This window comes from Pteronotus mesoamericanus, unplaced genomic scaffold (assembly GCF_021234165.1).
Source record: "Pteronotus mesoamericanus isolate MK-2021 breed Mesoamerican mustached bat unplaced genomic scaffold, CSHL_Meso_final scaffold_167, whole genome shotgun sequence".
Classification (NCBI taxonomy): domain Eukaryota; kingdom Metazoa; phylum Chordata; class Mammalia; order Chiroptera; family Mormoopidae; genus Pteronotus; species Pteronotus mesoamericanus.
This window is the reverse complement of record NW_026555308.1, coordinates 11324018-11396106: the sequence shown is the minus strand read 5'-3', so window position 1 is coordinate 11396106 and position 72089 is coordinate 11324018. Positions and strand designations below refer to the sequence as shown.

Genomic DNA, 72089 nt, shown 5'->3' with positions numbered 1-72089 from the left:
TGGAAGACGATTAAAGTTAAGGGCATACCGTGTTTAAATTTATGCTAATAAAATATTAACCAAAATAAGGCATTATAATTCACTCGAGAAGATGTAAAAAAAATCCATCTGGAGGGGAGATCTAAGATAGAAGCAGACTAGGTGGACATTACATTCATCCAGGACCAAACTGGAATTACAACTGAAATATAAAACAATCACCTTAATGGCAAACTAAAGAGTAGCTAAGTAGGATTCTTATAATCAAAGATTTACAGGAAAAGTCATATTGGGACTGGAAGGAATGGCGGAGATGCAAAAAGGGCTCCCCCTAAGGACGGGGGTTTCCACCCCATACTGGGCTCCCAAGCCCAGAACACCAGAGCCAGCAAAAGGCACTGATATAACATCTGGCTGTGAAAGTCAGTGCAGATTTTGTCTGCCGGGGGGGGCAAGAGTCTGCTAGAGACACCGGCACCCTCCTAAAGGGCCAACACACAAAATATTGTTCACAGCCACTCACACTGGGCTCCAGCAAAGGGAGGGTGGAATGGACGAAAGTCATGTGAGGAGAGACTGAGGTTTGTGCTCTGGGGAGAGCTGAGGGAACACCTGCTGGGAACCCCGTGCTGGGGCACTCTCCCATGCTGCAGATGCCATCTTTCTTGGGGGGAGCACTTGCCTCCATACACCATCAGTCTGGGGGCAAGCAATAACTCCACACTCTGGGCTCCCTATTGCCCCACACTGTGGAACTCATGCCCTGCTAAAGATTCAGCTGCCTAAGCCAGGGTGTAGAGGTCTGGGCAGACTCAGGGAGTGTTGGTGACTGATTGGTGCAGCTTTGGGATGGGAGCCATTCCCCCAACTTTCCTGTGAACCTGACTGGTGCCTCTTCCTCATGAGGGATCTGTCAGCCCCACCCTTGGGGCTTCAGGTGGCCCCATCCTTTTGACTCCTAGAAGCCCTGCACTGTTGAGGTTTGGGCAGAACCTGGGACAGACTGATTTGTTTGGCCCTGGGGCAGGCGCCACTCCTCCCACCTTCATACAAGCCTGTCTGATGCAGGGCCCTCCCTTCATGTGGCCAAATAAGGTCTGTTTGGGCCTAATAAGCACTGCTGGCCTCATCCTGATGACTCCCTGAGGCCCTGCACCACCACAAAGGTCTGCAGGCACTCGGTGGGTGGCAGGTTGACTTGGAATATCCTGGGACATCGGCTGAGTGGCTTCAGACCCAGCACTGGCACTGAGTTTGAACTGTATTATTCTGGTGAGCACCACTTGCCCCTACCTGGTGACTCACTGAGAACCTACCTCTTGCAACACAAGTACAGCCAGAGGCTATTTCAGTGACTGAGCCTAACAGTCAGCCAGTAGAAGGAGGCAGGCAGAGGTGGATCTCAGGGTGCCTTGGGACTTTTGCTGACCTTTCTTGGGCTTGGTGCTGGTAAAAGCTGGCCTTGATGTGCAGCTTGGTCTTTCCTGTGCACACCAAGGCACAGCAGAGGCACTTTGTACTCCAAACAGGTTACCCAGGGCCAGTCACAGGCAGCATCTGACATTTGTCTGCACCAGAGTTTCTACCAAGAGGCTCCAGAACCAACACACCCAGTGGCCAGCTTCAGACACATCAGAGCAGAATCCAGTTAGCTTCACAAGCAGCATATTAAGGGAAATCTTGGCAAGCACCAGACTGTGCTAAGGCAGATGCCACTTTCTGTGGTCAGCACCTGCACAGCAGCTTATATACTGTGGTGAAGGTCAATCTTCACAGTCAGCCAGCCAAAAGGTTGACTGTACACATGAACAGGCAAATAGCAATCAAAACTCAGTTACAGCAGGAAAGACCACATAACTGATACAAGAGACATTCCTGGAGTACCCAGCCCAGGTGGTCAAGAAGGCTGTGTCACTGGGTCCCACAGGACACATACTAAATAAGGTCATCTACTAAAGGAGGCCACCCTATCAAGAATGGGAGTCATAGAAGATCTATGTAATCATAGACACCAACACAAAGAGGCAACCAAAGTGGAGAGACAAAGAAAATAGCCCCAAATGAAAGAACAGAAGAAAACTCCAGAATAAGATCTTAATGAAATGGAGGGAAACAATTTGCCAGATATATTGTTCAAAAAAATGGCTATAAGGATGCTCAAGGAATTTAGTAAGAAATTCCACAAAGAGATTGCAAAAATAAAAAGGTCATAGAAACCATAAAAGAGAACCAGTCAGAAATGAAGAATTATACTATCTAAAATGAAGACTGTACTTGAAGCAGAGGATCATATCAGTGAGTTGGAAGACAAGGTAGCAGAGAACACCAAATCAGAGCAACAAAATGAAAAGAAATTTTTTTTAAGTGAGGATAGTTTGATGGCAAAATAGTGGAGGAATGAATGGAAGTCACACTGACCTCCTCCCAGGACCAATCTGGAATTACAACTAAATTGTGGAGAAATCATCTGGTACAAACAACTGAACAATAGTGAGAGAGGAGCCTTATAACCTCAGACAGACAGAAGAATCAGCTTTAACACAACCTGACTGAAAAGGAATGTGGTAGAGACTTGAGAAAGCAGGCTGGGTGCCCACATGCAGCAGCACCAAAGGGATATTTAAACAGCCAGTTGGATCCCCCTGAGAAGAGCAGGGTCTAAACCGTAAGTGGGGAAACCCAGCCTACAGCACCAGAGCCCAAAAAGAACACAGATAACAACCAGCTGAGAAAAATGGCAGGGTTGTTCTCTGCCAGACAGGGTGTCTGGAAATGCAAAGAGCCATTTAAAGGGCCAATGCATAAATTTTTACTTGCAGCCACTTTCCCTGGGCTCCAGCAAAGGTAGAGCAGAGTGGGCTGGAGACACCTGAGGAGAAACTGGAGATGGAGGCTTTGGGGAGAGAACTAATGGAGTAGCCGTCTGGATTCCAGTGCTGAGTCATCCCCATAGGGCAGCAGCCATCGGTGCCCAGGCAGACCACTCCCTTCAGAGCAGCCTGAGGGGAAACAATAACCCTGACTCCAGGAGAGTCTAAGCCTGACTGCTGAGTGCAGCGTGAGTAGATTAACAGCTGAAGGAGACAGCCACAGACAGTAGATTCCTGGAAGTCTCAAACAGACTGCCTAAGGTCAGATGGGATCAACATCACCAGAGGCAGATCCAGAAAGAAAAAAACACTGGTAAATATTAGAGGCTACTGAGATGAAATCCACTGTGGTCTTCTTCATGATTTCCGATATTTTCTTTACTATGTAGCTTTTTAATGTTCACTTCAGGTCCATAAAGTTTGTGCATATTAAGTCATTAGATTTTATACTAATACTTTATTTCTCTTCTTTCTTATAAGAGTCTTAATCTCTTTACAGCTTAATTAATATTGATTCATTTACTGTTGATGGTGGGATTGCAGGGGGAAGTTATTTTTGCAGATGTGGGTTTGTTTCCTGGGCTTTGGGGTTTTGTTCTGGCAGCACCTGCACAAAAACACACAAGACGTGTTGGGCAGAGTGACCCTCAGTCAACTAGCTGGAGAGAAGGACCCACCAAAGAACGACCAAACAACAATCAAAACCCAATTACTTCCCGAGAACCAACATAAATGCCATAAAAGGTATCCAAAGAGCAGCAAGGTCAGGAGATCAAGGCAATTGTACTACTGATTCTCACAGGTCTCCTACCATAGAAGTTCACACCACAAAGTCAGGAAGTCAAAACAGATCAATTTAAGAAGCAGAAGCAAAAAAAGAAGTCTCATTATTAATGGGAAGACAAAGAAACACCTCCCAATTGAAGGGAAAGGAGGAATCCCAGAGAGAACTCAATGAAATAGAGGCAAGTAAACTATCAGATATTGAGTTCAAAACAATGGTTCTAAGGAAGTTCAATGAGCTCAGTGAGCTCAGGGAGAATGATCAAAACTGCAGGGAAACTATGAGGAACTTACTGCAAACTGTATCAGCATGAAAAAGGACAGAAACTATCAATAAGAGGCAAGAAGAAATGAAGAATGCAATTTATAAATTGAAGAGCACAGTAGAAGGAATCAAAAGCAGGCTAGATGAAGCTGAGGATCGAATCAACAAGCTGGAGGACAAGGTAGAAAAAGGCTCCCAGAAAGAGTAAGAAAATGAAGGCTCAAAAAGAATGAAGAGGCATTAGGGGAAATGCAGGGCAACATGAAACATAATAATGTCCATACAATAGAGATACCAGAAGGAGAAGAAGAAGAGCAAGGGATAGAAAACATGTTTGAAAAAGTAATGATAGAAAACTTCCCTAGTTGTAGGAGAGAAAAACTCACACAAGTCCAGGAAGCACAGAGGGTCCCATTCAAGAGTAACCCAAAGAGGCCCACCTCAAGACACATCATCATTAAAATGGCAAATATCAAAGACAAAGAGAGAATCTTAAAGGCAGCAAGGGAGAAACAGGAAGTAACATACAAGGGATCCCCAATGAGGCTAACAGCTGACAAGGCAGAAAGTAATGGCAAGAAATAGTCCTAGTAATGAAAAGTAAAAGGCTGCAACCAAGAATACCCTATCCAGCAAGACTCTCAATTAAAATGGAAGGTGAAATAAGGAGTTTCCCTGACAAAAGAAGGCTAAAAGAATACACCTCCACCAAACCAGCATAGCAAGATATGCTAAAGAGATTGCGTTAAGAAGATGAAAAAAAAAAAAAAAAAAGAGTGAGAAAAAGAGAAACACAGGCACAGAGGGAAAAAATGAACAAGTACCTATCAATAATAACTTTAAATGTAAATGGATTAAATGCCCCAATCAAAAGACATAGTATAGTTGAAAGGATAAGAAAACATGACCCACACATATGCTGCTACAAGAAACCCACCTCATAACAAAGGACCTATACAGACTGAAAGTAAAGAGATGGAAAAAAATATTTCAAGCAAATGGACAGGTAAAAAAAAAAAACACTACAGGTAGCAATACTTATATCAGACAAAATAGATTTCAAAACAAAGACCATAAAAAGAGACCCAAAAGGACACTTCATAATATTCAAAGGATGAATCCATCAAGAAGACATAAACATTGTAACCTATATGCACCCAATATAGGAGCTCCCAAATATATAAGTAAAATCTTGGAGAACTTCAAGAAAGATATAGACAGCAACACACTGATAGTAGGGGATTTTAACACCCCACTGTCAACAATGGATAGATCTTCCAAACAAAACATCAACCAGGATATTGTGGAACTGAATGTCACATTAGATCAAATGGATTTAACTGATATATATAGAACCTTTCAACCCAAAGAAGCAAAATACACATTCTTTTCAAATGCACATGGAACATTTTTAAAGATAGACCACAGGATATGACACAAAACAAGCCTCAACAAATTCAAGAAAATTGAAATCATAACAAACATTTTCTTGGACCGCAAGGGCTTGAGACTAGAAACCAACCTCAAGGAAAAAACTCAAAAACATTCACACTCTTGGAGACTGAATAGCATGTTATTAAACAATGAATGGGTCAACAATGAGATGAAAGAAGAAATCAACAAGTTCCTGGAAACAAACGAAAATGAACACACAACAGTCCAAAACCTATGGGGCACAGCGAAAGCAGTCCTGATAGGGAAGTTCATAGCAATACAGGTTTACCTAAAAAAGATAGAAACATTTCAAATACACAACCTAACCCTACATCTTCAAGAACTAGAGAAACAACAACAAACAAAGCCTAGAGCGAGTAGCAGGAAGGAAATAATCAAGCTCAGAGAAGAAGTGAATGACAGAGACTAAAAGAACAATTCAAAGGATCAGTAAATCCAGGAGCTGGTTTTTTGAAAAGATAAATAAAACTGACAAGTGTTTAAGCAGACTCATCAAGAAAAACAGAGAGAGGACCCAGATAAATAATATCAGAAATGAAAGAGGAGAAATTACAACTGATACCACAGAAATACAAAGGATTGTAAGAAATTACTGTGAATAATTATACGCCAAGAAATTTGAAAACCTGGGTGAAATGGACAAATTTCTAGAAAAATATAACCTTTCAACACTGAATGAAGAAGCAGAAAGCCTGAACAGACTGATAACAGCTGGTGAAGTTGAAGCAGTAATCAAAAAACTGCTGGCACACAAAAGCCCTGGACCAGACAGTTTCACAGGAGAATTTTACAAAACATTTAAGGAAGAACTAACCCCTGTCCTTCTCAGATTATTCCAAAAAATCCAAGAAGAGGGAAGACTCCCAAACTTTTTATGAGGCCAGCATCACCCTAATCCCAAAACCAGATAAAGACACAACAAAAAAAGAAAACTACAGGACAATAACTCTGATGAACATAGATGATGAAATCCTCAACAAACTACTGGCAAACCACATCCAGCAATGCATTAAAAAGATCATCCACCCGATCAAGTGGAATTCATCCCAGGGATGCAAGGATGGTTCAATATTCACAAATCAATAAATGTAATACATCACATAAACAAAAGGAAAGACAAAAATCACATGATCATATCAATAGATGTGGAAACAGCATTTGATAAGGTACAGCATCCATTTATAATAAAAACACTCAGCAAAGTGGGAGTTAAGGGGGCATTCCTCAACATAATTAAGGCCATATATGAAAAATCTACCGCAAATATCATACTCAATGGGCAAAAACTTAAAGCTTTTCCACTAAGATCAGGTACAAGACAAGGATGTCCACTTTCACCACTTCTATTCAACATAATATTGGAATTCCTAAGCACATCGATCAGACAAGAAAAAGAAACAAAAGTCATCCAAATTGGAAAGGAGGAAGTAAAACTGTCATTGTTTGCAGATGACATGATAGTGTACATAGAAAACACTATAGATTCCACCAAAAAACTATTCAGCCTAATAAATGAATTTGGCAAAACAGCAGGATACTAAGTCAATATTCAGAAATTGAAGGCATTTTTGTACACCAACAATGAACTATCAGAATCAGGAATCAGAAAAGAAATCCCATTTGCTATTGCAACAAGAAAAATAAAGTACCTGGAAATAAACTTAACCAAGGAGGTAAAACACCTGTATCAGAAAACTACACAACACTGAAGAAAGAAATTAAGGAAGACACAAATAAATGGAAGCATACACTGTGTTCATGGATTGGAAGAATTAACATCATCAAAATGTCCATACTACCCAAAGCAATTCATAGATTCAATGCAATCCCTATTAAGTTACCAATGACGTATTTCACAGATACAGAACAAACATTTCAAAAATTTATATGGAACCATAAATGACCCCAAATAGCTGCAGCAGTTTTGAGAAACAATAACAAAATAGGAGAGATCACAATACTTGACATCAAACTATGTTACAAGGCCACCATAATCAAAACAATCTGGTACTGGCATAAGAACAGACATATAGATCAATGGAACAAAATAGAGATCCCAGAAATAAACCTATGTCTCTATGGTCAATTAATATTCGACAAAGGGGTAGAAGTTTAAAATGGAGTAAAACTAGCCTCTTCAACAAATGGTGTTGGGAGGGCTGGACAGCTACATGCAAAAAATTGAAATTTGGCACCAACTTACACCATACACAAAAATAAACTCTAGATGGATAAAAGACTTAAATATAAGTTGCAACACCATAGAGGTCCCAGAGGAGAAAATAGGCAGGAAACTCTCAGATATTCCACGCAGCAATATTTTCACTGATATGTTACCTAGAGCGAGGGACATAAGGGAAAGAATAAATAAATGGGACCTCATCAAAATAAGAAGCTTCTGCACGGTTAAAGAAAACATCAGCAAAATGAAAAGGGAACCAACTGCATGGGAAAATATATTTGCCAATGATACCTTGAACAAGGATTTGGTCTCCAAAATGTATAAAGAACTCACACGACTCTACTCCAGGAAGACAAACAATCCAATGAAAAATTGGCAAAGGACCTGAATAGATACTTCTCCAAGGAGGACATACACAGGCCCCAGAGACATATGAAAGGATGCTCAGCATCACTGCCCATTAGAGAAATGGAAATTAAAACGGCAATGAGACACCACTTCAGACTGGTCAGAATGGCCTTCATAAACAAATCAACAAACAATAAGTGCTGGTGAAGTTGTGGAGAAAAGGGAACCCTAGTCCACTGTGGGTCGGAATGCAGACTGGTGCAGCCACTGTGAAAACAGTTTGTAATTTCCTCAAAAAGCTAAAAATGGAACTGCCTTTTGACTCAATGATTCCACTGCTGGGATTATACCTAAGAATCCCAAAACATCAATTCAAAAGAACCTATGCACCCCAATGTTTATAGCAGCACAATTGACAATAGCCAAGTGCTAGAAGCAACCTAAGTGTCCATCAGTAAATGAGTGGATCAAAAAACTATGGTACAGTTACACAATAGAATACTATGCAGCAGAAAGAAAGAGCTACTACCTTTCGTGACAGCATGGATGGAAATAGAGAACATTATGCTAAGCGAAATAAGCCAGGGGGTGAAAGACAAATACCATATGATCTCACCTATTAGTGGAACCTAATCAACAAAGCAGACAAGCAAGAAAAATATAATCAGCAGCATTGAAAGAAAAAACAAACTGACAGTAATGAGAGGGAAGGGGGGGTACCAGGGAAAAGAAGGGGAAGGGTCAAATCAAGGAACATGTATAAAGAATCCATGGACAAAGCCAAAGTGGGGAAGGATTGAGGGTCGGAGGTGGGGGTGGGTGGAGCAGGGGAAAGTGGTGGCAGGAAAATAGAGACAAATGTATTTGAACAATAAAAAAATGGGGAAAAAAGGCATAGAGTAGCTAAATGGATAAGAAAACAAGACCCATATATATGCTGTCTATACGGGGACCCATCTCTGAATGAAAGATACACACAGGCGAAAGGGAAAAGGATGGAAAAAGTTATTTCATGCCAATGGAAATGAGAAAAGAGTTGGTACAGAAATACTTATATCGTGACAAAATAGAATTAAAACAAAGGCTGTAAGATACAAAGAAGGACACTACATAATGATAATGGGAGCAATCCAACAAGAGGATATAATCCTTGTAAACATTTATGCACCCAACATAGGAGCACCTAAATATGTAAACATATTTGGTGGACAGAAAAGCAGAGATGGGTAGATATGCAATCATAGCCAGGGATTTTAACATCCCATTGTCATCAGTTGATAGGACTTCCAGATAGATAATCAACAAGAAAACAGCAGCCTAAATGACACACCAGAACAGATGAATTTTAATTGATACATTCAGAGTATTTTACCCCAAAGCAGTAGAATATACATTCTATTCAGGTGCACATGGAATATTTTCCAGGCTAGACCACATGTTAGAACACAGAACAAGTCTCAATAAATTTAAGAATATTGACATCATGACAGCTAGTGTCAGGGAGGTGGTCGGGGGGTGGAAGGATTGAGCCAGAAGGAAAAAGGACTCATGACATGGACAACAGTGTGGTGATTTCTGGGGTGAAGGGGTAAAAGGGGAGTAAATGGTAATGGAAAACAATACAATAAAGATTAAATCAAAATAAATAAAGATGAGGAAAAAAATAAGAAGATTGACATCATGTCAAGCGTCTTCTCTTACCATAATGGTATAAAGCTAGAAATCAATCACAAGAAAAAAATCTGAAAAACACACAAACATGAAGGCTAAATGACATGTTACCAAACAATAAGTGCTATAGCAATGAGATCAAGGGGAAAAAAATCAAAAGATACATTGAAACAAGTGAAAATGAGAACAAATCAACAGCCCCGAATCTACTGGGCATAGCAAAGGCAGTCCTAAGAGAGAATTCACAGCATTACAGGCCTACCTCAAGAAACAAGAAAAAACATCTCAAATAAACAGTCTAATATTACACTGAAAGGAAGTAGAAAAAGAACAACAAACAAAGCCCAAAGTGAGTAGAAGGAAGGAAATAATAAATATCAGAGCAGAAATAAATGCAATAAAGTCCAAAAAATAAAATAAAATCAACAAACCCAATAGCTGGTTCTTTGAAAAGATAAACAAGATTTACAAATCTTTAATCAGACTCATCAAATAGAACAGAGAGGGGACTGAAATAAATAAAATCAGAAATGAAAGAAAAGTAACAACTGACTCTATGGAAATACAGATTCTTGCAAGAAAATAATTCTGAACAACTATATGCCAACAAGTTGGACAATCTGGATGAAATGGACAAATTTCTAGACACATACAGTCTTCCAACACAATCAGGAAGAATCTGAATATCTGCATAGATTGATTACAAGCAAGGAAATTGAAGTGGTAATCAAAAACTCCCAACAAGTAAATATACTGGACCTGATGACTTCACAGGTGAATTTTACCAGATATTCAAGGGATAATTAACACCTATCTTTCTCAAAATATTCCAATATGTTCAAGAGGAGGGAAGACTTCCAAGCTCATTTCATGAGGCCAGCATTATCCTAATTCAAAACCAGATAAGGGCACTGCAAAAAAAGATATTATAGGCCAATTTCCCTGAAGAAATAGATGACAAATTCTCAACAAAATATTAGCAAGTCAGATTCAACAAAACCTGAAAAAGATTCATACACTGTGATTAGGAGGCCTTTATTCTGGGGATGTAAGTTTGGTACATTATCTGCAAATCAATAAATGTGATACACCACATAAAAAATAAAGGATAAAAATGACATGATCATATTAATAAATGCAGAAAAAGCACCTGCTAAAATCCAGCCCCACTTGTGATAAAAACTCTTAGCAAAGTTGGAATAGAAGGAACATACCTAAGCATGATAAAGGCCCTATCCAACAAACGTCACAGCCAACATCACACTCAATGGTTAAAAACTATAAGTATTTCCCTTAAGAACAGAAACAAGACAGGGATGCCCATTTTCACCACTCTTATTTAACATAGTACTGGAAGGCTTAGCCACAGCAATCAGAGAAGAAAGAAATAAAAGGCATCCAAATTGGAAAGAAAGATGTAAAATTGTCATTATTTGCAGATGACCTGATACTGTTATAGAGGACCCTAAAGATTCCACCAAAAAATTACTAAAACTGATAAATTAATTCAGTCATGTAGTATAATACAAAATAAATACTTAGGCATCAGTTGCATTTTTATACACCAATAATAAACTATCAGAAAGGGAAACTAAGAAAACACAATCCTACTTACAATTGCATTAAAAAAAATAGGAATAAATTTAACCCAGGATGTAAAAGACCTGTACTTAGAAAATTATAAGACACTGAAGGAAGAAATTGAAGATACTAGTATGTGAAAGCATATACCATGTTCATGGATAGGAAGAATTAGCGTCAATAAAATATCCATATTACCCAAAGCAATCTGTAGATTCAGTGCTATTCCTATCAAGATACCAATGGCGTATTTCACAGAACTAGAACAAATACTCCAAAAATTTATATGGAACCACAAAAGACCCCGAATAACCTCAGCAATCTAAGAAAGAAAAACAAAATTGGAGGAATCAAGCTACCTAACATCAAACTATAGAACAAGGCCATAGCAAATCAAAAAAGTATGGTACTGTCATAAAAACAGACATAGATCAATGAAACAGAAGAGAGCCCAGAAGTAAACTGATGCTTTCATGGCCAATTAATATTTGACAAAGGAGGCAAGAACATACAATGGGATAAAGGTAGTCTATTCAATACACGGTATTGGGAATCAAATCTGCATTTCTTCGGTTTATAGAATTATGCTCCAACCAAATGAGCTATACCCACCAGGGTGAATTCTCTGCTACTTTGATGAAACATAAAGGCTCAGATGACGGGGGGTGGTGGGGGAGGGAGGTGGGTGTGCAAATTCTGTCAAACTTTATAGGAAGAGATAATATCTATAAAATTTAGTTGGTTCCAGAGTACACAAGAAGTTTCAAAGTGTCCCAATTAATTTTACAAAGTTAACCCAACTCTGGTAACCAAATACTGAGAAGACAGAGACACAGAGACAGAAACACCATAGGAGAAAACAATAGCATTACAGACCAAAGTTATTGATGGAGAGTGTACAGGATTGAGGTTTCCCCTCAAAATCCACATCTACCTGTAACCTCAGAATGTAACCTTATTTGGAAATAGGATCCTTGTAGACGTAATTATTAAGATGAGATCATACTGGATTAGGGAGGACCCTAAATCCGATAACTGGTGTCCTTCTAAGAATAGGAGAGTACACACAGGGAAACCCTCAGAAGGAAGGAGGCCAGGTGAGGATGAAGGCAGAGACTGATGTGATGCAGCTACAAGCCAAGGAATGCCAAGGATTTCAAGAGCCACCAGAAGCTGAAAAAGACAAGGAAGGATGCTTCCCTTGAGCTTCTGGAGGGAGCACAGCCCTCCTGACACCTTGGTTTTGGACTTTTGGGCTCCAGAATGTGGAGAGCTAAGAAAGGATAAATTTTTATTGTTTTTAGCTTCCCACATTCTGGTACTTGGTTATGGCACTCCTAGGAGACTTGAAGATAGACTTTAGCTATAAGAGAAGCCAACTGTTTAAAAATTGTTATAATTTCACCTTGATGAATGTGCCTTCGTAATCACTTGAGGAACCAAGTTTGAGTTAAGAATTCTCCCAGGCTCCTTAGCATTCTAGGTGGCATAAGGACAGTTGAATACCTTTTCCTTATAGATCCCAGCTGTGCCCTCTATCAAAATGTACTTGGTGGAAATAGTGTGGACACTCTAGCACACATGCCCAGGCTTTGTCCACTCTTTACACAATTAGACCCCTTTGCTGACTCCTCAGGCCTAGGAGTGCAAATGCCTGCAGTGTGGTCTTCCTGTGGGAGGATGGAGCTTGGGGAAAAAGCCTGCACAGACCCTTGGTATAGGCTCCATAGAGCATTCTGGGGTCCTGTGTATTCAGAACATTGTCTAGAAGGCAGGGGGTGCTGGACCCAGGTACCCAGGACCCCAGAATCCCCAACCCAAACGGGTCTGCACCTACTTACAGGACTGTCTCTGCAGCCCTGCGGTCCCCTCACCTATTGGGGAAGAGTGTTGCTAAAGGAGAAACAAAGGAAGGCCCTCTAATGCAAGGGCAGGAACTGCCCTTCCCTGCGTCTAAGGGTGATACTGCTTAGCTGTTTGTCACATTGCAAACAAAGATCCAACTCTGCGCACATTGAAGACAAATGGAAATTTTGTTAATAGCTTTGTGGGACATCAGGGAATGGGACCACATACAAACCACTGTAGACATTATTAGATACCTTGCTCCCCACCTCAGTTCTTTCCCACAATTGCCTCAAAGGGCCCCTAAAAAAGAAGAGAGAGAAACCCAAAAGATTTCTTTGCTGTGAACAATCTAGCTTTAACCTTTCTCCCCCAGCAAAATGAAAGCCATGTCTGATGTGATGAAGGCTTATTGCCTCTTCCTTCCCTCCAATCAGTGTGTCAAACTATTTACCCAAGAAAACAAGTAGGGGATAGTGGTGGCAGTGGGGTAGAGAGAAAATAGGGGAGTTTTGCTGCTAAAAACAAAACAGAAACCCCCCAAACTTTCTTACTCCCATTTTGTAATCATCAAATAAAACAAGATATGGAATACAGCAAACAGCATATTTAAAACAATAATATACGATGACTAAGTATAGCTCACAAATCACAAGTGCAAGGATGGTTTGATATTAGGAAGTTTATGGATTCGTTACATTTATAGGTCAAAGAAGAAAATCATGCCAGCTAATAGAATTTTAATTTCTCTCTTCCTATAACGATCCCATTAAATTGGAGACAAAGGCTTAACATGAAAATAATAAATCAAGCGTCTACAAAATAGCTAATTGTTCCAATAATGAAAGCATTTTTACTAAACCAAGACAAGGCAAAAATGACTGATATTCCAACACAGTACATTCTGAAATTCCGTAAGTTCTAGCCACAGTGGGGCACATGCGAGGCTAAGTTGAACCTGACCATCAGGAATTCTATATTTGACTTGCCTGATGTTTTAAAAAACTTTAATTCATTTTCAACATTAAAAAGGCTTATATATTTCACATTCTAAAAAAGGTCTTTGGTATCTCTCTTTAAAAAACCCGCCCATCTGTCAAAACCAGGCCTTTCTTCCAAATGGCAGAAATTGGCTGGAGCTGAGTAAGAACTTCCCCTTTAGACAAGACCTGCACCCTCTCGTTTGTTGGCCCACTTTACTCGTTCATGTTATTGCCTAGGCCCATGGGCATCTGAACTCCTGAACCCGTGCTGTAAGACCAAAAGTAGGAAAAGAAGTATAATTATTGAAAGGGGACAAAACTATTTATTAGTTTTCAATGAAGTGATGCCCTACTTGTAATATCCAAAAGAATCAACTGAAATACTATCCAAATGAAAAAAGAGTTATGTGAGACGGCCAGTTATGAAATCCATAAAGATTAATATGGCAGAATGACTAGGGGTTGGGGAGGAGAGTTTAATCACAGTTTGCAATAACAATAACTTTGAAGTGAATTGTCAAAAAATGTGCAGCATTTATGACACAAACCGCAATGCAGTACTGAAGAACATGAAAAATGACTTCAACACAAACAAAACACACCATTTCCCTAATACTGTAAGGATATCCATTATTACCAAAATAACATGCATATAATGCAATTCTAATAAAAGTCTAAATAAAACTTTTTTGGTGGAAATTTGACCAAAAGACTCTTAAATGTTCATCTGGATAACAAGCTAGCCAATAAGAAATTTCAAAGAGCATACTAATAGGGAGGCATCTGTTCAACAAATTTTTAAAATGTATTTTAAATTGATAATTAAGCTTATAAAATATAATTATAGGAACAATCAACATAAGAGGAACAGAATTGAAAGCCCATATCCAAGTATAAGCATAAATGCAGTGTAAGACAAAGATGCTAATTCAAATCAGCAGGTAAAGAAAACATTTTTCAGTAAATGGTGTTAGGTTAACCATTTTGAAAAAATTTAGCTACATACCTCATATCTGACATAAGTTTTCAATAGAATAGAAGTTTAAGTGTAAAATAATGAAATAAGAGGACCAGGAAAAAATTTAGGTGAATTTTATATATTCTCAAATAAAAAAAGGAATTTTTAAAATAGTGAAAGATTTGAGAACATACAAAATTTTAAAAATCTGAAGGGCAAAAGAATAGAAAAAAACAAAAGACAAATTTAGAACACTTGTTAAACCCCTCAAAGATATATTTCTGACAAATAAATAGAAGAATACTTGCTGGATAAAAGGGGAAATGGCATCAATAGGCAATTCACACACATAAACGAGAGAGAGAGAGAGAGAGAGAGAGAGAGTAAGAGAGAGAGAGAGAGACTCAAAAACAAAGGGTCAAGAAATGTGAAAAAATTTAATCTCAATAGTAATTGAAGAAACGCAAACCGAAATAGTGAAATGGCATCTGAACTTAGCATACTGATGATGATAAAAGGCACAATGATATCATTCTTAGTGAGGGTGCGGAAAAACAGGCTCTCTTATACCCTGTTAATGTGAATATAAATGGTAAAAATCTTTCTGAAGAGCAATGTAGCTGTGTATATATCAAAAAGTTAAAACATGTTTTTGCCTTTTGATTAGGATCTCCCACTTCTCAGAATTTATCCTGAGAACACTATCACGGATGTGCACAGAGGGTTAGTGAAAAAGATACTCATGCCATCATTGCTTCTAATAGGAAACAACTGGAAACAGTAGAGGACTGGTTTAATCAAGTCCAGGGCCGATGTGAGTGTGCAAAAGCACTAGCCAGTGTTCATCTTGATTGTGGCTGTGATGCATATTCTACAAATATTTCAGATTTCACTCACACAAGGAAATATTCTGTATCACTGAAATAATGAGGTAGAAGCATAGTTATCACATTGAAAAACTACACAAGTTTACTATAGAAACTTGTTTACTATAGAAATATAGTAAAACTAGATAGTTTTTTTGCCTACCCTTATTTTCTAATAATCACAGAATAGTCTAAGAATAATTTCTTTAACAGAAGTTCCGTGTGTATGTGTGTGTGTGTGTGTGTGTGTGTGTGTGTGTGTGTGTGTGTGTGTGTTTTAAGGTAATGGTCAACACTGGTAGGCCAAGGATGGCAATGTCTGGAAAGTGTCTGTGGCTAGGGTCAGGGTACTGGTGGCCAGAAAAGGGTTGAGCCTTTCGAGAGAACAAGATATGTGTGTATAAGGGACTTGCATATGTATAAGTACAGGAAAAACCTGACTGATAGGACGATAGTTTTTCTTTTCTACATTCTTTTCCATAGTCCAACTTTGACGATGTTATGTTTTGTTTATAGCCAAGGGGAAAAATACAGTTGACCCTTGAACAACACAAGTTTGAACTGTGAGGGTCCACTTATACAAAGATTTCTTTCAATAAATACTGTAAATATTATATTTTCTCTGCCTTATGATTTTCTTAATAACATTTTCTTTTTTCTAGCTTATTTTATTGTAAGAATACAGTGTTTGATACATAAAACATACAAAATCTGTGTTAATTGACTGTTTATTGGTAAGGCTTCTGGCCAACAGTAGGCGACCAGTAGTTAAGTTTTTGGGGTCAAAACTTATAGGTGGAGTTTTGACTGCATGAGGGGCAGAGTCAGCATTCCTAATCCCCACATTGTTCATGGGTCAACTGTATATAACTAATTACTATTGCAAAAGCCTACCCTGGCTATAAATCCCACCAGGGCCTGGCCCTGCTGCTCCCCATATCGCAACTCCCGCACTCCCAGGGGGCTGGGCACTAGTGCCTGGAATTCTGTTGCTTCTTCTTTCCCACCTGTGCTTTCACCCCCTTTTTGTTTTTAATTAAAATACAGGAAAATACCTTTTAGATACTACGGTAGGAAAAGATTTATTAAATAATTTCTTAAAAGCATTAATTTTAAAAGAAAAGATGGATACATTTTACTATATTAAGAACTTTTACTCATCAAGAAATACTGTAGCTGTGGTTGGGTGGCTCAGTTGGTTGGAGAATCATACCATATACCAAAAGGTTACAGGTTTGATCCCTGGTCAGGGCGTGTATGAGAGGCAACCAATTGATCAATTGATGTTTCTCTCCCACATGGATGTTGCTCTCTCTCAAATCAATACACATATTCTTGGGTGAGGATTAAAGAAAAGAGAGAATTTTAAAGAAGTGAAAAGTACAGCAAACAGAGGGTTAGTGTTGAGAATACATTAAGTATTCCTTTAGTAAGAAGAGCACAAACAATTGTAGAAAAATGGAACAAAAACATGAACAGACAGTTCTCAGAAGAAAAGAGGAGACTTGTTTGGTCCATCACATAGACAAGATGCTTGGCATCAAAGGTCAAAATGCAAATCAGGACCATATGGAGATAACAGCTTATACACGATTAATTAACAAAAATGAAAAAGTCTGACATTAGCAAGTGTTGAAGAGGGTATGGATCCATCAGTTCTCATACACATGACTGATGCAAGTGCAAATTGGTGCAACCTCTTCAGAAAATGGTCTGGCATGGTCCCCGCATGTTGAACATACACATATTCTATCTAACACAACTATTTCACTTGTAGGTATGTACCCAAGAGAAATATTTGCATATGTACAAGACTAGGTTCAAGGATGTTTATAAAAGTGCTGTTTACAATATCAAGAACCCGTGGACAACCCAAATGACCAGTAACAAGAGATTGCTGAATAAACTGTGGTATGTTCACAGAATAAAATATTATAGAGGAGCCCAAACAAGTAACTGATGGCAACATGAGACAATAGGATGATTCTTACAATTATTAGTCCTACAAATAAACATTCATGACATCTTTTCTATAAGTTAAGAATAAGATACATACACACATTTTTTGTGGAATATATATGATACGTATAAAAACAAAGAGACTAGACAAAAAAGAAAGCAAGGAAATATTGAACACAAATCAGGATGAGGATTCACTTTGGCTCGGGAGAAGCAGGGAAATAGGGTGGGGTTGAATCTATATGGTTTTATGTAAATTATAATCTTATTGGCAAGGTTCTAGTTTTTTGGGGTGGGGTGGTAGTTTCATGAGTACTTTCTGAATTATTAAAAATAACAAGTTAAATAAATAAAAGCAGGCCATGTATGGATCAACAGTGAGTGTGTTTCATGAACCAAGGGTTATGGTGACTCCAATTTTGTGCACCAGTGGTCCAATAAAAAAAAAACACCTCATGTTAAACAAAAGTTAGATTATGATACAGGAAACAAGATTGTTAATCAGAGGAAACTTGGGAAGCTTGAATCTGGATGACAGATTGAAGATTCATTTTGAAGGGGTAGATCCAAGGGTTAGAGCACCAACTAAAAGCCACACACAAAGGTACCTCCTCAATTGCTCTAAGGAGGAAGTTAAACAGACCTACCTGGAGAACGTCTTTCCTTTTACAAACATTTTCTTCCATTTCAAAAGTACCCTCTGACACCACTCAGTGAAACCAGTGAAGAGCCCAAAGATCTTCAACAACTGAGGACATGGGTTCTGCAGCTTTTCAAGATAACTAAGCTCTCTCATCTGCTCGAAAGACTCGTCTCATGCTATCTTATTCCTACAAGGCATTAAATGTGAAATAAGGCCTTGCTTGGCAGCTTGCCACAAAGGATACTTTTACAACTTCTGTAACCTACGCTCATAGCACCCAGAACTCTGTAACGCATATCACAATGCTTTGAGGGTTTGGTCATTTACAGGCAATGAGTGTATGTTTTTAAAATATAAATAATCTTTATTATAATTCTATTATTATACAAATACAAATGCTGGCTCTGAGTTTCAGGCTCTTTAGGATCTGGAAAAAACAGCGACCTATAACTCCATCCTCTGGGCTCTGTTCTACTCTTCTGGCACACAGTAGGCACTTCATGAATGTTTGTTGAGTTAACTGGCATTGTTTTCCAAGTAATAATTTTGAAGACCCTGGTTTGCAAGAGAAAACACTTGTCAAGTGAAACATTGTTCCTACAGATCATATGTTACACAGCAAAAGTGACCTAAAAAATGTCTTTATGGGGCTTTGTCAAAAGTATAGCTGAAATTTGGGGCTGTCTCTGGTAATGAAGGATGCAGCCGTTATATGTGAGATCAGCCTCTGTGACAAGGACATGCCTTCAAAGTGTGGACAGAATCCAGGGAGTCAGAAAATAACACACATACTCTCTTGCCCCCAGATTTAGCAACAATTACCACGAGATTACAAGATTAAGACAAAACCCTCCTACAGGAGAATGACCATCTCATTAAGATGACAGTCGAATTCTCCGCATCATTTTGATGTGTACATTGAATCTGCTAACCAAAGCACAGCACCAGGAACAGGCATATGGAAAAATGAAAGAAATGATTCAGACCTTTCCCAAAGGTTAGTGGTCAGAAGCAGGCACTGGTGAGAGAATACAGCAAGAAGAGGAGTCACATTTCCTGAGCACTAGGGGCATATTATCCGAAAGGAGAACTCTCGCATACCTTGCACAATATCATAACCAAGTCCATGCACAAACACATGTTCATATTTTCCCAACTGAGGTCATTTACATTTAAAAAAACAAAACAAAACCTCCGGGCTATCCCTCTCCTCATTGCTGTTCTTTCTTCTATTAGCCCCACCTGCCACACAACTTTAGTTTCTGTTGCCATCTAAGCACATGTGTGTTCATTTCCCCTTAAATTAACTTGTTTGCTAGTTTCCAAGTGTTAAGTCATTTCACGTGTGTGTGCGGGTCTGCCCGCACAGTCTATCAGCCAGCTATTGAATGCCGTCACGCTGTTGGCTTGACCTGACTTGTATTTGCTGAAAATATGAAGGCACCTGAGGCATAAACAGACTTCTCCAGTCTCCTAGCTGCCTGGGAGAGGGTGGGGCAGACGCAGTAAAGGTGCTTCTTTTGTCTTTTGCTACCCAGCATCTCCCCCTACAAATTTGTTGCCAACCTATGCTTTATATGCCTACCCTACTGCCTCCATTCAGTAAAAATAAACAACTCACCTACCAACAACTGGGAGTTTGGGATCAGCGTATCAGTATTAGATGACATGACATCATGAGTCCTTCAGGCATGCCCCCTATTTCTATGCACCCAAAAACAAAGCAACAGATGAGGAAGTGAGGGGGTGTGCAGAACTTCATGATAAATACAATAAAAATAGGCTGGCTGGGGTTTTCCCGCCCACTTAACTGTTAGCTCTATTTATTTTCTTATTAAACGTCTTTGAGGTATAATTTGCACAAACTTAAAGTGTACACTTTGGTGAGTATTGGCATCTGTATATGTTGTGAAACTGTCACTGCACAATTCCTGATATTCCTACAACGCCAAACGAGTTACCTTGTGAGTATGGGCAGTTTTTTCCTTCTTGGAAAAAGCCCTCTAGATTATAGGGCAATTCGGCCTCACCTAGAAGCCCATGGCTTACCATGGGGTCACTGATGGTATTTAAGAAAGTAATGGCACTCCCCCTTGCAAATCCACCTCTTCCGCAGGGGGGAAAAAAAATCTCTCCGACCAACAAAAGACTTGGGACTTGCAGTCTGACTCACCCTCAGTCCTGGGGCGCATACTCGGGCTCTGATAAGAGGCAGTCGATCTGTCCTCCCTTTGTTTATAATGAGTCATGCTGGAAATCAGGCAGCTACTTTTTTTCCTCTGCCTTGTCTCGGTTAGGCAAGAATCAGAGGCACATACACCCCCATTCAAACTGCAATTATCCTTAAAGTGTCCGGTGACTCCAGCGTAGCTAAGTTCAGACCCGTGACTCAATGGGGACGCCTACCGGTGGAGAGGAGCAGCACCACGTCTTGGCGTTGAGATCTGCCTTTCTTCCCACACCTAAAGGACCGATTTTAGCGAGTTTCAGACTTGCAAGAGGAATGGGAAGAAGCAGCTGACTTTCTGTCCCGCCTCATCCCAATTGTTAGTGACAGAATGAGGCGTGAGTCATAACTTTCAGGCTATGCCCACACTGGAGCAATTAACCACATAATTGCTTCGATGATGAACCTTCCCCAGCTGCAACCCGCTCCCTCCCGCCGCCCCCCTCTCCCGTGGTAGAGCTCTGGGCTGTGAGCCAACAGTATTCAGTGGCACGAATTGTAAAGGCCCAGGTTTAAAAAGCCAAAGTTGTGATTCTTCTAGCCAATGTCTTCTTGGCACCGATTTGAAAGTCCTACACACAAGTCCTGACGGGAGCGTGGGGGCTGTTTCAACCAGCATTACTGTCATGATCAAGTCGACGTAAAATAGATTCATCTGCTGTTTCAAAGTATTGTGGCAAAGGGCTGTTTTGAGAACAAATCACCATAGCAACTCAGCCACCCCAGTTACAGTAAGCTCAGTAGACCAAAAAAAAAAAAAAAAAAAAAAAAATCCTTACCAAGTCTTAGGATTGGCTAGTGAGAGCTGCTGAATGTTGACTTTCAGTTTCCAGAAGACATTAACCAGCATTTATTTTGGTTTCATAAATTGCTGAAGAGGATGCTTTAAATAATAATACAGCTATACAGCCAGGTTACAGGCAGAGGGGCTCGAGGCCATGCCCTCTGCCAGCTTAAACACAAGCAGACCTCACTGCCAAACAGCAGCATTTTGTTGTTAAAATAGAAAAGCTCAGTGTTGCCTGTGACTTACCAGTTCCATTCCAAGGTAAAGGTACGTGGTACTATAAATGCTGGTTTTTCAGAAGATACAAATCAATACAAAAGGAGGTTTTCTGTTGCTGTTAAAGGAAGGAAAAAAAAATATTTTTTTCCTTCACCCCCAGCACTGGGTTTTGGTTCCATTAGTTACCCGCTCTCTCCCTAGCATCTTCCTTCTCTCACCCCACTCTGTTCTCTCCTCCTGATCACCAGCAAACCAAAGGACCTTTGACCTGCTGCTCACTCATTCTCTTTTCCTGCATCTGCACTGTCCCATAGCTTCCTCAGCCCCTTAGTCGGGCATGTGCCTGGGGGCTCCCTGGACCACCATCCATGATAAGCAGAGCTCTCTGCATGGCTGTATCCTGAGGCCACCAGGGTTTGTACTGCTCAACTCGCAATCCTATGAGTCACTCCCTTGAAATTCTCTCCTGTTTTTGATCCTGGTTGTTGCATGATTCGGAATTTTCTTCTAAGAGTCTGTTTCCTCTATCTTCTCACCCTCTAAATTTGGCACTCTCTAAAGTTCTGTCTGCTTTGTATTTCTTTGCTTTAGCCAGTTACCTGATGTCTTTAATTCTCACTTCTATTCAGATGTCTACTACATCTTAAATGGAGTCCGTCTGCCTGACTATTGGTGATCTCAAAATCAGCTTGATAAAATTGAACTTAATCTTTTCCCCAACATAATCAGGTCCCCCTCCAGACTCCATTTCTGTGAACAGCATCATTTCGTGAGCCTAGCCTTAAAAGCTCGGTGTTATTCATCCTGAACACACACACACACACACACACACACACACACACACACACACACGTGTGTGTGTGTGTATGTATTTTTTGCCACATCCCATAGACTGTCTTTTAATGCTCCTTTATGTCCTTCTGGCCGCCATCACCTATGGCTTAGATTGTTACAACAGCTTCTGAAATGGTCTTTTCACCTCCAGTCCTGGCTTTCCGGGTAGCAAGGTATGGTAGAATGTAAGTAGGCTTTGGAGTTTGAGCCATACCTCTGCTATTTATTTCAAAGGTGGCTTTAATTTTTTCATCTCTCAGAGTCTTAGTTTCCTCATCTGTAAAGCAGGTATAACCCCTATTTGGGGTTGTGAGGATTCACTGAAGGAACATACAGAAAATATCTGCCACACACTAAGTGCTCAATTTGTATTAGTTCCTTTCCATTTCAAACTCACTACCGCCAGATCAAAGTTTTATGTACGCTTCTTGATCACATCTTTCTTTACTCAACCATTCATTTTTTTACTGAAATAATAACAAATTCCTCAAGCCTAGCACTTAAGAGATTCCTACAGTGTGGCCCATGTACCACTCCAATTCTAATGTTCATGACTCTTCCTTTAAACACCACCATTCTATTTCCCATCTGTTTCCCTGCTAATACTCTGGACTTGGACTGAAGTACAGGGGCTTGCATCTCTGTCTGATGAAATACTAGCTGTTCCTTAAGACTCACCTTCAGTTCTACCTTCTCTCTGAGGCCATTCCTGATTCCAACAACTGGTGAGGATACCTTCCTCTGACCTCTGGAGCACTTACACCTCTCCTGGGACATTTTTATTGTCCCACTTGCTCATGTTCTTTGCGTGACTTCTCTGTTCACTGCAAGGCTGGACGCTCCCTGATGGCAGGGACTGCCGCAGCCTCAAAACTAGAGAGCCCTTTACCCCGAGCATCAACTGCCTTCCACCAATAAGAAACCTGCCCAATCATGATTCCCTTAGTCTACTAAACCGTCTTTTTCCAGAAGCTTCTGTTGAGTGTCACTCTTCCCAGAAATTGCACAGGGAAGCAAATATCTTTAGTCAGTGAGGGGCATTCTTTCACTAACACCAAATTCTAGAGCTCACCATTACAGAAGTGTGTCCCCAAATAACCATCATCTCAGATATAATATGCCGCCATTTCATTGGACCTGGTTTATTTACTAATTTCATGAATCCCTGGAAACTCCCTTGGTTGAAATTACAAGTTGGTTTTGTTTACCTGTCTCCTGGGCCCTGAGGGAGTGACATTCTTTTGATGTACAAACATCTTTGTCATGTAAATGGATCCTTGGGAATATCTAAAATTCCTTTTCTTTCTCATTCCTAAATCAATCTCTTTAACACTGATAGTTAATAGCTGGCTACAAAGAAAAACAACTCAGGTTAAATATTCAGTTGTGCTTTTGAAAACAAAATGGGAAACGGGTCACACGGTCAGCATCTTAAAATGAGTCCGTAGTTCTTAAATTTATAAGAACTATGATCAATTTATAGTTTTTAATATTGAGATCTTTATAGTCCTTAAAATTGAAAATCAAAGTACAGTTCTTAAATGTGTGTGTGTTTGTGTGTGTGTGTGTGTGTGTGTGTGTGTAGATTATATTATCCATCTTCTGGTTTACAAGATTTACCTTTATGATGAATGAGGCTGGAAATATGATTTTATGATTATACAGGAGTTCATGTTGCCAAAACTATTTGCAAAGTACGATTTTCAAAAAGTTACCCACATCCCTCTCATACACATATAAAGAAGTCAAAGATTTTATTCAATTCAATTAATGAGGAAACCAGTAAGATGTTAAGACTGATTCAAAAGGAAATTCAGGGACCCAGAGATTTGTAGCAGGTTAGTCAAGGGATGCAGAAATAAAAATACAAAACTGGTTAATGCCCGCCTAGGCAATAACCTCTGTGATGTGACCAGACAGGAACCACTAGTCCAGGTTTCCCTTACCATCTGAAGGTAGCATGTTCCCACGAAACCTTTTGTAAGCTGAAATGGTGTTAAGCAACAAGCAAATGCCATTAATTTATATGGAAACATTTTTGAGCATCCCAGATCCAAATTCAACGGATGGACAATGTCTTTATTTTATTCGTGATCTAAACACTTAATTACGTCCAGTTTTACAGTCAGTGTAATACCCTCACAAACTTTCTCGGGTTTTCCTGACACCTAAGGACTCGTCTTGCTAAAACATGCACAGAATAGACCCAGATAAAGCTCAGATGCTCACAGACACAGTTTAAAACTGTGGCGGCGCGATGCGGAGTGTGGTTCCCGGGGGAAGGAGATTGATGGGCCACTCTCTCTGCTCGGGTGCTCTCTGCCTCGATAACAGCCTGCTGCAAGACAAACGCTAAAAGGTATTTTCACCATATTCTGTAAAAGAGAAAATCCTCTTTGGATTTCTTTTGGTTAATGAAAACAGTATTATGAACTTTCAGAAAAGGAAAGTGGGCATAATGTAAACCTTCGAAAAGTGGGGGATACCTTTTTTACGATCTGGGTTTTCTACAAGTTAAACTGTCTATTCTTATATAAAGTTGCAAAAAAGCCTTCCTAATCGGTGAGCAAAAGGTTGACAGCCCTGGAAAATCAGATAACCCCCAGGAAGCATAGACTATGAGACAGCAGCCACCTCTTCACAGAAAGGTTATTCAGTATTCTCTTTGACCTCTTTCCAAGTTTTGCATACTTGCTCTTGACACTATTAACTAAGAGATGCATGGAAGCAAGCCCCTTTGCTTTTCCTATGACCCATCTGTCATTGGAGGCCTAAACGCGGACACGAACCAGTCCCCCATTCCCTCCTCCCGCCACTGCCCGTGTCTCATGGTGCACTCTGCAGTGAGGCCCGGGTTCAGATGGTGGTTCCATCACTGGGCAAATTACTTAATGTCTCTGCATCTCAGTTTTACAAGAGGAAAAAGGGATTTTAAATAGTAGTACCTTTACAGCTTTGTTACGAGGATTAAATGAGAACACTCAAGCTCTCAGTGAACATGAGTTATATTAGTACTACTAAGAAAGGGTTAATTATTCTAGCAGTGTGTTTATTACGACATTAGAACATTTTGAGAAATAACCTGTCTTATGTCTTGTTAAAAAGGGATTTGGTGCTACATTTTAAAGTGGAAGCAAAAATAATTAAATCATAGAAATGAGCCAATTCGTTAACTAATAATTAAGCTTGTTAAGGGATTACAATAGATTCTAGATGTATCAAAATGATACTTCACTTCTTTCAACTTTGACATTAATGGAACAAAATGTATGAGTTGGGATGGCAGGAAATTAATCTCTGTTAACATGTCCCAGGCACTGTGCTCACCACATATTCATTACACGTCAACAAATGAGTATTTTCAGAAGGAGAATAGTGTTTTTCTTTCTTAAAAAGAACTGCTACAAAATAAAAAAACAACCGAAAGAGAATATACTAAAGCCTTAGACAGTGGATTTACCAATCATGTCAAACACAATAGCAGTTGTTCAATGAGCACTTCAGTTTTAATCATTTATTCTGCAGAACAAAAATGTAGCCAAATTAAACATTCTGTTTTAAAAATTATATTTACTAACACAACGGTAAATAAAAAGCATTGGGAATTTATGCCCTTTCAAGTATACATTGTTATTTTTACTTCACCCACAGAATGCTGAGGAAAATACTGAATAAACACACATTTTATTAAAAACATACAAACTCTGTTACGAATTGATATAAATCAGTTATGTCTCCATCCCATCCAAATTTTGGCTTACAAACCCTTAAATCAAAAAGACTACAGTGCTGTAGGCCTGTTGTTTTATCCTTTATCCAAAAACCTATGGATAAAGATGGTAAGTTAAGTGCTGAAGTTAAGAATCAAACAGGAAAGAGCTATAAGCCAAAATACAAAGTACAATAATGAAGAAAAATGACAACTCTTGTGGAAGTCTGGATAAGTTTTCATATACTCAAGCCTGAGAAAAGAATTTTCCTACAATGTTGGTTTTTAAGAGGACATTTCTAGGTTAAACTGAACACCAAAGAGAAGGCAATTTCCCTAAAGAGGTTTTCCGAGCCAAAGGAAAATCAAATTATGCTTGAAAAACAAAGGCAAAGACTAATAACGTCTGCCTCTTTGCCCCCACCCGCTTCTTCAGATTTGCCTCAGTGTAGGCTTTCCTGCTCAAGGCCATTTATTAATTTTATACTGTCAACACAATCAAATGCAGAGTTAACCCTCTAAGTTCCTGATGGATTGAAGAATAGGACAATTATTTTTAGTCCCTCAGGAGCTGGGAAATTGCATTCTGGCTATACGAAAACATACACAGACATATATTCTACTAAGCCTCAGAATGCAGAAATAGCAACTTATTGCCAAAAGACATTACTTATGGCACTATTAAAAATGATTTCTTTCTGTATAATTTTAAGAAATATAAAGAGAGGCACGGCGATTTGAATAATTTCTCACAATATTTCATATGCTCAAGTTTTCATGTAAAAAACTTTTGAAGTAGAAGAATGCTGATCTCAAGTTTTTAAAAAACGTTTTAAAAAGCTAAGCATGAGTTCATATGTATACTGGGTATTTATGATTTTAAAAGAAAGAGGCAGAACTAACAAAATTATGCTAGGAAATGAAGTGATATAGTAATTTTTCAGCTGTGCATTTCTAGTTCCTTTGCCAAAGATTGTAAAAATTTATAAAAATATTCAATAAAAGTAAATACATGATGGTTGTATTAAAGGCTTTCCACAACTGGAGACACATTAAAATATATACACAGGGTCCGGCCGAAGTAAGGCCTGCTTGAGTATGATTGGCAGGGTAATAACACGGGTGTAATAATTTATAGTTTTAATTTGAACATTTTACCTAAAATGCTACATGGTGTGCTTGAGTGTGATATTGTTATGTTACAGAATTACATGCTTATGATTTCGTAATAAAAGATTTTGCAATTAAAAAGGGTGTTATTTGCGCTGGACCCTGTATATTTAGGTGGAAGAGGAAGTGGCAGTGAGGGTCTTTCATCTACAATGACCGTGTTACAGTTCATTAGAAAATATCATTCATAATTTAAATACACATGAGATGGTGCGCCTCTCTTCCAATGTCCACTAAGTGCAATGACAAATAACAAAATTTGCGAGTGAGAGGATGCTGGCTTTCTAAATACAATTGATACCGTTAACTCTGTTGTACTAATAACTAGGATTGTTTAAAATGGTAGCTTTACAAAGTAATAGAAATTACATACCTCCAGCAGAAGTGCTATAAGTGTGAAGTAAAATGATAATAACTGTGACTATTTGAGGTGGTATGTCTTTTTTTTTTTAATCCTCACCTGAGGATATGTTTATTAATTTTTTTAGAGAGGAAGAGGGGGGAGAGAGAGAGAGAGAGATCAATGTGAGAGAGAAATATCAATCGGTAGCCTCCCATACACGCCCCAACTGGGGATCGAACCCATGACCTTTTGGTGTATGGGACAGACAACGTTCCAACCAACTGAACACCTGGTTAGGGTAGGTGGTATGCCCTTTTAAATATACTTTTAACTATGATTGAAGTCTTAGGTGAAGAAACACATACAAAAGTGAGAGTTAACATGTATCTGACATTTTGTTTTCTATTCTCAAAGGTATACGTTTAACCCTGGGACAAAATTAGTGGGTAGCTCAAATCTTTACTCTACCTGAAACTGATTTTTGTTTCTTGTCCTTTACTCTCTAAATCACTGCACACAGAGTTCTACAATAACCAATGGGACTCTTTGATAACCCTCAATCCATTCTTGCAGTCCTCTGTATAGAGTTCAAAATCCACCTATACTTGAACTGAATTAACATATGTCAACATACCAAGAAATCAAGGCATCAGAATGATTCAGTTTGGAGAGGGTAGTTAAAAGTACTTTAGTTGAAAACTGTTGTGTTAAATGGACCACCGTCTCCTCCGAGTTCAAACAGTGTGAAACAAAAATATGGCTGACACTGATGAATATTAAAGTATGTGACATGGCTGGCAGAATAGACATCTATATCAGCTCTTGAGGTAGAAAAATTACTACTCATTACTAAATATGTAAATAATACCTAAATTAATAATATTTAAATATGAACGTTTAAAAAGGGCACAAAGATGCTCTGAATGTCTCTTATGTACATACCAGTAAAGCGTTAAATGAAATCAATCATAAGGTTTAGGTTAAGACTGTTTTCTTTACAAATTTTTAAATACATGTGTATTTCTTTAGCATTTTAAAATAATCTATGTGTTGACTTTCCATTTATTTACAGTCCTTTTATCTCAAGGAAGGAAAACCAAATCTTTAGGAGGTTAAATATCTCAGTAAAAACAGAATTGTAAGGCTTCGTTACCTACCCCATAAAATTCTATAAATAGGTAATTCATTCTGTGTTTTAGAAATACTGGTTTTGAACAACTGAGCGCTACATCTACTTCTATTCAGGTGAGTAGGAAATCAGGCAGCCAATTTTAGAGGTGGCTGTCTTAGCTCATTAGGTGGAAGCCCCATGGGGTTTTCTTAGAGGCAGTCAGGTGGAAGAAGTGTGTCGTGGAGAAAGATGTGGTAGAGACAAGCTGGCCAGGAACGGCAGGGAGGAGTTGCCTTCTCAGTGCTCCAGGGGAGTCTCTATAGACAGGGGGTGTGAACATGACTGATTATGTGTTTTATCAGTTTGTGTAGGAGACAAATTTCGGCTTGTCTCAATAGTGGCCTTCTGTAAGCACTTACAGAAACTTTACCTGATCCTGACACACCTCACTTAAAAGTTGAGCCCACAAACCCTGGCATGGACAGCACAGGAAGGGAGGAAAGCTGGCAAAGGAAAGTTACAAAGATGCCTAAATGCAAAATTCAGGGAGGAATCTTCGCTTCTTATCTACTCAATTAGGAAACACAATCATTAGATGGCATAATCATTAAAAACAGTGGAAGAGAATGAGATACTGAGCTAATAATTAATAATGATCTACTATGGCTGGCAAAGAAGAGTCAAAACGCACAGTCATGGGATAAGAAAACAGCTACCATTGTTCATTTTTTCATTTTTCCTTTAGATAGAATCTCTGCATAAGAGGTGTGAATGAAGTCATAAAGCTGCTTAGCATTTGCAGCATTCCCCAGGATACTTGTGAGCCTGTCTTGTGACAGGCTTGCTAATTCTGCAATGTTCTTAACGTGGCTCATCAAGGAGCGACAGTTTTTGGCATTTACCCCTGGCATTTTTAACAAGAAGTCCTGGGGGCCAGGATTATACTTTTCTGACTCGGGGAGGGTGTCAGAATCTGCTGTAACAGCCATGGCTGTCGCTGCATCAGGCTGTGGCTTATTTTGTTTCAGCTCCTCAAACAACTCTGCGGTGGCATGGGGGGAGCAACACCAGAGAATCCGGAGTCTGGGGAAGTGAAGGGTGAGGAGAGTGAGTTTGGAACTAATGTCGTTGCTGGAGATCTCCTGATGGAAGGCACCTCGGGCAATGAGAGAGAAGGGCTTACTGGGGTCGAACTCGATCAGAAGCACTGGTCGCTTGTAGTAGCGGGACATGGAGACGCACTGGCTGTAAAGGCGGCCGTTGTTTAAAGAGCCAATCAGATCACTGATGCTCTTGCGCTCCACACACATTTCTGGAGTCAGAATGTAATCTCCAACCTCTAAGGTCACTGGCTCAATGTCAATGCCCCGACGATGGATCAGAGATGGGAGTTCACTTCGAAACTCACGCACGTCCACCACTATAGTTTGCTGTGTGCCTTTCTGTTCCTGGCCACCTAGTAAGAAAAAGTAATTTTAAGTAATGCCACTGAGGAAGAACTTACAAAGAAGAAATATAACAATCAAAGTTTAAAATTATGTTTCTGTTGTTAACCTATGACGCATGGTTACAAAACACTGTGTGTTATTATTCCATATTTTTCTATACCTTCAAAAAAGACTATATACAGGGTAAATAAAAGCAATTTCTCTTAAACTAAATAGAATTTATAGGAAAGTTAGAACCAACGGATGGTTCCTTACTTACAGTGATTCATAAATACCAGCATTTGCTATCATTTTCCCTCTGGAGTTCCCCTATGGTCCCTTATCATTGCACTGACCACATTTTGCTAATCACTATATTCCCAATTCCTAGGACAGCCTGGCACGCAGTAGTTGCCTAAATGTGTTTGCTGTATAAATTGCCTTATGGGCTGTTGTGAACAATTTTGGAGCTTTGAGTGCTTGTATCAATGAGTTCAGAGATGGGAAAAAGGAAGGAAGTAGGACAAACAAGAACACCATAGAACACAGCTTCTCACACTTTAATGTGCATGTGAATCACCAACGGTCATGTTAAAGAGCAAATTCTTTTTTTTTTTTAAATAAATTCCTACCACCCAGATTTACTCTTTTTTAAAAAAATTAAATGTATTGGGATGGCACCGCTTAATAATATACAAGTTCCAGGTAGGTGACCCCGTATGACATCGTCTGTGCCCTGCGCTGCGTGCTCACCATCCGAAGGCCAGTGCCCTCCTGTCACCGTGTATTCTGACCCCTTTTACCCTCCCCCTCCCCCAACCCCGTTTCCCATATTGTTGCCCGTGTCTATAAATTTGTTTTGCTTTTTCGTTTGTTGCTTTCTGTTTTATATCCCACATATAAGTGAAATGATAAGGTAAAGAGTGAATTCTCTGCAGGGGTGGGCAAAAAAGTAGGTGGGCAATAGTTGTGAGTACTTGAAACAGAGTTTATTCTTGTATTACTATTTATTAATAACTGTATTTATTTGTATCATAGCTGTGAACCTACTTTTTGCCAATCCCTGTATTTAGGCTGGGATAGGGTGTAAATAAGACGGCATTTTTAACAAGCTCTCAGGTGATGCTAATGCCTCTGGTTTAAGGACTGTACAAGGGCTGTGGGAGGCAGAATAATGGCCCGTGAAGAGGTCCATGCCCTAACCCCTGGAACCTGTAAGTATGTGACTTTACACGACAAAAGGGACTTTGCAAATGTAATTAAATTACAGATTTTATGACTGGGAGATTATTTCGGATTATCCAGGTGGGCCCATGGGTCCTTCTACATGAAAGAGAAAAGTAGGCAAGTTAGAGTTGGAACTGCTGGCTTTGAAGGTGAGCGAGGGGGCCATGGGCCAAGGAACGCAGGCGGCCTCTAAACCCGCAAAGGAAAGGGGTTTTTCCCCAGATCCTCCAGGAGGAACACAGGCCTGCCAGCACCCTCATTTTAGCCTGGGGTGACCCACTGGATTTTGGAGTTGTAAGATGATATTGCAACATAACAAATGTGTGTTGTGTCAAGCCACTCAGTGGTAATTTGGTACAGGAGCCATAGGAAACTAACACAGGGCTTAGAGGACTGAACTTAAAAGGACAGGCTTCTGCGAGTAGCTTTCTGAGTGGTACCTACACACTCAAATCTTTCTTCCTTCATACTGCCTTACATTTGGCTGTTCTGCATGAAATGTCACCAACCTGTTCAAGTTAATAGGAATCTTCTTCCAAAAGACCTAGATGCTCTGAGGCACTGTTTCCCAAAGGATGATCCAAGGACCACTTTTATTGAGATGCTGACCTCATTTCAGATCTACAGAATTGGAATGTCTATGAACTGAGGTCTGTAAATCTACAGTTTTAACAAGCACCTGAGGTTATTCTTAGGTACACTAACTTCTGAGACCCACTGCTGTGATTCCTTGGCCCCACCACAGGTTACATCAACTCAATCATACTGCTTTTCTCATGTTGCTTGGATGACCTCAGCTGCCGCCATAGGGAAACGGGGTGTGGGGAGTGGGAAATGGTTATTCCTGAATCGCGGAGTGCTTGGAACTCAGCAGGTCTTGGTGGTCTGCCACAGTTCAGATACTGCAAGGCAACCAGACTACTGCACACCTGGGATCTGGAAAAGTGCCAAGAAGCGACAGACAAATCCAGAGAGGCAAGTGGGAATGTACTTCAAGTAACTCCTATCTATTTATCTCTGGTTAAACTGGCTTCTCCCAGTTAAGAACAGAGCCTAATCACCATTTACAAAAGTTTCTTTGCAGAAGTACATTCAGGGTCTCAACCACCCACAATTAAAAGCAATGCTGGGACATAACTAATTTCCAAGCTGGGTGCATCATATATACCCCCACTTATATTACAGATGAGGAGTCTTAGTTAGATTCAGGAAGGGCACATGGTTAATAAATGGCGGAGTTGAGACTAAGGTATGGGAGCAGACCCTCATTTTTAAGTTTGCTGAGAAAAACCAAGCCTCTCCATAGAAACTCTGGAACCTCACAGCCTCCTGTACAGGCAGCAGAAGGGCAGGACTTACCTGCTTTCCGAGTGTCGACAGGAACACCTGTAGACATGGAGCCTCTTACCAGGTCTAGATTTGTTTCATTCTTGCCTTCCCTTTCCTCAGGGACAACCATGCTAGCCTTTTCCCTGAGAGAAAAGAAAAAAAAAAATTTAAAACAACTTTTGTAAATTATAATATAAAAAGTGATCTACATGACCGTAGTGGTAAAAAATAATATAATAGGTTAGAAATCAATATGCCCAGACAAGTGATGGGTAAAGGAAGGAATGTTTTAGTTGGGTACCACTTCCTGTCTTCCAGAGTTAAAAAGGCTGTTGTTCATTTTCTATTCTACTTGTCCTTCAAACACTGTCAGACATGAAGTGAGCATGGAAAAAATGTTGCAGAGAGATTATTGGGACTTTTTATAAAAGCATGCTAATGTGTTACTGAACATTAAAAATAATTTAAATCATTTGTATTCCAATATTTTCAGGGTAATCATAAATAGGAATGTTAAAAATCAATGATTTTAGAAAATGAAAACATACATAATAGGACTCTGATTTTATACAACTCAATTAAACACTCTGAATTTTAAAGGAAAGACATGATTAATGCAAGAAAGCAAATTTCTGACAGAGACTTAAACAAAAAAAATTAACATCTCAGATTATGCAGTAAAGCATCACAGATTCACTCCCTAGTGCATTTATTTAAAAACATTTACGGAGTGCTCCTACATGCTGTGTTAGGTACTCTGCATACAAATATGATTACAAAATAATTTTTGTCTTCAAAGTAGCTCAGTACCTTATACCTGTAGATTAACAAAGATTGATAATCAGGAGCTACAATCATGACAAGATGGTCAGAAACCAATGAAAGAGTAGGCCAGGTTTGCTATAGTCTTATTTTTCAAAACCAGTGAAGTATATTATATTCAATTCATGAAACAGCAAGTACTGTGTGTCCAGTTAGTGCAATGTATGACAGAAAAGAGGTATAAGGCATTTTTTCTTTCTTTGTATGGCTTGTAACTGAGTTGAGGAAACCATGGGGGTGGGGGATATAGAATAAACTGCAATAAAGGAGACCAGGGTAAGGTGAAACAGAAGGCAAATCTTCAATATCAACTAATAATTTCAACAAGGTTAAAATAACAAAGATTTTTCTGATGCAAGGAAATGAAACCAGATGGACCAATTCACCAACCACTCTGGATGATAAAGTTTTAGAGCAGGGCACCACTAAATAATACCACTAAAAAATAGAAATTATAATTTTAATTTCTATACTATTTGAAACAGTATACAAATGTACAGTTATAACCAGTACATTTTATACAGAGATCACAAGGGCAGTCAATAGTTCCAGTTCCATTTTTTCTCCTTATTCTCAATACCAGCGTCATGTTGCCTGCTGAAACATGCTTTGCAATGGCAATGGCTCTGGCAGCCACTCATTCTTGTTCCTTTACATCTACTAGACTCTAGTAGAGGACAAAGAACAAATTAATCATTCAAACCAATTATCTTCGGTTTCTTTTTCTTTAACATTTTGGTTAACATTGGGGATTTTTTCTCTATTTCTATGCTTTACTGGCTAAGCTACTTATCACATGGGGTGGGTGGGGCCTCCAGTCTCCCCACTGATTTGTAATCTGGGAGTGGCTGGGGAGCCTGGTTACCGTGCAGACTCTGGATGATCCTTATTTTTATCTGAAACCATGTACTGGCTGTGCGGCCTTAGGCAAGTCATTTAATGGCTCAGTGCCTCGATTTCCTCTGTAAAACTGGGATAATAATAAAACCTACCTCAAAAGACGTGTTATAAGGATGCTATGTAAGGCACTCAGAACAGTGCCTGGCACCTAATAAGCATTGCATAAGGTTAGCTGTTCTTGTTAGTGTACTTTTCTTATAATGTGGTAATCTTACCCCTAATTATCCATGATTATGCTAAAAAACTGAAGATTACTTTCAAATTATTCCAAACTGTTTCAATTAATATTGTTAAATAAAACATGAAATGTTATAACAAAGTGTGAGTTGAATCTGAGAAAAAATGTACTACTGAAATGAAGCCACGATTATGAAGAAAATATTTCATCTTCCTAACCAGTAACTCAAATTAATTTAACAGAAAGTTGTCACAATTATAAACATTCAGTCCCTTGCTTTCAACATTTAGCATAATTATTCATTACTCTATGTGATAGGCACAAAATAATAATTTTAAAATTCAGGTTTCTATTTCCACTTAATCTAAAGTACTGAGGCTTCTTATTTTTGTGTTAACATCTTCAGTGATACTTGAATACCTTGTATATGACAATAAAGTGAGGAGGCACTGAACTAGAAGTCTCTTCAAATGGGCATTTATTCAAGCCCTCATGCTAACCCATCCTGTGATCATATTTTCTAACTGTAATATATCAAATAATGTGAACCTTTCCTCTGAAAAGCGGTGACCTCTCGAAAACTATGTATACTCACAATTTTATTACTATTTTTTTATAGTAATAAAAAAATTTCTCCCAGGGAGTATTTTATTATCAATACTTAGAAGTGTAGTCTTTTTTCTCTTTACTCATCTGTAATCTACTGATCTTCGGTCCAGTCAAACAACCTTTTCACTGCCAGTTCGCTTGGTTCATTCTTCTCTGGTTATTTTAAATAGTCACACTGCTTTTATTCTTACAACATCACCCATGGAGGTCCTGGCAAAGCACATTATCTGACTCTGACATTAAATTTTTCTCTAAGTAAAGGTTCAGTGCAAATGGCCTTTCAGCAATGCACTTCACATATATTTTCCTTTTCAAAACAAACACTTCTCAAATTCCCCAGGTTTTCTGGGAAAGTAAATATCTTAAGATTCTAAATAGTGTAACTCTCTGATTGCTGTGTAGTATGGGAAGATCTAACTTACAACTAAGTAGACAATCACCGTTGAGAGAATGTAGAAAATTATGCCAGACCATAGATAAAATTACATTAAAATCTGCTATGGAAACTATTGTATAGATTGAAATGTAGGAGACAGTCCACATTACAGATTCTGCTGAGTAAGATTTCCAGTAAGGCTTATCCACACCTTGCCACTGAGCTCCTTGATGTACAGAATCACTTACATAAATCAGGAATGACATGGGGTCCCCAACATTTTGCTACAATCTACTAAAAGTAATCTTTTCAAGGTTGGGCTCCCTGATGTACTGGGGAAGCAGCAGCCTCGTGAAGGAAGCCTAGAGCATAAAAGCTCATATCCTCAGGTATCCTCCTCCTCACATTTGACCAAGTTCCTCAGGCTACAGCCCTGTGCAGGAGAGGGTTAACTCAGCAAGCTCAGGCTGCTCAAACCCCGCACATTCCCAAGAAAGGCCCGTCTCCATAGGACTGGCCTTTGGCCAGCTGCTTAGGGACAGGCTCTGAGGCCTTAGAATACTGGGCCTGGTTTTCGTACTCCTGAGGCCTGGGGCCACGCAGGACCAGTTGGGTCAGATGCTTTATGCTAAAATGTTTTTGCACCAGAGGTGGAGTCGATAAGGTTGGCACTCTGTGTCCATGTGACCAACCCCCAATAAAAACACTGGATTCCAAGGCTTAGGTGAGCGTCCCTGTGGACAACACTTAGTGTGTGCTGGCACACACTGCCACTGGGACAATTAAGCACATCTGTGTGACTCCACTGGGGAAGGACACCCAGAAGCTTATGCCTGGCTTTTCTTGGACTTTGCCCCATGTGTTCTTTCCCTTGGCTGATGTTAACTGGTATCCTGTTGTTGTAATAAGCCACAACTGCGAGATGCCAGGTTTTCTGATTCCCATGGGTCCTTCTAGTGATTCACTGAGCCTTACGGTGGTCTTGGGGATCCTTGACATGAACACCTATAACCTAATCTGAATATTTTAGCTTTATGTGCCAAGGGCAAAGGATATTTTAAGAAGAGTGGGGCAATGGTTAGGAGATACTGGTCCACATCCAGTACCATCAATTCTCTGATTCTACCTCCTAAATATCTCTTAAATCTGTTCCTCTCTCTTCATCAGCCGGATCTTGATTACTACTTTTTCTTATCAGACAACTGCAACAGCCTTAGGACTATTTTCCCTGCTCCATCCATTCCTCAGTTTGATGTCATTTTCCTACTTAGAACCCTTCAACAGTCTTTAGAATCAAATCTTAAAACCTTAACAGCCCTTTTACACCTCTGAGCCTTCACACACATCCTTGGTCAACACAACTCGGCTGCCTATCTCATCTACATAACAATAGGACACATTCTTCATGTATCAGCTTAAATATCACTTCTTCAGTGATGCGGCCCCTGATCTGCACACTGGGCTAGAGGTCTTTGACATACTCTTATTACACATGTCTTACCTTTGCAGCCAGGAGCACTCTGCACACATCTATTTATGGTAATATTCATTTAATGCTTAATCACTTAATGTTTGTCTTTCCCACTAGAGGACAAGCTCTAGGAGGGCAGAGAGTTTTTCTGCACCGCTGTAACTTAAGCACTTTAGTATTGGCACAGGGTTTGACACATAATAGATGCTCAATAAATATCTATTGACTGAGTCTTGGGAGAGTAAAGATCTGAAAAACAGAGAGAGGCACTAAAAACTCTGGACAAGAACAAATAGCCTATATAATACTGTGTTTGTTATAACTCTGAAATATTTTTTCAAAAAACATACACACACATACACATGTATCATTTAAACCATTCCACAGGGCATGTTAACAGAAAATATATTTTCTCATGGACACGAACAACAGTGTAGTGATTGTGAGGTGGGGGAGGAGGGCAGATGGAGGCGGAAGAGGGTATGAAGGGGGATATACAGTATGGAAAATATAAACAATTAAAAATATTTTCATAGCTAGTAGCTGGAAGGATCCATTAGCAAGGCATGTCTCACTCACAGAGGATTTGAAGGGAAGGGAAAGGTATTGCCCGTGGGTATGCCGGGCCCCTCTGTAGGGACTCCCTGGCACTGATTCAGTAAACACCCGTTTCCAGGAATGCATGCCCTGGACAGACTGGGGTATGTGTATATTTTATGCATATACTGAGAGTCCTCAGCCAGTGTTGAAGGACAGTTGTCCATTTTGAAATTTTGTGTAGGGCCCTGGCTGGCTAACTGCCGCTGAAAATGATCTCTGCCTTCCCCTTGCCATCGATACATTGCCAGTGTCTGAGGCCTGGACGATGGGTATGGCCCTGTCACACTCAGCCCAGGTCACAGTCTCTTCTGGTCCACGTTTTCTCTGCCTCTGCTCAAGGATGCCCTGTCCAGCCCCTGTCCTGGCTTCTGAGGCCCCTTACAGGTCATCTGATCCATCTTCTCTCACCAAGCTGCAATCTCCTACACAGCATCCCTAGTGGGATTTATAAGATTTCTCACGCACATGCAGGACTGAGCGGCAGCCGTCCAGTTTGGGAATATTTCACTTAAAAACATTTTCCTTATATTAAACTGAAAAGCTTTTTCTATTTGGATATAGAACATTAAAGGGTACTCATTCTTAAAAGCATACACATATGTTCAGACAAACAACATACCTTTTCAAAAATATTTTCTCAGAGCGGTCTATTGATCTGAACTGCCTGGGATGCAAAAGTTATTTCCCAGTAAACAGTCAGGCAATTATCCACCCACAGACAATGGAAATTGTACAAGGAGAAAAAAAATCATAATTCAAAGGAATGGGAGAAATCTTGTGCATGGGAGAGTAGATAGAGCTTTAAGAACGTATTTCTTAGAAAAGTAGTGTTTTAGTTATATTTCTTTATGAGCAGAAAAGCAGTTCTCCTCATGTTTCTAATGTCCTATTAAACCACTGAAAAGCAATTGGAGATGGTGAAGAGAGGGCGAGACAAAAAGGAAATATGTGCTGATATAGGTCCTGATTTATCTTGATGGGATCCTCTCCAACTCTTTTCCCTCTCCATCTTTCCAGAGGGCTACTAGATATGCCCCCACCCAGAGAAGCTTCTGGGTCTTGAAAGGCCTCCAATATAGCTTGTGCTATCATACAGATCTATGCATTACCTTATGAGTTTTTCAAAAGCTTCCTTTTCTTTCCGCAAAGCGGTGAGATAACGTTGCTCCTCAGTCGAACCTCCGTATATAAGAAAGTAAACCCTGCAAGTTAAGACAGAGCTCTTTTAGCGTGCAAAAACTTTTAATCCCTGAAAGGAAGAGCATAGCATTTTAAATCAGCAATCTGTAGTGCTCAAATAATAAATATTTGACTAAAGATAAAAGGTCCCATTAATCATATACTTAGTGAAATTAAGCTGCCTAAACCCCACCTGTTAAAGGTCTCTTTACCACATGGGTTTCTTTTCTTTCGCCAAAAGGAGGAACAAAGGTTAGGTAAACACTGAAATATAACTAGACGGATAAAAATAATTCTTCCTTATAACTATAAACAAGTCAGAAAACACAAAATCTCAGTGGCTTTTCTTTTTTCAATTTTTCTTTGCATCCCTGCCAAATAAACATTTAAAAAGTTGGATGGTGGTAATAAATACCAGCTTATGAAAGTTCATGTTAGTGAAAAATAAACAAATGAAATGTATATGACCTTTATCTTCATAAGTAATTTCTCAGTTCTTTTTATTCATGTATTAACAGAACTGAGTCATCACACATTTTACATAAACACATACACACTGCAGACATATGGATTACATCAGGCTCCTCAAGAAATAATTTGATATATAAAGTTTTGTCTTAGAAAAGGTCTGCTTTTCTATCTTGTTTCATGCTAAGAAGATGAATTAAGCTCCTCTTCTGTCCTTTTCCTTCACCTTCTATCAGACACATTTTCCTTTTCTAGCCCTCAATTTTTCTTTTCGACTTCATCTTTCTAGGTTCTTTGAAGTGTGAACAGGGTAGAGACCACTGGACAATGAGTCCAGAGACCTTGGCTTTCCAGTGAGTGTGCCATGTGGCTGAGGGCGAGTCACTCACCACCTGTGGGCTTCAGGTCCCCACTGATAGAGCGGGCTGTTGAACTCCCAGGTCCCTTTCGATTCTGACATTTTGTTTGCAAATATCACACTATTTTATTCTCAGGCAACAAAGAACAGACAAGCTATCTACAAAGTTGATCATCAGCAAAGGATGAGAAATTTACCAGCCTATAATTATTTTACCAGCTCCATCTAATCTCTTTATCCTGCATTATTTCTGATCCACTTCCTCCATTCGTCTCTACTCTGAAAGGTTGCATTGTTAAACTGCTAGAAAAATTTCTTTTGGCTTTGTTTTTCGTTCAGACTGTGTCCAGGATATTAATTTTGCTGTTTATTTCCTGTCATATAACTTGCAGAGCCAGAACACTATATTCTTTGGGAGAGATCATTTTCTCATCTACTTCTGTAAACTTTTCATCTGATATTTCTTGAAATTCAAGGAAACTTGGTATAATAATTCCTCAAATACTTTAGTTTAATGTGAATGTAACTCAGAGTCACTTCTTAAAATTTATGAGGACATTTTGGAAAATTTAAATTACTTATCTGAGTGATAATTATCTTAGTTTTGGGGAGAAGTTAGGATATTATAAATTTCCTAGACTTGTTCAGATAGAGCATCCCATAAGCTGCAAACCAATGCATAAAGAACATAGTACAAAATGGCGGAGCAGCAGGTAATGAGAACCCAAGGAGTCTACTGGATTCCTTGTTATGCTACAGTAGATAGCTTCTCTGTGCAAACTTCCCAGATTCATCAGAAAGTAAATATGGTTTCATAAATGTAACCAAAATCATAACAACAAAATGTTAAAGAAAAACCCACATGCAACTGGTATCTATAAGAACTAAAGAACTGTGAGCCCTGGCCAGGTAGCTCAGTTGGTTGGAGCATCATCCCAGACACCAAAAGCTTACAGGTTCAATTCCTGGTCAGGGCATCTATGGGAGGCAATCAATCGATGTCTGTCTGTCTGTCTCTATCTCTCCCTCTAAAATCAATAAACATAGCCTCAGGTGAGTATTAGAAACAAAACTGTGAAACCAAAGCCTTTAAGATACAGTTCATACTCTTTATTACTTGCCTGAGAGGTTTTCCAGGCCTACTTGCCCTGTATATTTCAAGCTGACGAACAAATGTTAGCTCTGCATCATACAGAACCACATATCTTGGCTCTACTTCGTGGAGTACCCTTGTTAGAGCGTAGGGGTCACTACAACCCAGAAGTGGGTGAATGATAGTGAGGGGGTCCTTTAGAATTCCATAAGCAGCATCTGATGACAAGTTTAAATCAAACTCCTCATGCTTAATTTCCTCAAAGCAGCTTTCTGGGCTACTGCATACGTCTCTAGCATATCCTTCCTTGCCATCCCCTTCCTCTTCAAGTTCTTCAGATTTCCCCATCATCTGAGTTAAAGTTAACTTTCGTTTTTTCTTTTTGAGAGTCCTTTCTTTGGTAGAAGCTCTTTCTTTTTTGGGGGGGTCTTTGGGTCTTTTGTTAGATTTTGTAGTTCTCTTTGAGCCATCCTCCTTTCTGAAATTCATCCACATTTCTTCAGCTTTGCTATCCTTCTCAAAAGTTTTCCTGTAGAGTCGCAGCAAGAAGGCCTCTGCTCCAACAGTGATATACTCTCTTATCTGGGAACACGTTCGGTCATCACTTGCACAAATAAGTACTTGACCTAAAATTAGAAAACAATTTTATGTTACTATTACCTCACTTGTGTTTCTATTCCCCATGGGTCCCCTCATCCCTGTCTTCACAAGGAAGACACATTTTACCTCTTGGTGCTAAAGAGACAACATTTACAATTTGTTTAAAAAGGGTCTTAGATGCAGGATTACGTAAAGCTTTGAGTAAAGTTGAAGTCAGAAATATTTAATCTTATGAAAGTATAGCCATGGTATTATGGAGGCTTTAAAGAAGCTCTTTTTAATTGATAATTTCTAGAGGATCTTCTACATCAAAATAAATTCCAAGTGGATTACAGAGTCAAATGCTAAATATTAAATTATTAAAAAAAGGTTACCATTCTTCATCTGTCCAGCTACAGATGATTTCCTAGACTTCAAAGTAACAGAAGAAATCTCAGAAAACACTGATATTTATAAGACTGATTCTATAAGAATAAAAAACTGCCCATTAAATAAAACTAAAGACATACTTCCAGTCAAGATGGCAGCGTAGGCAGACATGGCAACCCTCTTCTCACAGCCACATCAAAATTACAACTAAAATATGGAACAACCATCACTCAGGAATGTCAGAAATTGAGCTGAATGGAAGTCTGACAACTATGGTATTAAAGAAACCACATCCATCCAGACTGGTAGGAGGGACACAGATGTGGAATGGGCTAAAAATCTGGATAAAAATCTGGGAGGGATATCTCAGGAGCACAGACTCCCAGACCCACACCAGGCCCCGCAGCCCAGGGTTCCAGTGCCAGGAAGATAAGTCCCCACAACTTCTGGCTGCAAAAACCAGCAGGGATTGAGTCAGTGGAAGAAACTTCTAGAGTCCCAACCAGTTCCTCTTAAAGAACCCACACACAGATTCACCTACTCAGACTTACTCCTTCTGAGCTCCAGCACTGGGGTAGTATCTTAAAAGGCACTAGTGGCATATAGGGAGAAAATGAAGTGTCTGGCATCAAGGCAAGCAGAGGCCATTGTCCCTTTGCTAAACCCTCCCCTCATAGAACTGGCAAGCTGGTGCCATATCTGAGACTCCATCAACCTGGCTAACACTGTTTGACCTGCCTTGGAGAACCCCAGAGACTCTACCCCACCCAACTTAGAGGCCCACCCAAGCTGCTTTTCCATATGAATGGCTGACCTTGGCTCCTAAATCCTATCAAACAAAACAGCTGGCTTCAGTGAGCCCTAGGAGCAGCCAGATTAGAGTCGCAGTTTGGCTTCACCTGGGAATCTCCAAGCCCAGCACAAATAGCAGCCATCCCAGATTACTTTACAGTTTTGGCAGGGTGCCCTGGGCAAAACACAGGTTGGGGCTGACCTTGGTCTGCACCACCTGGGAAACTCCAGGGCCAGCGACCCAGTAGACAGCTACAGATCACATTGGAGCACCACCACTCTGCCCCTGCACAGCTAGCTGATCATCCACAGAGGGTGGAGATTGGTGGACAGCCAGTCCTTGCAGCTGACTGGCCTGGGTAAATCCCTCCCATTGACCTGCCAACAGCAATCAAGACTCAACTACAAGAGGGGTGTACGCAGCCCACAAGGGCGCACCCTGAGTACCCAGGTTGGGTGATAGGGGAGGCTGTGCCACTGGATCCTACAGAACACCTACAACATTAGGCCACACTACCAAGACACAGAGTCAAAGCAGCTCTATCTAATACATAGAAACATACACAGGGAGGCTGCCAAAACAAGGAGACAAAGAAACAACACCCAAATGAAAGATCAAAGCAAAACTCCATAAAAAGAGCTAAATGAAATGGAGATAAGTAACTATCAGATGCAGATTTCAAACCACAGTTTCTAAGGATGCCCAAGGACCTTAGTGAGGACCTCAGCAGCATAAAAAAGACCTAGTCAGATATGAAGGATACACTAACTGAAATAAAGAACAGTTTACAGGGAAACAACAGTAGAGTGAATGAAGCCAGGAATAAATCAATGATTTGGAACATAAGGAAGGAAAAAACAACCATGTGGAACAAGAAGAAAAAAGGATCTAAAAAAAATGAGGATGGTATAAACAGCCTCTGGGACAACTTCAAGAGGTCCAACATTTGCATTATAAGGATGCCAAAAGGAGAAGAGAAAGAGCAAGAAATTGGACATCTACCTGAACAAGTAGTGAAAGAAAACTTCTCTAATTTGGTGAAGGAAATAGACATGCCAAATCCAGGAAGCACTGAGAGTCCTAAATATGATGGATGCAAAGAGGCCCACTCCAAGACACATCATTATTAAAATGCTAAAGGTTAAAGATAAAGGAAGACTCTTAAAAGCAGCAAGAGAAAAGAAGTTAGTTACCAGATGGTTGCCAGAAGAGGGAGGAGGGGGAGAATGGATGAAGAGGTGAGGGGATTAAGAAGTTCAAATAGGTAGTTATAGAATAGCCATGGGGATGTAAAGTACAGTATAGGAAATGGAGTAGCCAAAAAACTTATATGCATGACCTATGCACATGAACAATGGTGGGGGGACTGCCTAAGGGAGTAGGGGGCACTGGATGTATGGCAGCAAGTGGGGAAAAATAAGGACAACTGTAATAGCATAATCAGTAAAATATAATTGAAAAAACCCCTAAAAACAAAAAAACAGCTTTACACGACAATGATAAATGTTATTATCTTTACTATATTAACAAAACCTATACAAACTAAGGCCATAGCCTAAGCTGGCAAAGGAAACTAAGGTAATTCACAAAAGAAGAAATGCATTTGAGAAGATACTGAGTTTGTCTAACATCAAAATTTAAAAGAAGATGACATTTTTCTCCTATCAACTTAATTAAATTATTACATATATATGTGTACATACACACAAATAGGTGGACTCTCTAGTCATTGTTAGGTAAGTAAAAAACAAATAAACTCTTCTTATCCTGCAAGAAAAAGTGAAAGTGTTTAAAAACTTCCTGTAAAGCAATATGGTAATATGTCTCAAAAACTTTAAAAATGTTAATATCATTTGACTCATCAGTTCTATACCCAGAAATTATATCTATATATGACTTTAACAATACAAAATAGAAAATACAGGGGAAAAACAACCTGGAAGGAAATACGCTGAAGCTCATAGTGGCTGCTAGACATAATTTTTTTCCTTTTCTCTTATCTTTATTTTGTTTTTACTTTTTCTATTTGAGCACATATGACTTCGGGTGTTAAATCACAGTACCATTAGTTCTGGGATAGTATCACCAGCATGTTTACTAGCATAAACATTGTGTGCTTGCCTTTATTGCTTTGCAGGATTTCAAAGACTCGGCAGAAACATTTGGAAGTCTAGTTTTCTTTTTATTTTCTGTTTGGTTTTATTTTTTAAATTTAGTTCAGATTTAGCCTATGCTAATCAACAAGTATACTCATTGACAACTAACAGAATTATCTCTTATTAGTGACCATGAGTATCACAAGAGAGCAGCCCTAAAATTTGGAGGTTTTGTGAGCCTAGGTCAATGTAACTCCATACAACAGTATAGGCTTCTTCGGAAAAATACTTCCTGGAAAAATAAAATACAGGACTCTTTTAGCATTCTCCTTGGGTATTCCAGATTGTAATGGTGAATGTAAATGTGGAGATCTAATGTATCTTTAAATTGAATTCCTGAGAACCAAACCAGTAAGAGAACCTACTTTCATGAATGTACAATGATTTAACCTGGAGAGAGTAATACCAAATGAACAGAAAGGGGGTTGGTTGCTACCAGGATTTCAGTGTTCATTTGGCATTTATTCCTCTACATTTTATAAACAACATAGTAAGTTATTTTTAAAGAGCTAATCACGAAGACTGATTTGCCTGATTTTGAAAGCAGATGTCGTCATCTCCATTTTTTCCTACCTGGACCACCAAGGGCTTCACTCTCCAAATTTTCTGCCTCAATTTCTTTCAGTACTTCGGTCAGCGCTTCCCACTTAGGGCTGTTTTCTAGGACCAGTTCCTTTTTTGTTTCTGTATAGAAATAAAAGATAACCTCATTCTATGTGATAATATTTATCCATGAAGTATTCCAAAGACTTTCAAAACAGCAAGTAACACAAACACCATTCCATAAGCCCATTCCTTTGATCTTCCTCACTAATACCAGATAGAATCTGCTTCCTTGAAAAAGGCCTCCTTGTGGTTTAAATCAAAGAGACTTCAACATTAATAGAGGTTTCATAATGCTTTGATAGAAAGTGATACTCATGGTCACTAATAAGAGATAATTCTGTTAGTTGTCAATTGCGATGCTATATATGACCTGCTATACAAAATGATCAATAGAAAGTAAGAGTATTTATTATTTCTAAAATCCCCATAATTTTTGTAATCTGGAATATGGAATAGAAGTAGACAACAAACTTATTTCACATCACTACTATATTTAATTAAGTTTTGAAGTAGAGCCTTGAACTAGAAAGTAAAAATTAACCTTATCCTATGTCTTACAAATACAATGACATATTTGTTGTTGAGTTGTATGAGTCCTTTACATATTTTGGACATTAGTCCCTTATCAGAGATATCATTTACAAATATCTCCTCTCATTCAGTTGGTTGACTTTTTGTTTTGTTGATGGTTTCTTTTGCTGTGCAGAAGCTTTTTAGTTTGATGTAGATTGAGAGTATCATGCTAAGTAAAAATAAGTCAGGAAGAAAAGGACAAGAATCATATGATTTCACTCACATGTGGGAAATAAAACAGAAAGCAACAAATGAACAAACAGGACAAACAAACTCATAGACACAGACAACAGTATGGTGGTTATCAGAGGAGAAGGAGAATGGGAAGAGAACGAAGAGTGTAAAGGGGGTCAAATCTATGGTGACGAAGGAGGCTGAGCTTTGGGTGGAGAGCACATAACGCAATATACAGATGATGTATTATAGAATCATACACCTGGAACTTACAGGTCTCTAACCAATGCTAACTTAATTAATTTAATTAAAAAAACAATTACATTTATTATACGTGCTAGGGGAATATTGGAATAAAATCTGTGTTTGTCTCATTCTAGTATATTTATGTTCTCTAAAAACCAAAGGGATGTTAAAATGTTCCACTAGGGCTTTAAGTGCCCAAAATAGTAATTTTTCTGAAGTTAAAAAAACAATCTATAGTTCTCATGTAGCAGTAAAATACTCTTGGTTGATACCTGAAATTTGTTACCTGGAATTCCCTGGTAATGGATTCTAAGACTTGCCATGGTGAATACTTTGAACACATATTACATGTTACATGTAATCTACATGTAGCATACAGTCACACATTTTCTACATGGTCAAAAAAGATTTAAAATTATAGTATAACTTGATAAGCAATTCCACACCAAACAAATAAAAGACACATTTAAAGATTTAAGGCTACAAGATACCTGGCTCTTCTTTAATCTCCACTTTTTCAGACACTTTGCCTTTTTTACTCATTTTAGCATCTGGAACACGATAAACCCTTGCTCGAGCATTTATAAACATTGAGGTGCTGGAGTCAAGAAATAGCCAACCTAAAACAAAGAGTTAAAAATAAAAACCCCTTCAATTTACAGTTAATTTTAAAGAACCTCTCATGATCATATGACCTACACGTATACCAGGCTGCCATCTCGCTCTTCTCTGAACCACACCTTCTCCTTTACCGTGGTCTCTGTCACTGCTCGGTCAGACCAGTGGTTTTCAAAGTGTGGTCTGAACTACAGGCCCCTGGGGGTCCCCAACATATTTTCAGGAGGATTATTCTCATAACAATACAACTAGTCTCGTAATCATACAAACGCATTATTTGACTCTGTCCTGCTGTGTTGACATTTCCTATGATGGTGCAAAAGCACTAGTCGGCAACGCTGCTGGTGCCTGGGCACAATCAAGGCAGTGGAGCCAAAGTGTACTAGCAGTCAGTGTAGTCTTCATTTCAATGCACTTAGAGTTTACCACTCAAAAATGTCTCTGATGAAGCAGTAAAAATTATTACTGCTATTAAATCCTGGCCTCAGGGGCCCATGGACCACACTTGGAAAATCACTGGTCTAGCCGAACAGGGAGAGAGAGAGGCCACAACAGGGAGGGGAGGATGTGACTGAGAGGAAAGCAAGATAGTGACCAATCATAGCTGTACGTTTCTCTACAAATCTATTATTTTTGAACTGATGAAACTCCAGACTGCCTTGTTGTTTCTGTAGGGAAAATGAATTTTAAATTCTTAATAACCAAACTTCCAGAATGCAAGCTATTTCTAGGCTGGGGACTGCCTGTATTATACACAGTCTTTTCTATAAATAAAGTTGCCCAGAATGGATATGAATATCTATTATTATGTAGAACTGAAGTTAAGTAGGCGGAAACATTAGCTATCAATAAAACCTACATCCTTGCACTATGAAGATAAAATGTAATTTGAAACCTTAGTATACCAGGTAGGTGAATATTGTGCTCCCCACACTGATTCCTCAACAAAACCCGTAACTACATTCAAATCAGCTCCTAGGATAATATTAGTATTTTTATCTCCTACCTGAATTTTGACCAAAAGCCTTCTCTGTTGCTCTCAGAGATTCCAGAAGATTAAGAAATGTGACACAGTCATACTGAGAGAGATACTGCAGTAAAGTTCGCAATATTTTCAAATCCTGAACCAAGGATTTAGTCTTGGCTCCAAGCTGATGCCACAAAGGATCCAGATAATGGCGGATTGTCTAAAACAAGAGTAGAATTTAGTATTGTGAAAATATATTCAATATAGCTATTAAAATATAGATTATACTTTCAATAACCATACCCTACATACCTAAAAAATGATTAAAATGATAAATTTTGGTTATGTATATTTTATCACAATAAGAAATATCCAAAATATTATCTTCCAAGGAGTGGATAGAAAATTTCAGTTCATGAGATTCTAAAAATGTTTAATTTTTCAAATATAATGCAGAGTACTTTATTAGTAGAATATTTATGATCAGAGTCAATAATTATTCATATTTACATATTTGTCAGAATAGAAAAGACCTGATAAATATCAGATAATCAATGATTTCTTTTAGGAAGAGTCAAAGCATGTAGCTTAGCCATTCAATTTCTGCCAAGTTTGGCTATGATCCTCTCCTGGATTGATAAAGTTGTGGAATCCAGTTGGACATTGGAGCAGAGGGCATAAACCACGGAATCTACATGGCATTAAATTAAATAACAATGTCTCCTAATTTGTTGGTGTAAAGGTTTCCGTTTTTTGTTTTTTTTTAAGTGTGATTCATGGATGGGAACATATTATTAAATTACCAATTGACTAAATTGTTAAATTGACTAAACTGTTAAATTAACAAACTAACTAAATTTGAGCATTTTTGTAAGATCCTAAAAAGCTGCCTAAAACATCAACAGCTTTATGTACTGTAAATACAATGTAGATATCTGCACATCCACATCTATATCGAACATTTCCTTCATAAACTCATTCTGTAACTAAAAAGGATAATACCAGTAGCATGATATGGAAGGAGTATCACTATATGGCATCTTATCTAACAAATTACAGCTGCACAGGAGTACTATGTGGATGACTGTATAATTTATTGTCCAAACCGGGATTCCTGTAAAAATGAAATGATACTGTTAATAAGTACTCCAGGACAACAGGCATATACTGGGAGTGCTCGAGACAAACTGGTACACATAACTGCCCCTCTCTTTTGTAAAATCATCTACAAAAGTTAAAATTTCTAACAAGATGCAAGTTATACCTATATTTAGAATTGGGTACTAAAAAAAATATGTAAAACAGTATTTTGACTTTTACTAGCCAGGGGATGATAAACAGAGATTTAGTGCAAAACATATTAGACTATGTTTTGTTTTTCTAGGGATATAGACATTCTACTAGAACAATGTGGAAGGCTTTTTTTTTTTTTTTTTGGTTTTACCATGCACTACATTATCATAATTTTACTTTCATAATAGAGGAAATTACTATTATGTATCATGAAATTCATTTTCTGTATCATGATTTTACAATAAAAAACTTTTTGAAAGAATCAAAGAAGATTTAAATTTTTTATTTTTTACAATTACTCTGTGTGTTACTCCAGTGACAAAAAGGTTGATTTAGAGTTTTAAAGACAAGAACTTAGTCTCCCAAAATGTTTTTAAAAAAAAACTGTCTGGAATTCTTAAAAGGTCAGCATTTTCTGTCTCTACAATTTAGTCTTAGACATCTTCCCATGTATTAATATTAATCTATGATAAAAAAATTAGTATAAAGATCCCTTGAACTGAAGTCTTACCATTTTCTCAATTCAGAATGTAATTTTAAGAGAATAAATTTTGCATTCCTTATCAATGAAAACTCATCCAAATTATTTTTACTCTAAATAAGAGACCATAAATTCTGATGCATTCTTATGTAAAACTCTTCTTTCTGTACATATCCAAATGTTGTCATTTAAAAGCAAAAGGTTATTTAGCCTCCTCTTAATTATACTTAATTAAATAAGAGATAATCACAGCAAAAATCAGAATTGTGCTTATATGCCAATCCGCATATTTCACTACAAATAATTACTTTCCAGCAAACCAAAGAAGCTATCTATACTTTAAATCACCTCCAATTTAATTATAAACAACAGCAAATTCCTATTAAGAACACTGCAAATATTAAAATAACTTACATTCTTTAAAATGATAACAAACTGTGCTTAAAAAGGAAAAGAAATAGAGTACCTTGTCAAAGGCTTTTCCAATAGCATTTTCTAAAGATAAATCCTCAACTTCAAGCGACGGGTTATGGCATTTCAGTTCCTTTAGACATGCATTTAAAATGTCCAGAATAGCAGTCTGTATGGCAAGCATGGCAGGTGTCATAGAAACATGAATTTCTACCACTTCAGGTTTGTGCTGCTCTAGAAATGAGTTTACAGCTACATGAAACCTAAAGAGACAAATATTTTTCAAATATTTTCTAGAGTTTCAACAGCTATGTATTTCTGGTCTTGGTTTAATAGTCTAATTTTTTTTTTTTGTAAATACAATTAAGAAACAAAAAAATAGAAAGCACCATAACAATATTTTCAGGAATACTTTTAACATCAATGAATGGAAATTATTCAAATAAGGCGGGGGTCAGCAAACTATGGCCAGGGCTAAATCCAGGGCCTATTTTTATAAATAGTGGAACACAGCCGTGCCCACTGTTCATGTATTCTTCACGGGTGCTGTCATACTAGGGCAGCAGAGTTGAGTGACTAACAGGCCACAGGACCTGCAGAGCCTAAATCTTTAGAGTCTGGCCTTTTCCAGGAAAAGTTTGTTGAGCCCCCAAATAAGGTATAATCAAGAAACAAACAAGGTTACAACTACTTTTTAAAAAATCCTCACCTTAGGAAAGAGGGGGGAGAGACACACACACACACACACACACACTCTCTCTCTCTCTCTCTCTGTTTCTCTCTCTGATATATAAGAGAAATATCAATCAGTTGCCTCCTGTAGTCACCCTGAGTGGGGACTGAACCCACAACCTAGGTATGTGCCCCGACTGGGGATCAAACTACAAGCTTGTGGTGCATGGGATGATGCTCCAACCAACTGTGCCACCTGGCCAGGGCAACAACTACTCTTAAATACCGTATAGTATAACCAAAATACCTATTTAGCATAGGTTGCAAAATGTTTAAAAATTGAAACCTCCTGTTTTTCCTAGATTTACAGAAATTCTTCAAAATCATTGGGCATTATTTCTCTCATGGGTAATTCTGAAAGTGGGAGTCTTAGCCAATAAATCTGTAGTTCACCTACGGCTGCAGTGTATGTAGATAGATCTCTGGGGGTTTCACTAAATGGACAAGAAAGGATAACGTGGCTGCATTTGGACGGATTGATGTGCTACCAGAAAAAGAACTATCAGACCTCTTTCTCCTTTTAAAAGAACCACAAATGTGGTGACCATACAGTATTCATATTTGAATGCACTTGCTATGAACCTAGCATGTATCAAATCCAGTTACAGTAAACTTTACATTACATTAAAGTGCAAAATTAAATGAAAGCAGATTTTCTCTCAGAAATTGATCACATAATGTTATTTACCTTGGCCACAGATATAGCTTCTTTACGAAAAGATTTCTCATCACTCTTTCCACATGACAAAAGCCAGTATCAAAGGCAACAGCGTTGTCTGTGAAAGCTTTAATAAAACCATGTTTGTTTTTCTGGCGAAAGAGGCGCAAGATGAATGCTTCTTGACAAGACTCAATTATTCTGTGAGCTCTATACACCAAAATACCTGAGGGGAGAAATTATAATTTCAATTACAGAATAGGCATGTAATTTTCAGGCTCACTTTCATTCACTTATTCATCATTTTTCTCAAGTGTCTACTTGAGCATGGGCAAGTGCTGTCCTAGGCTGAGGATATAGCCTCAAAGACAATAAGCATATTCCTGTCCTCATGGCACTTACATTAACAATATAAATAAGTAAAAATTCAGTAGGGTATGGTAATAAGAGCTGCAAAGAAAAACATGAATCAGAGCAGGAGGAACAGGAGTGTGTGTGAAGGGCGGTGGTTTGCAATTTTAGATCAGGCGGCCTCCCTAACATCACCTGAGCAAAGGCTGGATGGAGCAGAGAGGAGCCCTGTGCCGGGGCCCTGAGAGCCCCAGGCAGAGGGAAGACAGAAGCAAAGGCCTCGGGTGGGGCGTGTCTAGCACAGTGGAGAAGGAATTTCTGAAAGCCAAGTGGGTCACGAATCTCCTTTTATATGTGAATCAGACGTGGACTACACAAAATCATTGCATTTTCGGAGTCGGTGCAACATCTGCATCACCTATTAGAGTAACTGAATTTTCAGAATCAGAATATTCAGCTGAGTGGTAAATTAGTCCATTTAAAATAAAAACCTTTAATGTTTAATATATATGGGTTTTTTTTTTTTTTTTTGGTGTGGGCGTGGAGATGACACCTCTGAATCGCAAAAACAAGAACAGTTACACATTTTTTCTTATTTATGAAATGAGTACTGGACCAGATGATCTTTTGAATACATAGTGTTTGATGTGGTGTGATTAGTGATAAATTAGGGAGAGACATGAAATGACATAAGAGGGCATAGCCATCATTTCTGGATCAAAAACTCAATTATTATATGATGATTCTCAGTCTTTTAGATGTAAATCAAACCAGTAACTTATATTTGCTATAAATGTGCTTGGATGTTTTTGCTCCAGTTGTCCTCACTCCTGGGGTCTGGGAAATGACACCAATAGTAATTACTGACTCCTTCCAGTAGTTCAAGAAACTCAATTCAGATTCTATTCTAGTGTTTAAATTTTGGATCAAGGTAGGTGGAGTTAATATGTATTCTACCTAAGCAAATTGTTTTTTAAAATTATGGTAAAAATAGTGTTATTTAGGAATTTGCAGACAAAGGATTTTCAAACACCCCAATAAATGTACATTTGACAGGACTGAGCAAAAAAGGAAAAAGGACTCATGGACATGAACAACAGTGAGGTGATTGCTGAAGGGTATAATGGGACTAAATGGTAATGGAAAAAAACACAATAAAGATAAAAAAGAAAAGATTTGGTACATAATAGGTTAGTTTTTCCAAGTACTATACTGGGCCACACTTGCTGGCCTGGATTAAAATGTTATATAAAATAAAAAAATAATAAAAATGACTTCTAAAGAAAAGGTGAACTTTAATTTAAGAAAATATTGTGCTCCAAAAGGTTGTCATTCTTTTGGAACCCAGAGGAGGAAGGAGAAGAGAACTAATACTATACTTGAAGTCATGGGGTTAGGTACTTTTATGGAGTTTTATTTCATTTAATCCTCACAATAATTCTACGGAGTAGGCACTATTATTGAGACCAGGAAAGGGAAGCAACTTAATCAAGGTCATCCAACAAGTAATGGGAGACCAAAGGTTCCAAATCATGTTTGTCTGGGAACAAAGCCAGGTTTTTCCTACCAAGTGATACCACCTGAGAGTCCCCTTTTTAAAAAATAAAAATGAAAACAACACAAGCAGGTCATATTTCTGGGGTAATTCTGGTCCCACAAAAGCCTACTGAAATTTTTTATGCTCCTGTAACATTTTGTAAATACTTCTTTACATCAGTCTCCTTTATGAAACTGCTTGAGGACAGGAACATCATAATACATAATAATCACAGAATACTTACTATGTGCCCTGAACAATGCTAAGAGTTTTACATAGGTGATTTCATTTCACCCTGAAAATAATCCTAGGAGGAAGGTAATAATGCTGTCTCCAATTTACAGGTGAGTTAATAGAGTTATAGGGAAAGTAACTTTTAATTAGCAAATACCTATAAGCTCTCCTTTGAACATTTATTTGACGCGGACTATGCTGTGCCTGTCAGGTTGACCAATTACCAAAAGAGCAATACTGACATCTAGTGGTAGTTTCAATATATATTTTTTCCACTTCAACTTGAAAAATAAAACAACCTTTAAGAAAGTAGCAAACAGTGAAAGACTTTATGATGAATCAAGATTTCTGTTTACAAAAATCCAATATCTTTTTTTTGATACTATTTATTGTTTACTGTGCACCAGGCACTAATACTAAGCAATTTATTCTATCTCACTTAATTATTATAGTAACTCCAGGGGGCACTATTTTCTTGATTTAAGAAATAAGAAAATGTGGACTCATAAACTAATGAAAAGTTAAGGAACTTGCTTGTAAGCAGTGGCATTACCAAAGTCAGGTGATTCTGACCACATGGTCTGTGCCACAGCTTATAACAATTATGTTACATTAAAGTATAACAAAACTTCCTTCATATGGTTCACAATGAACCATATAAAGAATTCATTCATATGTTTATTGTTAAATATTTTTTGAGGGTCTCCTAGGTTAGGGCCATATGATAGACAAAGTAGGAAGTACAGTTATGAACTGTCTGTCTCTCTGCCCTCCAGAAGTTCACTACAGATCACAATACATCCATACATCACTCATCCAACAAGTAAGTGTTTAGTATCTACTATGTACCAGTTACTTAGCCTGGGATGAACAAGTTGTTCCTTGTGCCTACAAAGCTTGTAATTTCATGAGCGAGACGGACAAACAAGCAAATGTTATATGGTATTCTGAGTGCCAGGAGCAGCACAGGCTGACCTGAGGGCTAGGAGGTGAGGCCTCTAAATTAGCTTTGGGGAAATCAGAAAAGGTTTCCACAGAAACACATAATAATAAAAAATTCCTCTTCTGCATTAATTCTACCTAAAATTAAACAATTCTTCTCAAAATAATTAAGCCACTATTTGGTTTAATTCATATCATGGGAAAAATACTCTTTAAAGAGGAAGACCAAATATTTTAGAAAATACATAAGGAATGTTTAATATACACACTTCAAGGCCATTTAGGTTGAATTGCCACCCAATTACCATGTATTTACTGAATATGAGCTTAGAAAACAAGGGAAAAAATCAATCTTACATTTATTTACTTACTCAGGCCACAAATATGTATATATTGAGCCTATATAATGTGTCAGATATTGTGTTAATGGTTGAAAGGACCAGTACCACTCACAAGAAAGTTCTAGTTTAGAGTTGAGCAGAGGGAACAGACCAAAGGGGGGGGGGAAAGTGCAAGTTTATACACAATAAGTCTTCAAATTCTTACCAGTAATTAAATCTGAAGGTATTCTATCAGTCAGGAAATCAACCACAAGTATTCGACTTGTTGCAAATATCACACCTCCTTGTGTGTAAACCTCATAGCGACTGTTGCTTGTAATTTCATTTGTTACACGGTGAGGGAGGTGTTCCACTCCTTCTATCTTCAGCTGATTGATAAAATACTCCTAAATCAAATGAAACTTGATTAGTAGGCTGTTTAATACAGCTAGCAGTTTTTATTAGGTTGCATTTATTAGGTATTTGTATTTAAAATGATATGCTTGCCTTTCTCAGAGATTAACGAACTTAGTACTGAATATACAAACTTAGTTACTACTTTATGTTGATCAATTAGCCAGTCTACATTCAACTAGGGCTTTCTTGTTTTTGTTTTGGGGCTTACGCTAAGCAATCACTGTACTTGTTATCAGCATTTTAACAACAATAAAAAAGGCCTTTAAACTCAGGGTTGAAAGACTTCTGCTACTTAGAAAATACTTCCCACCAAAGCCAATTTGTACCGCTTGACGAGGTATCCAAGGGATCCTTTTCCCCAGACAATGTTCTATTAGCTCTGTCAAGATCCACCCTAGAGGGAATTTCATCACATCAACGGAGCCCTTGGCCCTTACATCTTGAGTTCAATAGTACCTGTGTTGTGCTAAGCCTATGCCAAGCACTGGAGATACCTAGATGAATGGAACGGAATCATTGCCCTCAAGGATACGGTGGTCACTCTTCTCAACTGACATTTTCCTCCTGGCCACCCGCTCTATCTCCAGGCTCACAAAACTTGTCAGACCAGGCTGTGCCACCTCTCAAAACCCCCGGCACAGGTATATCCCTCACCTCAACCCTAGGTACCCTTCCTCACGTTCAGCTCCCTTCCCTTCTGATCCTGTGCCCTCCTTGCACAGCTCTGGTTAACGCTCTGCGTCTCCTCTTCCCTTCAAGACTCTCCCCAGCCTCAGCATCTTTCCTGTCTCTCCATTACCCTCAGAGGTTCCGTCATCTCCATCCCTTTCCATGGATCCCACTCCTTTGACCCCAGCAAGCCCTTTGAATATCTAACTTTGGGACACGTTCATTATTCTTGTCCTCTTACAGACAGCTCTATCTCCTTCAGGATCCTCCTCAAATGACTACCCTACTCTTCTCAGAGGCCCTCCACCATTCTGTCTTTGGTCAGGGACCTGCATCTCCCTCGGGTCCTCTCGCATCGAGTCAAGGACCTGCACCAGTCTCAAGGACCCTTATTCGGTGCCTTCCCACCCGCGTCAGGGACCTGCACCACCCTCAGAGGCCTTGCACACGCGCCGGGGCCTGCGTCCGCTCCAGAGGCCCCCAACGCTCTTGGGATGCGCCCAGCCCCGCGCCGGCTGCCGCACCTCCTCCGCCGGCTGCGTGTTGAGCACCAGGACTAGGCATGCTGGGTGGCAGTGCAGCCGGAGGAAGTGGTAGAGGAGCCTGTCCGCGCCGAGTCCGCGGGCGCACACCACCAGCCCGTCCGCTTCGAGTAGTTCCAGCACCAGCTGCCGCTCATATTCCAGCAGCGGCGCCATAGCCGTCGGTTGAGCTGACAGTCCGGGTTTCATCGGCGCGTTTCCGGGCCGCGGCCGAATGCCCGCGAAGAAAGCCGAGCCCGAGAGGATGAGAGTCAGACGAGGGTCAGCCGAGCTCAGCCGAAGAGGAGCCGAAGCCGAAAAGAGCGTCTCCCGAAAGAAGCCGAAGAGAGAGAGCCCGAGAAGACGAACGCTGGCCGAACATAGCCGAGGAGGAACCGAGGCCGAGACGAGGCTCACACGAACGAATCCGAGGAGAGAGGAACCCGAGAGCACGAGTGCTGGCCGAACCCAGTCGAAGAGGAGCCGAGTGGAGCCGAAAATTCGTAGTCACCGGCAGGTTCTAGAGCTAGCGACAGAAGTCCAGTGCACGCCTCAGGTTCCCCTCGGGAGACTTCAGTCATTTCTGTTGTCTGGTACCTTGGATTTGAGAGTCGGGCAGTCTAGACCTGGACCTAGAATACAAGGTCCCAAAAACTAGGAGAGGAGAATGGAATCCAAGGAGCTTAGTTCCCCTACCTTGACAATTGAAAAAGTTAATTGTCAATCTTCCAAATTCGCCTAGAACAAAAATGTTTTGAGAATGCAGAATATTTAACTAATTTCTGGGCTCTTGTTTCTCTCGGAAGGTCTCGAATACAATAAGCTATTTAAGATAGTTTCAAGCGTGTGTGTCGCAGCAGCCCTGTCCCACCTTCCACTAGAGGGATACCTCCGGTAGTATTTGTTCTATGTCTAGAAATGCCTGTTAATCTACTTAGAGAAATTGTGCTGTGTAGAAATCCTTTCCGTCAACCTTCATTGTTAAAAAAAAAAAAAAAAGTAAGCCAAAATAATCACTTGTTATCCCGTTACCTAGAAATAACCACTGTAACATGAAATCTATACTTTTAGTGTATGTACAAATATATACACACTCACCACACAGAGTTCGCTTTCTAATGTGAGATAATAAGTAACCCTGTTTTAAACCTCAAGGTTTTCACTAACATTTGACAAAACTCTGAACATGGTGTTCAATGTCCTTTCATATGGTGAGATTCTGTAATGAGATGTGCGGTACTTACTTACCTAATCCCTCATTAGTGAACATTTAGACCAATGCTCTTTGGTGCCAAGTCAATGTCAACAGAAATCCCCAGTCTGGGGTGTGGTGAGGAAGTACACGTTATTCAGCACAAAGAGTTCAACAGTGTTACAGCACCGCTGTGGAACAGCATCCTTCGGTGGAGGCCCGTCTCCACTCTGTCTACTCTAAGGTTGCTGAGATGTCTTCTGCGTTTCAGTTTCAGCCGGGAAAGCACAGTCTCCAGCCACAGGTGGAAAGGGAAAGCGTACCCTCTGAGCCAGGGGTAGCGGACTTATATAGAGAGAAGTCTCCACCCCCTTACTTCATCCTCACGCAAATAAGGACTGCAAATTCTCACAATTTGATTGGTCTAAAAGGTACTGTTCTGATTGGTCAGAGTGGAGCCTCTCTGATTGGTCTGTGAAAGTGCTAATGATGATATAGCTGCCAAGAACTGATTTGACAGGGAAGTCTTAATCATATTGGCTGAAGTAAGACTCCAGAAACTCCTATTGAAGGGTTGGCTCAGAAGTTAGGAACACAGTTTAAATAGGCAATTCAGTGTGGGAGGCCTGCAGCTTAGTTCAGGTTTCTTTCTGAAGTGCAGCTTGTGTGAGAGACCCCTGTTTAGGAAGGGCAGCGAGACTCTCTTTTTAAATTTGAGCCCCGTGAGCCACCTACTAAGGTCTTCTTAGTAGGTATCTTCTTTTTCAGGGTTGACAGTTTCCCCCTCCCCAACCCAATATTATAGATAATATTTCACTAAACATCTTTGTACATAAATTCAACCATTTCCCTAAGATACATTTGAAAACAAATAATTACTGGGATAAAGAGAAAAAAAATTTTTAAGGCTTTTTATTACATTCACAGTGCCACACTGCCCTCTAGAAAGCCTGTACCAATTTACATTCACACCAGCACTTTAGAAGAGCATCTGTTTCTCTCCTTCATTGCAGTTTAATCCAGTATTTTACTTACATTTTGGCAAGATTAAAACAACATATAATAATTTCTGAAGTCTTGTTAAATGGAAGGGGATGTTTGCAGACAGTCTACATATGGCATTTTCTATGAGACAGGTATTAATCTCTTCAGTTCTGCAAGTGAGAAAATAAAGGCTCAGGGAGAATGTGTAAGTGAGGCAAGACCACTGAGCTAGTTAGTGTATTTTCTAGATTTAGTTCAGGACAGGGTGACTAGAGAGACTCAACAATAGTTGGGATATATAGTTGAAGCGACAATGCTGAAGTTCAGACCTCATTCCTAAACTGTGGTATGCCTAATAATGGCTCCCCAAAGGTGTCCACATCCTAATCCCTGGAACATATGAATAGACCCCTTATGTGGCAAATAGGACTTTGCAGATGTGATTAAGATAGAGATTTCAAGATGGGGAGATTATCTTTGATTATCAAGATGGGCCCAATGTAATCACAAGAGACGGGAGGAGACCAGAGGGTCAGAGTAGCGAATGCGATGTGGCAATGGAAGCAGAGGTTGGAAGGATATGGAAGGGTCCAGAAACCAAGGAATGCAGACTTTAGAAGCTAGAAAAAGCAAGGAAATAAATTTTCCTCTATACCCTTCAGAAGGGGCACAGTCCTGCAAACCCATTTTGGACTTCTGACCTCCAGACCCAAACAATAATGAATCTGTGTTGTTTGAAGCCACTAAATTTGTGGCAACTTGTCACAACAGCAGGAGGAAACTAATAACACAAGCGTTCACTATTTCTACTACATTGAGCTCTGAAAACGAAGTCCCCAGCTGACTGAAACAAAACAAAACAAAGCAAAACATAGATGGAAATATATGGTGAAGCAATAATTTTGGAGGGAGATTGGTCTATATATGGAAATTTAAAATATCTGTATAGATACATATACACGTGAAGATATAGTCACCCTGTGAATGTTTATTGGGCATCCACTCTGTGTCAGAGCCTGTACTAAGTGCTGAGGGTTCGTCAGTGAGCAAAGCAGGCAATATTTTTGCTATCATAGGATTTTTTCTCTAGTGGGGAGCTTGTGTACAAAGATGTTTATTCATTATACTATTTTGTGAACTCTCATAATTTCTCAGGTATTTCTCCTAAATGTTCATTACTAGGAGGCTAGTCAAAATTTCTTCAGGCTTCTCTAATAAGTGGGATATCATACAATTATTAAAGTTGTATATGACAAGATATACAATACACGCTATTATATACTGAAAAAAGCGCTTGCAAAACAATAATGCATAGTATCCTCATTTGTCTAAAAACATCAGTAAACAAACAATACTTTCTTGTGACTGCATGGAAAAACTATTAACAAAACAATTGTTTCTGGGGAGTTGAAATGAGTACCTGGCATCAGGGTAAGGCCTTTGTATTTCAGTTCATTCCCTTCTGTTTGACTTTGTTTCACTGAACTTATATTGCTTATATAATAAAAACAAAAACCATTACCTGGTGAATTCTAAATTTAATATGTGTGTGGTGGATAATACTTAATGTCAAAAGCTGGTATCTAAAGAAGTAGACTCTTGCAGATTCTAACATTTTAGTTCAGGGAAACTAAACACTGTAGTCAGAGGGAAACATTTTCTAGATATTTTCGTTCAGTCCACAGGGAAACATTTTCAGCTTAAAGTGAAGGGATTCTTCCTTTTTTTTCCGCACGTCACTGTCACAGTAACTCTCCAAACCTTTCCTTCTTTTTTCAATATTCTGATCACCAGAACCACCTCTTCTCCAGGTCACTTTGTAAGTTCCAGTTTTCCCATGAGGATACCAGGCATATTGTCCTCTTTTGGCCTTGGGCATTGGGCTGAGAATGAGATTGAGCATTATTTTCCTCCTGACCTATGATAGACCCCAGCGCACCTCAGTTACCCTTAGCTTGGCTGCCATAGGCAGGCCACTCTAATTTCTCTTATCAACTTCCGTCTTTCCCATATAAATATGTGGAATGCCTATTAAGTCGAGAGGCTGGAGAAAGGATTAAGAGCGAACACTTTCCGGGATTAACTCCTTCACTAAGGCCAGGTCACCACAGAGCCTCTTAGAGTTTGCATGTGTGGTTTAAGGGTTCAGGCTCTCAGCTTGGCTGCCTACTAGCTGTGTGACCTTGGGCAAGTTACTTAACCTCTCTGTGCCTGAGTTGCTTCATCTTTAAAATGGGGCTGATGATATGGTCAACCTCATGGGGTTGTTGTAGAGATTAATTGAAATGAAGAATATAGCAGGATTGGCTACTCAACCAATTTTAATTAAGAAATGTAATGACAACTGCTTTAACATGATCCAACCTATTCCAGGACATGAGGCACATGTCCCTATAAGAATGGAAACAAAACATTCCCCTTTACTTCTAAGGAGCCTTTCTTGCCTGGATCCTCCCTGCCCTCTAATAAGGGGAAAATAGTTTGTGGTTGTGAGTCACTTGAGCTCTGGTTTTAAAATGTCTGTAAGATGATTGTGAGAGGAAAAGAGAAAATTAGGAGGTTTTATGTGGAGGACTAAAGAGAGTGTGGGTTAAGAACTTGGAGGAAAGCTGGGGTATGGGAATGAGAAGCAGGCAAGGAGGTTTCTAGCTGGGGCCCTAAAGGCCTAGGACAGGCTCTCAGGGAAGATGTCTCACACTTTATAGAAGAGCAGGACTGAGGAAGAGGCCCCAGAGATCACGTGTCACAGTCTTGCTTGCCCAAGAACCTCCCACCTGGAGTCTATAACCTCTTCATCCCCTAGTCTGCACGTAGGGGTGGGGTTTGCAACTCTGGCAACCCATGGCCCAGCCAAGTCGACACATGAAATTAATCATCACAAACAGAATTACACATATCTGTGGTATTAAAATTTTGTGGGAAGGCAATTAGGAAAAATAATATCTTCAAAGGTAATGAACAAAAAAAGATTGAGAAACATGTGGCTAAGAGTGAGCTTTTAATGGTTTCACAGGTTAGGACTGCTAACCAGCTAGAGATAGGTGGGCTAGTGACTTAACCATTGTAACAATAACTAAGCAATACCTATTGTGGGCTTGCAATGCGCAGTCACTACGGCGAGACTTTTACAGGCATGTGTGGTGTACACCGCTAACTACTGTCCTGGCTCTAGCTTCTTTGTTCAGTTCCTTCTTCTCTTACTGCTACACTTTGAAATCAAGGTGTCCTGGGGCATTATGGGGTGGTCTCCACTAAGTTAATAAGATAGGTCGTATTATATTCCTTATTTTATAAGTAAGGAGGAGACTAAGACTTAGAGATGTTAAGTAGCTTGTCCTACACCATCCAGCTAAGTGTGGAGCATAGAGCACAGTTCATCTGACTTTTAAACATGCGTCATTCATTCACTCCTACGCCCCGACTGCCTTCTTAGTTGCCTGACACTGCAAGGCCTTGAATACCATCCTGATTCAGTTAGGCTTGAACATGTGTCTCAGATTGTCCCCATCCTTTAACATAAACTCAGAATACACGTGGATCAATCCCTCCCGATGGCAATTCAGTTTTTTTGTCTATTGGTTGCAGCAATACTTGTAAAAGGCTACTAAGAATTCAGCAATGCTTTCATGTAGATTTGGGGCCAATTAATCCCAACAGCATCTACAAACATTTGAGGAGCTTCAGTAATAACCTTGAGAAGTTTCTTACTGATTCTATCTGCAGGCAATGGTTGGTATACACAGGACTGGGGACGTAGTTGCAATACCTTCAGAGTTCTGCTGGGACCTGATATCTGTGGGAGAGCCATTGATATGGATCACTTACATTAATTTGAAAGTGAAGTCACCTGCGTACTAATGCTGTATTGTAAGTCCACGGAGAGGTGTCTTAGTATTTGGTTAACTAATTATTACTCATGGAGGCAGAGGGAATTTAATCATTAAACTAATCTTTTTTCTTGGAAATAAGACTTTTGATGAATGTAATTAAAATAAAAATATTTTTACTGTTTGACAAGCCTTTCATCATTATCAGAAAAGGAAAAAAAGTAAGAATGAAGCGGAACATGAAAACTAATTTACGTGACCCTCTTTGCAACAAGTAAGCTTTTCTGAAAATGGTAGTTTTTCTTATGGATTAGGCAATTAAACTTTGTAGGGATTTACGAGCTGCCTGAGGAGCTTCTCTCATGGGGAAAATAATACTTAAGTCAGGCAAGTTTTGTGAAACGTATATTTCCTTATTTAAGGATTTATGGGGACATTCCTTTCTCTTTGCTTCATCTTCTCTCATACAATGTCTTCTGAGAAGAGGCAGAGGACAGGACCAGCTACATAATTTGTGGGGACCAGCACAAAATGAAAACGCAGGGCATCTTGTTAAAAAATGATGGAGAATTTCAAGATGGCAAGCAGAGCGGTCAACAAAACCCAGGGCCCTTCTGAGCACGAGGCCCTGTATGACTGCCCATGCCTGGAAGCTGGTCCTGGAAAAGGGCTTTGACCTTGTAAATGACAATGCTCTAAGAGTTGTCTGTCTTTGTCAGTAGGCACTGGTGATGCTGTTGTTGTTAATATTTGCCTGATTTGGAATTAGAGGCTCTTGTTAGGGGGGGACAAGTTGGAGGTGATGGTGGGCATTTCTCTGGGCATCTTATATACAAGGGGACTTAAATGTAGACGTTTAACATTTTCTTGAAACTTGGTTGTACCTACAGTCTCATAGAAGCACAGGTAGGTAAAGAAGCACAGGTGGAAGAAGACAATATTTGGACCTGGTTATTGGATCACATTGCTTGTAGTGATCTGTGATTTAATAACAAAAAGAAACAAACCATGTCATTTTAATAGTAGGACCTTGTCATCAGAGTGGAGTATGTATACAGAATTAAATATAGAAATTATTACTAATAGATATTATCCCAAACATACATGCAATGATATTATTATTATCAAAAATATCCTAAGTAATAATATTTTGCTGCAACCTCTGTCCCTAAACCCTGTTGTTTCTTATTAATAAGAAACAGTTGATTCTGTTAAGCCAAAAAAGCAAAGTGAAGGATGATGTATAAGATACTTTTTGTGCATCTAAATTTATGTTTGAATATGCATAAAGAAAACCTGGCAGCATATGTAAGACGCTGAGACTGTTGGTTTTCTATTGGTAGAAATTGAGCAGATGGGAATGAGAGCAAGAGAAACATTTTTTTCCCACTGTTTATCTTTTAATTGTTTGAACCATATAGTTAAAAATTAAATAAGATCAACATAAATAAAATTGAATTCAATAAAAAGAAGTCAATTACTATATATTACACTAAATTTTGGGTTAAAAGCCTAGTCAAGGCCTTTCTTGACCTCTGAGATGCTTGAGTTGGAGTTTGCTACTTATATTTTTCTAAGAAATGCCTTGGGGTGAATGCTTTCTCCATAAAAAATAGGTTTAGAAAATTCAAAGTTGGCTCATTTCAAAGCTGGAATTGATAATTATTTAACACCGAGGTAATCATTGCCCAGTTTTGCCTTCACAGGGAGATATGATATATAACATTGAGAGTAGGAAGTATGTTTAAATTTTATTGTATTTTTTTCCTCTACCATTGAATCCCCTTTTCTCCTCTTCCCTGGCAATCACCACACTGTTGTCCATGTCCATGAGTCCTTTTTCCTTTTTGCTCCATCCTTCCACCCTCTAACTTCCCCCCGCCACAGCTGTCATCATGGAGAGCAGGAATTTTGTTTAGAAGTCAAGGCAACTTCTTGGAATGACAGAAAGGAGGAAATAGTATGATTGTTTCTGTACTGTTTCTTTGGGAGAATTGAGGTTGTGAAATGGCTCACTCATGCGAATGACTATGATAAATGAATCAAAAGGTTAGTTCTTTACCTAGTCTAGAGAAAAAGAAAGTAAATGGTATTCTTTCTCCTTTTATCTCCTATGCCACTTCTATATAAATCCTTGCCTTTCCAACCATGAATTTTATCAAGAGTATGAAGGTCAGTCGGTGTAGTGGGGGCTGTGCTGTGCTACCCAGGTCCCTCCTCCTCACTTTCTATTCAAAACCAGTGCATTGATTTCCCTGTCTGCTGGAAATGCTAGAGGCCAATAATTCTCATCTGAGTGTCTCTCTAAAACTTGCTCTCAGCTGATGAGGGCTGCCTTGACCAAGGTCGCTTCTCTCTACTGGGCCTAGCCATGTGTAGGTGGCACGGACATTTGGTGGTTGGCAGAACCCCACTTTCGTTCCTTGGCCTGAGGAGTACACACTCATCGTGGGAGCAGGCGAACAGCAAAAAGTGCCCTCCCCTTCCTTCACTCCAGGATGTAGTAAAAAAACCCAATATTGCAGGGGTAACCATACTCGTTATATCTCATTTAATTCACTGGTTTGTCTCCTACAAAATGAGATGCACCATGGTGGGTGAGAGTGAATACTGCAAAATCGACAGAGCAGTAGCCCTGATTGTAGTTTGTGGCGCTTTTGAAACCTCCCTGCAAACTCTTTGACAGTCTTCCATGAACAGGTGTTGTCCAGATCTCCTGTCCTTGAATCTGAATGGGATTTTGTAACTGCCTCGATTAATGAAGTGTGGCAGAAGTGACAATGCTTTGTGACTGCCAAGGTTAGTTTAGTAAAAGCCCTGTTGATGTCCCTTGGTACGCTCATTCTGGGAACCTTCGGTTGCCAGTCCAGGGCACAGATGTGTGAGACAAAAAGCCTTTGCGATGACCCCAGCCCCAGTCACCAACTACCTGTAACCACGTGAGAGATGCTGAATGAGAATTGCTTAGCTGAGCCCAGCTGGCCCCCAGAATTGGAGCAAGATAAATGTGTTATTGTTTTAAGGCTCTGTTATGGTTTGTTATACAGTGATAGATAACTGGAACATAGCTGCTGTGCCAGATGTGGCACCTTTTTGAAGTCTGTAGTAGTGTATCTATGGGGTGCACTCGTGGTAGCCAAAGGAAGCCCCATTTCAAGGAGTTTCAGCTCAATGCAGTGGCAAAAATCATAGGCTTTGGAACCAGAGAGCCATGTCTTTGCACCCTGCTTCTGCATCTTACCAACTATGTGGCTGCGGGCAAGTTTCTTGAGCCTCAGATTTTTTCATGTATAAAATGGGTAGACAGAAATGAAACATTACTCATGAGAATGTTTGCAGATTCACTGAATTAATCTGATGCATAGTCAGAGATCAGTAAATATTAGGAGAAGGATGTTTTTGAATGAAGATTCTTGTAAGCGTAGAACAATTTGGTAACCATAGATGTCATGTGACAGTAGATAGGTAATTTTGTTACTGTGAGATGCAGCTTCAATGAACTGTATTTCATATCAAATTGTCAGTACTCTGAAAAAACACACATTTCTTCTCCAAGCTTTTTATTCACCACACAATTTTTTCCTAATGCCAGTTGCATGTTAAAATATTTTATTAAAATTAGGTAAAGAAAATATATTAAGATGAAACTTTTCCTCAATTTCTTTCCCAGCAAAATTACTATGATTCCAAAGAAAGAATATTGCAATTAAATAAATGGAAACTGAATATCAACTTTGCGGATGAATTTATTTTGAATAAGCAATACATCCAAGGGAAGGAACTGAAGATAGATGCGAAGATTCAATTTGAATTTGGCTTAAATATAGATGCATTTTTGGAATATATGTATATATACATATATATGTACAAATTCACAAACACACACATACTCATATATTGTAGTATTGATCTTTATATAACAAGATCAATGATTTTGTGCTTTGCCAATATATAGCATATAGAGTATGTGTGAATACAGCTGCAAAAACTTAACCTTGATTTCTGTAAACATAATAATTAGGATGCTTGATTATTTTTGTTCTAATTGACTTGCATAAATACAGATTTCCATCTTGATGGAATCAGCAATAAACCATGCAGTCTATCTCATCTTTTCATGACCTATTCCCAAATATAACTCCACAAATATAGTGTTATCCATTCTTTTTGGGATGTGAGCAATTGCTTGTTTATTTTGGTGAGGGAAATAATTTACCTTCCCACAATATTAGTTTGGGTCCCTAATCTCATCACATAAAGAATTTAAAAGACTCCAAAATGATTCAAGGCTAATGAATAGCATCTTAATTATTCCCCATCATTTTTAGGAAAAACAAAATGTCCCCCTGGGGTATACGTCATCTCTGTAGGAATAATGACTGATACGATCTAGGGAATACCGGTGTATTTATGTAGCAAATTCTTGAAAAAGAAATACATGACTCAAGGTCACATATGTTGATTGGACTCAAGGGAAGTGGCTTGTTGGCAGTGAGAAGGGAAAACACTTGGTATCAGAAGAGAGAGGGATAGATGTTAGAGACAGAGCAGAGAGGGCTAGTGAATGAACTGGTTTCCTCTCTAATAGAGCAAGAATAAACAGTTTAATTCTCTGGGAGATGTTTCCCTTACAGGGTTAGGAGAAGGAAAGAAACGGGGAGAGGCTACCTAAAGTTGAATGAGGAGGGGGTGAATTATGTTTTAACTCAAACTCTAACAGACACATCACTAGCTCCACACACAATGGCTTTCACGTTGCTGCCCATTGCCACAGAGGTACAAGCATGTAAGAAAGACCAACTGACACAGGAAAGAGCATCAGATTTCAAAAGAGTGGCATCAAACTCAGTAATCAGAACAAAAGTTGCCTTGTGAACTAGAGGTGCTTCAAGAAATGGGAAAATACTTACGGTGTAGAATATTTTCTAAATTATTTTTAAACACAATTTGTTGGAACATTACATTTGTAAACACTACATTTGCAGATTGTCTTAAAGAAGAAAGAGGAAGAATTGGTTAAGATTGTATGGAGAGAAAATATATAATAAATAAATTAAAATCTGCAGTGGACACAACTATCTATTGATAGGTCATCTATTGCAGAAAATGGATTCAGTGAAGTGGGAGATAAGCTAAAATGTTTTTCCCAAAAACAAGAGGAAGAGGATAAAAAAATGAATATCAACTTAAGAAAAGATAAAAGAACTGTAGAACTGAGGGAGAAGAACGAGAAGATTTTCATAAAGAACAAACAACATATAGAGAAGGAATAATTCAAAGGAATAATAGAAGTTATCTTTTTTAGCTGCATAAGGACTTAGGTGTTGAATTTATGGTTTACTTATTGTGGGCAAAACAAACTAATGAAAACCAATAAACAGAGTATAATCCATATAGCACCCAGGCTAAGTAGGTTTTATGCTTGATTTTTTTCAGAAGTGTCAATAAAAGGGGTTTGCAGAATGGTGACACTACTTCCTGATGAAATGAAATTTTTAAGGAGAAGAAAAAGGAGATAATGAGCGTTCAGACAGAACGAAGGACTACTTATTAAGGAAAAAAGAAGGCTAATATTTTCTTATCTGTAAAACAGATAATCAAAGATGATAAAATACCTTGTACAGAATTTGGAGAGAGAAAAGTATTGAATTTAGATTGTGATACCTGGTTCCTCTGCTGTTCAGGTGAGAATGCAAAAAAAAGACAATGTCAGCCATGACCAAAGTGTACCTTTAATACACTCTTCTTAAAAATACCATCATATTCCAGACAAATAAGAAGTAAATTAAAGAAAATTTTAAAAAGATTTTATTTATTTATTTTTAGAAAGAGGGGAAGGGAGGGAGAAAGACAGGGAAAGAAACAGGGATTAGTTGCCTCTCATACACCCCCAACTGGGGACCTGGCCTGCAACCCAGGCATGTGCCCTGTCTGGGGAAATTGAACAGGCAGCCTTTTGGTTTGCAAGCCTGAACTCACGGCACTCAGACCACTGAGCCATACCAGTCAGGGCAAATGAAAGAAATTAAGAATGTGGAATTCATGGTATAACTACTTAAATTAAATCTAAATAATTATTGCTAATACAGCTATAAAACAATTTAAATGTCACAAAATCTTTAGAGAGAACACAGTGTGTAAATGTATTAATCAAGGTTCTCCAGAAAAAGCAGAACCAATAAGATGTGCATATAGAGAGAAAGAGATTTATTTTAATGAGACAACTCACATAATTATGGAGACTGGCAAGTTCAAATCAGCAATGTGGGTCTCTAGGATCCAGGAGACCCAATTGTGGAGATGGAGTCAAAGGTAGTCTGTTGGTGACTTCCCTCTTCCTTGGGAGGAGGTCATTTTTTTTTTGTTCTATTCAAGCCCTCTGTTGATTGGATTAGGCCCACCAACATTATAGAGGGTAATCTGTTCTACTACATCGATTAAAATGTTAATTTCATATAAAAACACCCTTGCAGAGATTTCCACAATAACGACCAATTATCAGGGTATCCCAGGGTCCAGTGAGGTTGACACATAAAATTAACCATCACAACCAGTGATGTACCGATTCTGCCAAATGAAATAGAATATCACTCATAAAACCGTTCCTTATTGATTCTAATGTTACTTGACTAACAAGCATCATGGAAAATTTTTTTAATCACCGCTAACATGTCATCTTTGCTTTCAGGCATTTATGATGGTGGTCATGTGGCTGACTGACCAATTGAAAGGCAGCTGGATGGGTGCTCATGAGATAGAAGATAACGTAACTGAATTTTAATAGACTTTTATAAAGCAAAACAAAATTAACCATCACAATAAATTAAGTTCTTTAATGATAATAGCCAGGATCTAAAAGGATAAATTATATTCATAAAACTGGGAAATGTTGAGGAGTGGAATGAAAAAAAGAAGTACATACAGTGGTGTGTAGATAAGCCAGCTCTCCAAAAACAATGTGATGTTACCAAACGTAGAGGTGGGAAGGGATGTTATAATCAGCTCTGTGAGCCAGTACAAGATGCCTTCAGCACACCCTGTCCACGTGTATGTGCATAGATGCTGAATTCTCACCTATTTCTTTTTTTGTTGCATTTGCCTGATAGATTTTCCTATTTTATTTTACTTTATTTTATTTTATTTTATTTTATTTTATCTTATTCTATTCTATTTTATTTTTTAATCCTCACCTGAAGATATGTTTTTATTGGGGCGGGGGAGAGAGAAAGAGAGAGAGAGAGAGGTGTGGGAGAGAAACATAAATCAGTTGCCTTTCATACATGCCCTGTCTAGGAACTGAACCTGCACTTAGGTATGTGTCCTGGCGGGGACTGATTCGGCAACCTTTTGGTGTAGGGACAATGCTCCAACCAACTGTGCCACCTGGCCAGGGCCCTCTATTATTTTTATCTTCCTTTTTGGTATGTATAGTTTAAGCTAAATCAAGTTTTATTTTTTAAAGCCTTGTTTGAAATTCCTAACCATTTGGCAGGGAAATTTAACCCATTTGTAGTTATTGTCACAACAAGTGTGTTTGGTCTTATATCTATCTGATAATTTGTTTTGTGATTACTGATTACTGCTTTAGTACTTGTATCTTTCAAAAATTTTCTTTCATTGCTTTTTTTCTTCCACGGATATTTTTGAGGATTTTTCAAGTTTGTTCTCTATAATAGTTTCCTACAGTGTCCTTCTGCTTTAAATTATCTCCAGTGTGGATTTTAATTCTTCTCTTAGAGTGTAAGTATTAAAAAAATTTTATTTGGCCCTTTTGTTTTTGCTTTTTTGTCTTCATATCTTCTCATTCCTTACTTTTGTTTCACAGCAAGTTCTTTATTTCTTTCTCTCTTTATCAGTCTATCTATTGATTGATCTATCTATAGATAGATAAAAAGTTTTTTACAAATTCTGTTCATTTCTTTTAGAAAATTGTGCTTAACTTATGGTTTTCTCTGATCTTTATGATAAATAATTCTCATTTCTTATGATTTAGTATCTTTCTTATAAGACTCCCATATGAAAATCATAATTTTAAGGAAGCAAATCTTCACATCACTTAGTTAACTATTCTACTAAAATATTGCCTATGAATAATATCGTCTGTGATATTTTATGATAATCAATTATGAGTCCCAAGTTACAGAGCACTCACAGGAAAACATATCCTGTGTGTTTTTTGAAGTCAGAATAACAGTAGTTCTAAAATAATGATCTATAGAACTTATTTTTATCTACTTAGAAGAAAGTCTAGGTATATAGAGGTAGTTACACATTTGTAATATCTTACCTAAAGTTTGATATTTTAATCTTAATTTGTCATATTTAGGGTGTTAACAACATAAAGCAATTTAGATATTTGCACATCTGTTTAGTGAAGAAGTCTCAAAAAAAGCAGCGCTTATTCACAGTTGTCTTGCTTCTTCCTGTCTTTCTCAGGAATAGTGAATTTTAAGTGCATCAGCACCAGAAATTTATGAATATACAAATATCTATGCTCACACATCAGACTTAGCAAATCCCTTGTAGAAGTGGAAAAACTTCTTATAAGATTATACTGCTTTCCAAATGTTTGTTTCTAAGAGTTCCTATAGAGAAATGTGAGAGGTGTCTATTTTTACAGTCTTAGAAGGCACATACATTTTGGGCGCCAGGAGTGAGAAACACCTGCTGGTGTAGGAAGAGCCAGAGATACTTTATTTTGACTTCAGACCAGCTATCAATATTCAATAAGAGCACCTGTGCTGAGAATTAGTCAGTTTCTGCTCCCATATGTGTTGCTGTGTGATTCTCTGCAATGGTGACTTATTCTTGTGGCTAGTGTACAGGCAGGATGTGCCTAAATAAGAACTTAAATATTAAATATCATTCTTACACATCTGAAGGCATTTCTACTAATATGCACCCAGTGAGTGTGACCCAGAAGTTCCTCTTAATTCACTGCTTTGGGGAAGCTCAGTATCTCAAGTGGCAGTGTGCTCTGGGGACAGAACATGGGGCTTAGGTCATGCAGATTTAGACTGAGATGCAGCACTGCCTTAATTAACCATGTGGCCTTAGTAAATCATTTAGCCTATCATTTAAGCATATTGTCTTAAGGCAGATTCCCTAGAATCAGACCCTGAGATGAGGATCCCTGTGGGTATCAGCTGGGGTTCAATCAGAGAAGCAGAACCACAGGAGTAATATGGAATAAGGTGTGTTTTTTTTTTTAATAGGTTGAAAAGTAGAACAACTGAGAAATTATAACCAGGAGCAGTTTCTTCTGAGTCTTTCTTACTTTACAGTAAATTTGGATTAATACCTTCCTCTTTATTGTTTTAAGAGAAGAATGAAGGAATATGTGTATGCTAAATGGTACAGAGTAGGGGCTCAAAACGTATATTTCCTTTTAAGTTAAAACAAGATCTAGGTACAATCATTAACTAGATCAATGGCTCCAAGATCTTTTATTTTACAGATGGACACAGTACCTTTAAAAAAATGGGGAAAGTTATGGATGGTTGCCAACTTTTTATTTTACCAAGTGAGGACATTAGACAGGCAATTCCTAACTATGGCCGCCATCAATTCACAAAAACAATGACATTTTAAAA

General features: G+C 38.8%; 1 protein-coding gene and 1 non-coding gene across 2 annotated transcripts; one reads left to right on the top strand and one right to left on the bottom strand.

Moving 5' to 3' along the window:
• Nucleotides 1-28788: 28788 nt before the first annotated feature.
• Nucleotides 28789-56727, bottom strand: ERCC4 (ERCC excision repair 4, endonuclease catalytic subunit). The gene is made up of 11 exons (XM_054589596.1): nt 56497-56727; nt 55113-55293; nt 51533-51728; nt 50168-50375; nt 47967-48147; nt 46834-46962; nt 45317-45427; nt 40854-41451; nt 38837-38929; nt 32802-32914; nt 28789-30244 (listed from the first exon to the last, which is right to left on the bottom strand). The coding sequence occupies exons 1-11, from the start codon at nt 56701-56703 to the stop codon at nt 29511-29513; spliced, it is 2751 nt and encodes a 916-aa protein (XP_054445571.1). The 5' UTR covers nt 56704-56727; the 3' UTR covers nt 28789-29510.
• A 12317-nt stretch (nt 56728-69044) lies between these two features.
• LOC129083941 (small nucleolar RNA SNORD47) lies at nt 69045-69119 on the top strand. The gene has a single exon (XR_008530514.1). It is a non-coding gene; the product is annotated as a small nucleolar RNA SNORD47 (small nucleolar RNA).
• Nucleotides 69120-72089: the final 2970 nt, after the last annotated feature.

What these genes read in the sequence shown, in the direction of transcription:
- ERCC4 (XM_054589596.1), bottom strand. Translation starts at nt 56,703, where the DNA reads ATGAAACCCGGACTGTCAGCTCAACCGACGGCTATGGCGCCGCTGCTG. An exon ending in ACACGCAGCCGGCGGAGGAG is followed by an intron (nt 55,294 to 56,496) that starts GTGCGGCAGCCG and finishes CATTTGATTTAG; the next exon opens with GAGTATTTTATCAATCAGCT. An exon ending in TGTCGACACTCGGAAAGCAG is followed by an intron (nt 30,245 to 32,801) that starts GTAAGTCCTGCC and finishes TTTTCTTACTAG; the next exon opens with GTGGCCAGGAACAGAAAGGC.